Source organism: Megascapheus bottae, chromosome 9, assembly GCF_031878675.1.
Source record: "Megascapheus bottae isolate mThoBot1 chromosome 9, mThoBot2.hap1, whole genome shotgun sequence".
In the NCBI taxonomy this organism is placed as follows: domain Eukaryota; kingdom Metazoa; phylum Chordata; class Mammalia; order Rodentia; family Geomyidae; genus Megascapheus; species Megascapheus bottae.
The window spans coordinates 64,136,758-64,208,846 of NC_143517.1; positions in this window are offsets into that span (position 1 = coordinate 64,136,758).

The following is a 72,089-nucleotide window of genomic DNA, read 5'->3' on the forward strand; positions in this document are numbered from 1 at the left end:
TTATTTAAATCTGGGATTCATTATATCCCATACTGCTTTCTAGCTAAATTCTAGCCTCTCCCTCCTTGTGTGATCTTAGCCTGTTTGTCATGACAAACACATCACTCCTGTCCTCCTCCTCCATAACCACGTGGGCTCTGCTTCACCCTTTGCTCTTCCTGTTTAGATGGGACTTCTTCATGTTCAGAGTGGAAAAACATGCAAGCCATCTCAGTAAGTGCTAAGCGTATTCTTCTTTTACCACTGAGTCTTAAACTGTCACATTCCACATGTAAGAAGGAAGTTTACAATGCACCACGACAGCACAGACATAACCCTTCACCTCCTGTGGGCATTGGCAGACAATGACAGGATGCCTATGTTCTAAGACTGAATATGGCAAGGACTTCCTTAGGCACTCCGGGTAGACACCCTGCCCAGCAGAAGAGGCACCTGCCTTTAAAGACCTTTATTGTCTCTGTTCTGGCTGAGATTTCTAATCTTGCAAGTAAAGAAAAATGAAATGTGACCACATGCTAATTTATGATAAGGAAACCTATTGAGGCCAAATCTAGAGATCTTATTTTTTTAATATTTTTATTGTAATTAATAAAAGGGTTACATGATATTTGCCAGATAGAAGGTGCATTAATTCACATACATTGATACCCTTTCACATGTCTTGGTACCCTTGGTAAAGGGTACCAAGATCTTATTTTTTTATCTTATCCTCTTTTCATGGTTTTTCTTTCTAAGTCTCAGTCACAGGTGACCATTTTCAAGCTGTAAAACTGAGTTACACATTTCATGTTGTCTCATATAAGAGAAGCAGATGATCAGATATTATGGTGGTCTTGCCAGGGCCACTTCAGCTTTTACTCTCTCCTGCATCCAATTAATAACTTTAATTTTATCAGCTCATGGCTTTGATACGTTGTATTGCTGAATAACAGGAAACAAAATCTGAGCTCCAGGAACTTAGGTGATTTACAGAAGCTTCCTAATACATAATGAAATCAGATATTGGCGGGGGCGTGGCCTTTGCCGTTATCTCTTAATATTTTTGTAAAGCTAACCCAACTTCTAACTTCCAGGACCTGCTATTCTTCATTGTGGCAGTTGTTTGGCTGCAGAAATTTCCTGTGTAAATGTGAGAAGTGGGAAGTAGTTCTCAGGGAAGTAATTTCCTATGGAAGACGTCTTAGCTTAAAGACCAGTAGGCATAGGTGCCCCCAATGGCTTTATGGGCTCTGGGTGAGATAGGTCTCAGGAACGCTGGCTCCATCATTTTAAAACCAACAGAGAGACCTGCTTCTTCATTAATAACCATATTACTCGTTCCTTCTTTGGATCATTTCCCGATTTCCCTGATGGCTTTCCTTGAAATCACTGTTGAAGAGAACTATTTATACTCAAATCCTTGTCTCTGAGCTTGCCCCTATCAAAAGAAAACAAAGAGAAAAGAAACCCTCAAACCCCCAAACCACCAAAGATGCATTGATACAGCAACTTTACTGAATATATACATTAGGTAACTTCTGTTTGGAGTCTAGGGATATAGCAGGAAACTAACAGAATATTTATGTTGTTCCTTTCTGGGTATTTCTCTTTGCTGAAGACAAGAAAAAGAAATGATTTTTGCTTCAGATTCCTTAAAGTATAAGGCACGTATCAAATCACGATGCCTTGTATTTTTATAGCAAAATAAAGTGTACAAAAGCTTTCACCTATACTATCTCAGGGACAGCCCATCCGAAAACCTTTTCAGGATTGTTGAGAAACAATCACTATTGCCATTTCATAGAGGAGAAAAGTGAGGCTCGCAGACAAGACAGATTCCCAAACAAGCGTCAGGGCTCAGGCTCCAAAGTCCATTCCAATTTCTTCTTCACCTCACAGTCCAGGTCCTTCCAGCCTCACTCACTGGAAGACAGAGGCTGTGTAGAAAATGAGCACTTCCAGTCATCCCAGCCTTCTGCGGAACTACAGTTCACTCTCTTTCTCTCCAAACAGGCAGATTAGAACACTGCTGGGAAAAGCTGCTTCCATGGCCCATTGATTTGCTCTCACTGGACATTTCTTTTCCTGGTAGAATGGTTTGTCAATGATATTAGGTAAATGTAACTTATCATGCATTACTGAAGTTTGTAACTCCAGGGAGGTGAATAAGAAAAAAAGAAAAAATAGCGATTGCTTGAAATAAGAGTCTCAAGTGTTGATGTGCATTGGGGAGTTACTACGGAGATCAAGTCATTGCACTGCTTGCTGCATGATATAATGGCAGGAGCCTAAGGCTGGTACAGGACCCAATGCCTGTCCTATGATCCTCTTAGGGCCCACATCATGGCAAATACATCTACCAGTAGAACAGCCAGGCATCTGTAAGCCCCCAGGTTCATTCCAACGAACAGGCAAAGTCTAACCTGGATGGAAATGATTGGCATGTACACCCACCTTCTGGAACCAAGTGAAAGTAAATGTTGTTGGAAATAATCTTTAGAACTATTATTCCAAGAGCAATGAAAGTAATCAGAATACTTTATTTGTTGGTCATATCATCTACATGAGGCCTTAGTCTGTACATAATACATATATTTGAATTCCAAGGGTACAGGTATTTATCTTTATGTATGTATTTTACTGACAATATAACTGAGATGTACACCATCAGAAGGGAAAGTCCTTGGATCCCAGAAAAGGTGCAACATTTTTTTGTCCCTTACCTTGTTAATGATGTCTGTGGAGGTGAATTTCTCTCCCCAATGAATAATTCAACATTGCCTTGTAGATTTTTCCTTGCTTAGCAAGTCAGTTCCCCATTAGCAGAGACACCTGATCCTAAAGATGGCCTCCTTAATTGAGTCATTGATACACTCAACTGGATTTAATTCCCCAAATACTAACTGCTCTTATTCCAATCTGCATATCCTTTTCCACTGAGTTGTCACATTATCACATATTTCTCTGCCTTTATGGCATCTCAATTAGGAGACACAGGTTTCCAGGCTTTATTTTCTCCCCAATAAATGCTTGTCCTTTTGTGTTTAAGTTATCAATACCTTGGGAAGGAATCAATCTATACTGATTTGCTCTTGTATATAGAGTATGGTCGTATATTAAGTAGCTACTATGTATAAGAACTCTGATAAGACAAAGTTTGGTAATATAGGGAATTCAACAAAAAGTGGAATTATTGTAAATGGTAGATCTGGAGGGGAGTTGACGTGAATAGGCAGGATTAGGATTCCACAATTGGTGGAGAAGGGAAAAGAAAAGGCATGAAGCTAGGGAAAGCATAGAATAAGCTCAGTTGCTAGAATGTGGGGGAAGATGAGTTGTCCAGCAGTGCAAACCCTCAGTTTAATTTTAATTGTGTTCTAAAATCTAAGTGCCAGTGTTTGTATACAGAGATTCCCTTCTTGAATACTTGCTTGTTAAACATGACATTTGAAATACGATGTAAACATCAATGTTAATAAATTCCTTAATAAAAACCAATGACAATAAAAAAGGGTGTACGAACACAGAAATCTACTACCAAATCCTTATGGTACAGATGAGCAAATGATGGTTGAGCTTTAGCAACTCCAAAGGAACTCATTAATGGCTAGTGTTAGCAATTAATAATAAGCATTCCAACATTCTTTTCTTTTTTGATTAGTTCAACATTAAAAGTTTAATTCAGTAACATCTGGGAGCAACAGGCAAAACATACAGCTTCCAGTGAGTACTAGTAAGACAGAAACGGGCACTGGAGTGGCTGTAACTGCTTTGGGTGGAAGAATGACTTCAGTCTATTAGGTTGTCAAAATTAGATCTCATCTTCCTGAATAACTGGTCCCACATGCCATTTGCTCAACAAATTTTTATTCATACAACAAGAAAATTAAGCAAAAATTCCAAAATTCTGAAGATGACTTTATACATTTTTTTCCTTTTAAGTGAACAAACACTGGATGCTCTCATAGGTGTTGAAAAATCTTCTGCTTTCTGTTCAGTAGGAAGCTTAGTTTACTTTCCTTTGATTAAGAAAGCTATGAGGTGAGGACAAAATCCACATACAAGATATCTTCTGATTTTATGGGTTTTGACATCCTCAAAGCACACACAATCATAAGTTGTTACACAATCATAAGCTTTGTAACTCTGGTTAAGAATTTCTTTTAAAGGCCACACACAGTAGCTTATTCTGCAATCCCAGACACTCAGAAAGTGAAGATTGGACTCCTGATTCAAGATCATCCCCAGAAAGAAAGTGAGATCTCATCTTAATCTGCACGGTGGCACACCCCTGGGTGACAGCTCCTTAGGAGGTTGTAGGTAAGAGTATTTCGGCTCAAATCTGGTTGGTCCCAGATAAAACATGCGCGACTCTACCTGGAAATAATTAAAAGCATAAAGTCTGTGTATGTGACAGGACTGGGATGTTACATCTTTGGAATATTGCCCTGCAAGTGTCGTAGAGCACCTACCTAACAACTGCAAGGCCCTGAGTTCAAACCTCAGCATTTCTCCACTCAAACAAATTAAATATCCCATTTCAGATGCTACATGATAGTCCACAAATAATTTATACACACTTTACTTTGGGATTGTAGAGATAAGGAAACTGAAATTGGCAAACGTTGCCAGACCTTTCCACATTTACATGATTTAGATAGACCAGACGTAGTTTAGAAATGCTGTCACATTTGATCACACTGAGTTTTTCTGTCAACCATTTCTGGCATGGCTTTGGGAGATCATAGCTGGAAGGGGTACACAAGAGATATGGCAGAATATATTTAATGTAGACCAGCAAAGGAATCTAGGGCCTAAGATAAAAAGTGAATCTCTCCAAGCTTCCTTTTCAAAAAAAATGACAGGATGAGCTTTTGAGCGTGTAAATTGGGCACACACAGAGAGACAACATGAGCTCTGCACACCGTGGAAGTGCACATACTGGCACTCTTCAAATATTCAGTTGCTTCCTTGTGCTGAACATCAATTAACCATAAGTCAGCTGCACAATCCCATTATACTCTTGTTCCTTTGGCTACAACTGAGTCTTTCTCATTCAGCAAGCAATCAATGAAAGATGGATTTTCCAGACTTAATTGAATCTTCCATATTCAAGACTGCCTTCTCCATTTGATCAGAAAAAAAGGACATTTAAACTGAGTCTTGTCTCTTGAATGTCAACATCTCTTAGCTAGACTTGCAAAATTATTTAGACCATCAGCTCTTCCTTTGTGTTGTATGTTTACCTCTGATTTAGGCTCTAGGTAATTTAATGGCCCAGAATATATTTTTCTCATCTCTGTACCCCAAGTTCTAGCATTTGGTTGTTTACTTAACATATTTTTACTGAGTGAAAATTTGTGCAAAATCTTTATGTGTGGGAGATATGACAAGCAAAACAGAATCTTTGTCTCCAGGATGCTTACATACATGACAGGGAGAGAGGTAGGAGATGGAGATGAGTAAATGGATAATATACTATTAGGTAATGATAGGAAGAAATAGGAAGTAGCTTTCAGATTCATGTTTGATGGGTGGATATTGCCTGCAGTGGTCTCATTGTCATGCGAGGGAAGATCTGAATGAAGGAAAGCAGATAGCAGTTGATAACTGTGAAGCAGAAGAGTGGGGAGAGGGGACATTCCAGAGACGGAGCTGTGAGATCAAGGGCTGGGGACAGGAATGTGTGCGGGATGCCACAAGACGGAAGATGACAAAGCCCATTTCACCAGCGTGTGGGTCCCAGTCCCTTAGGACACAGGCACCACGAGGAGCAGTGGCAGAAAGGACTGAGATACAGGAAGTCGTTCCTGGGGGCAATGGGGGCAGGAGTGAGGGGTCCATGGGGGACTGTGAAGTTCTGAGGCACTGGTTAGAAGGGGAAGTCGGGATCTCTCACAGGCCCTGAGGTGCAAGGGGAAAACGACTGGCACCCAGAAAGATGCTTTCTGGTGGAATGAGGCTGCAAACATGAGGGGTATGTCCCGTGGAGTTTTCTGGTTAGCCCAAAGCCTCTCAAGTTTTATTATTAACAAGCCTACTCTTAGCTAGGCACTGTGGCTAACCGAGAGGCTGACGTCATCAGAGATTGGGCCTTTTTGGGGAAAAAAATGTGAGACTTGTCAACACTTACAAAAGTGTGGTAACTGTGGTACATAGCTGTCATCTCAACTACACAGAGAGTGCATGTGGGAGGGATTGCAGTCCAGACTAACTTTGGCAAAATGGAAGGTCTTATTGGAAAAAATAACAAAAGCAGAAAGTAGTAAGGATGGGCCTCAAATGTTAGAACACCAGCCTGGCCAGCACATGAGCCTGGACTCAAATGCCACTACCGTAAACAAAAGTATTCAGAAGAAATAGACAGGCCAGCTAAAGAAGGCTCATGCCTGCAATTCCAGCAGCAGAGGATGCCGAGATTTAGTAAGACTAACCAGAGAAGTCTGTGAGACTCCCATCTCTAAAATAACCAAGCAAAAGCAGGGCTGGAGGCATGACACATATGGTAGAGGATCAGATAAACAAGCAAGGCAAGCACACATGAGGCTCTGACTTCAAGCCCCAAATACTGAGAGAGAGAGAAAGAGACAGGCAGATAGACAGACAAGAGAGAAAAAGAATGAAGAAAAGAGACGAGAGAGAGAGAGAGAGAGAGAGAGAGAGAGAGAGAGAGAGAGAGAGAGAGAGAGAGAGAGAGAGAAAAGGATGAGGTGGATCAAACAGTTTGTCTTAGTAAGCTCCTTATAGTCATCAAAAAATTTCAGGAGAAAGCTCTAGACACTAATGAATGTTGGTTGTGAGGACTGACATAGAGTGAAGACAGAGGGTGGAAACGAGAAGTCAAAAGGAAAATATATCTGGGAGTAGAGGAGTGTATAAGATACTCATTTTCTTGTGGGCAGAGCTTGAATAGTTGCCTTCTGAGGTCAAGGAGCTGTTGACAGAAGACAGGTAACCTGTCTTTGCATGGAGATCAGAGCTCTGTCATAGCTGTGGTTTCTCTTTCTAATCCCACCATCATTTCCCTCATGTACAATCTCCAGGTACTAAACATATTTTCCTCATAACTATTCCTACCCCTGCTGTCTCTCAGAACTCCCTTTTATATCTGAAATGTGTTGTTCACCTTTCTGTAGTTTATTTGCTTCAGAGACAACGTCCTAATCTTCATGCAGTCAACTCCACTTGTACACTGCTCAGTGCCCACATTCAATCAAGTTTTGCTCTGCTTAAAACTGAATTGAAGAAGCAAAATGTAATGGAAAGTGCCCTCGGGCTGAGTCCTCCACACGAACCCAAAATGGCATGAGCAATTTAATGAGAACAGGAGGCTGGCTTTGTCTCAGAAGCTCCTTACAGGCCTATTTTTGTGGCACAACGCGTTCACTTATCCACTTTGCTAAGAAACTGACTGCTGAAGGAAGGTAATTCTGGAGCCTGTCTTCTTCAAATTAAAACTTAATATAGGATCCAAGACAATATTGGATTTTGCCAACAGGGATACATTTGTGGAACAGCTTTCCCAGAAAGAGAAGAGGTTTATATCATTATCAAGCAAAAGTGTACACTGCTAGGTTAAAAACTTGAATGCTCAAGCTTTCTCACCTTTGACTAAGAATATGTTCAGATGCAATAATTCAAGCCGGATGTCTCTTCTCTGACTCAAATGTTACAATAGAACATAAGCTATTTGTGCACATATTGTTCATCTGTCACACTTGAAGGCAGGCACTAAGGTAACTCCTTGGCTTGGTTAACGTCTTCATTTTAGCCTTAGCATTTCCATTTGTAAGGACAGATGTGGACACTCACTAAAATAATGTGCAGAATAAAGGATTTGGAACGTAGGATTCAATTAAGTAGCTACTTTTCTCTAGCTGTAATACGTTAACCTTATTCCGCATTGCTGTGAATGATCTCCTACTGATGTCATTTCTGCATGCAGAGTGGTGCTTCAAGGACGCTCAGTGCCAACACATGGTGGGGTTTCTTGCCGACAGTTCTCTATTGTGGGATAGGTGCAGTTGAGTGTCCACGTACAGAAAGGCAAGCATCACATTCACAAGCATTATCTTATGGCAGAAAGCAGAGGTTGCAGACATTTTGCTGTCAAGGGCTGCCTAGTACATATTCATTATGGCATGAAAATAACCATGGGCAATATGTAAATGAATGAGTTTCACTGTGTTCCAGTAAGACTAGTCACAGAACATAAAAGAACAGGACTGAACCATTGTACCTGGATGACAAAGCATGACATATTAAATATATGACTTTGTACAAGCCAGATAATAAGCACCAGAATTGTGTACCATGTCACCTTATAAATACAAACGAAAAAGTAGTGTGTGTATTAAATCATTTCTAACCTCCCTCCTTCCCTCCCTCCCTCCCTTCCTCCCTCCCTCCCTCCCTCCCTCCCTTCCTTCCTTCCTTCCTTGCTTCCTTCCTTCCTTCTTTCCTTCCTTCCTTCCTTCCTTTTATATCCACCTCACTTCTTTACAGTATCTGGATTGCACTGAAGGATTTGGCATTTTTTGATATTGTAATAACTGGCATCTTCGCTTAAATATATTTTAGTTAAAATGAGACACCACCTCTTCAAGAGACAGCTATTTGGGCTTTGATTTATAATAGTAATTTATATAAAATACATGGGGGAAAATACTCTAACAAGTAAAGGAAAGCTGCCTAGGTTTATCACTACAAAAGACACACACACATATGTATATGTATGTATATCAATAGGTATGAACCTTTTTGGGTCAAGGTTTGATGGAAAATGATAATTTATCTGGATGACAGTATTAGACTTTCCTTTGACTCAGTATGATTGCTATAATAGCATGGAATAATGAGTTTTATGTGTCTTTTTGACTGGCCGGAGGAATACACCCAAACACTTGTGAACATATATGGGTGTATCTGTGAAGTAGTGTCTGAATTAGTATTAAGTTGGCAGATAAAGTAGAGGACATATGCTCACCAATGCAGGCAGACATCATCCTATCTATTCACAGCCTCAATAGAACAAAAAAGATAATGAGAGGATGAACTTGCCATTTCTGCCATGCTTGGTCATTCATCTCTTGCCAAAGGTAGCCATTCCTCTTTTTCTACTCTTGGTTATTAATGCTTCTGGCTCTTAGAACTTCAGAGCCAGACTTTGATTCAGATGATTGGCTTTTCTTTTTCCAGGCTTCAGAATTTTCAGGGCAAGCGTGATATAATTGCTTCAGAGTCTCTTGCTTATAAGTGGAAAATCATGGGATTTCTGAAATAATGGGAACCAGTCTTCAGAATCTATTATCTTTCCCTCTATATTTATCTACTATTTACATGTTTATTTCTTTCATATTGGTTCTATACCTCTTGGGAAACCTTTCTCATCCCTAGCTTAAATTTTCTTGGAGTATGATAGTTGAGGAAAATAATTTTAAAGATGAGTTTTCTAGATTGGTTTATAATTTCTGGAATTGGCTATTTAATCTACTTAGAAGCAAAGAAACAAATTATTCTATTCTAGTAGTAAATGAACTAAACTACATGCAGATACTGAAGGTTTTTGCATCAAATACTTTCAATCACTTACAGAAAGGCAAAGCTAGGTGATTCTGTGTATGATACCATTGAATAATTTTTGAAAATTAATAACCATATTGGAAATCAGAAGAAAGACAATTCTTGTTATACAGAAAATGTGGATGAATTATGCTTCTTTTCAAGTATTTTGGGGGGAAGTAGAACTTGTAAGCAATGACATTGGTCATCTTACTAAAGCTCTTTCCAAGTGAAGCATTTAAGATTTGACTAAATTACTCCTGATCATTTTTTAAATGAGAATGAAGAAATACCTTAGAAAATAATTGCCTAGTAAAATCAAGGCAATTGTATATTTTAAAATGGAGAAAACAGAGGGAGTTGAAAGCACTCAAGAGAGAGCCTAGTGTGCTGGGAACCACAGACTTGACCAGCCCCTGCAGAGTGAATACTAGTAGCAATCCTTGTGTATAATATGGAAAGGAAGGAGCTCAGAGCTCTCAGATCTCCTGGATTTTACAAAAGAAAAGGTAGAATGGAGAATACATGTTTCAAAGCAAGGTGTAATAGACCATAAAGAAGTTTTCAAGTTTCTGCAAGCTGACTCCATATTTTCCAAATGATAAAAAACACACACAAAAAAACCCCCAAAAAACATTGTCTTGTTTTCCACAAGCCAGAGCTGTGGGCATGGAGCTATTTGGACCATGGACATGATTTCTGCTGGGTAGAAATATGGAGAAGGGCAGCTGTGTCAGTTAGTTTAGAAGGTATTCCATCAGGAAAGTAATCTCAGAGGGTCAGCCTGGTCGTACACACCTGTAATTCCAGGTATGTGGGAGGTAGAGGTAGGAGGCTTAGAGCTGGAGCTTAAACCAGGCAAAAATGTGAGGCTCTATCTAAAACATGACTGAAAAGACTAAAAGGACTCTGTCAAGTGATAGAGACCTTGTCTAGCAAGGAGGGGGATCTAAGTTAGTGAACCAGTACTTTCAAAACAACAGATGAACAATCTATTGAGCTGTCTAGCCTATCCTTTATGACAACATGAAAATACAGCCTTTCCTGGGTAGAGATAGAGGAGGTTACCCACTGGTATTTTAGTCAGTGAGATTTAAATAAATCTCTGTTGCTTGCAAGATTTCCATTTTTATCATGGGTTGTGTAACATCCCAAGTGGACTAAGAAATGATACTTCATAGGATTTCTAGCTTGTAAAATATATACAAAGAGATATATTTATTGACAATGTTTATTTATAGGTTGTTTTCTCAGATTATTCCTGATGGCAGAGATTTGAACCAAAAGAGATGTTTAGTCCTGCTGAGCAAAGCGTTAGAATAGTACACCCAAAATGACCACTAGAGAGAGAGGTTCATTTTGTTCTGGATAGACGATTTGAATTTTGCTCCATTTTGCTTTTCTAATAATAGAACCTGTTCTAAAATAGATTTTTTGGTGATGTCTCCAGCCTTGGGGAGTCAGAATTCTAGGATAAAGAAAATACAGAGCCAGCATCTTCCTGGCTCAATGGTTTTGTGAAGCCGCTGCTAAAGGCACCAGGCCTTGGAAGCCCAAAATTCCAGCAAGCGGTGGAATCCAGATGCAGGAATCCCATACAGACTGGGTACAAAAGTGGCGGTGGCCAGCGCCAGCACCAAGAAGCCTGGAACTCTAGCAAGCAGTGGAATCCAGATGCAGCAACCCCACACAGACCAGGCGTGGACAGCACAGATGGTGGCAGAGACCAGGGGGGCGGGTGAATGACCCTCCAACACTACAGAGCAGCTCAAATCAAACCCCAACAAGTAAGTAGTCCAGCAGGTTCCCCCAAACCCATCGGGAAAGCAGAGCTGGTGGCGAGGACAGAACTTAATCCCATCATGCCCAAGAAAGACTGGTAAAGTAGAGGGGCAAGGAATTCAGAATCCCGTCCCTTCCCCCAACATCCCCTCCTCCAGGCCATTCACTGGATACTGACAGTCAGGTGGGCACTAAGACCCAGCACCCCACCAAAGGGGATGGAAGTGTCCCTGCTCGCACTTGCCCCACAGCCTTTGCTCCCAGGCCACTGAAACTGGAGACTGAGGGGCGCTAAGATCCTGCCTTTCAACAGCGGGTGGGGGTGTGCCGGAATCTGGGAGCCAGCATCTGACTGACCTAAACCTAAGTGAGGCACCCTCCTGCTGGGAGCCTCCAGCCGACAGCACCAAGGGGACCCCCACTAAGTCACAGAAAGACTCTCAGCCAAAGCAGCCTGGTACTTCTCTGAAACACACCAGGGAATTAACTGAAGGGCAGACCAGTGGGGGCTGAGCTCTCACTGGGAGAGCCAGATAGGTGCAGCTCCACCCTTAATAACAGGACAGAAACCCAGCTGGTTTAGCTGAGAGCTCCCAAAACTCCCAAACCCCAGGCCCTTGGCTGGGTCCTGCCCTTGGGAACAGGGAAAACTAGCCATCCACCAGGCTAGCTGAGACCGTAGTGTGCAACTATATCCTACAGCCCACTGTGGAGCCACTGGTTGGGCTGAGAGATAGCTGTGCAGGGGCACACAGCTTCTGGCAATGGGCCGAACACCTGTAAAGTCTGCAAAATCTGACCAAGTCAGCGGCAGAACTAATTTGGCTGAGAACCACATGTATGCACAGATTCCCAGAACCACCAGTCCCAAACCAAGTAAAGATCACCACCTACCGACCACAAAGCAAATGTACAACAGTCCTCTATGACTCAGAAAGCACAATGATGAATTACAACATGTATAAATAATCAAATCCCACACAAGGCCCAAAAGGAAACAAGAGAGAAGGGACGAGGGAGATGTCACCACCCCAAGAAATGACGCCTGAAGAGACATGAAACATGACTATTTAAGGAGATGATTGTGGACATGAATCCAAGCAGAATTCCAAAAATAATTCCAGGAACATAAGCAGGAAAATACCAAGGAGCTCCTCAAATTCAAAAGAGAAATAAAAGAAAAGATTAATACCCTCTCAGCAGACAAGATCAGTTCAGTGTCCATAATGCAAACAAAAATGGAAGCATTAACAACAGCTGACTGAGATGGAGAATAGGACATCAGGAACAGAAGATAAAACACAAGAGCTGGAATAGAGAATCATCAGTCTGGAGAAAGCAGTCAAAATTCACCAAAGAGAACTCTAGGACCTGGCAGACGCAGCCAAGAAATCTAATCTTCGTATGATAGGGATCAATGAAGAGGCGGAGTTTATCAATAAAGGAATGCAACCCTTATTCACCAAAATCATAGCAGAGAACTTCCCCAACCTCAAAAGAACAAATACTCACATTATCGAAGGCTTCAGAACTCCAAGCAGGCAAGGTGCTAAAAGGAACTTGTCTAGACACATCACAGTAAAAACACTAGACCCGAATACCAAGGAGCTGATCTTAAGTGCCGCAAAAAAAGAAAGAGCTATACTACAGTGGGAAACAATTAGAATAACTGCAGACCTCTCCACACAAACCCTAAATGCATGAAAAGCTTGGAAAAATATCATTCATGCCCTGAAGACCAACAACTGCCAACCCAGACTGATATATCCAGCAAAACTAGCATTTACATTTGAGCGAGAAAGAGAAGCTGTGTGAATATATGCACACTAAACCAGCATTACAAAAAATATTAAATAATCAAGCACAAATTTCAGAAGAGCAAGAACGCCCATCAAGAAGCAATCACCTATAAACCACTAAACACAAAAGGGGAAAAAAGAGAAAGAAACTCAGAAGTAAAAATAAATAATGACAAAGGACACTAACCACTCCTCCATAATTTCCCTAAATGTGAACGGGCTGAACAATCCAATCAAAAGACACAGAGCAGCAGACTGGATTAAAAAACAAGACCCTTCCATATGTTGCCTCCAATAGACCCACTCACTGCCAAAGACAGAAACAAACTCTAAGTGAAAGGATGGAAACGAATTTTCCATTCCAATGCACCAGGCAATAAAGCAGGAGTAGCAATCTTAATCTCTGACAATATTAACTTCTAAGTAAAATAATACTTAAAAATAAAGATGGCCACTACATATTAGTAAAGGGTAGAATCCACACCCAGACTATTACAGTTATAAACATTTACTCCCCCAACACGGGAGCACCCAAATTTGTCAAGCAAACTCTCATAGAATTACAGAACAAGATAGATACACACAATCATAGTGGAACACTTCAATATGCCACTCTCACCAAATGACAAGTCATCTCTACAAAAGATAAGCAAAGACAACATCGACTTCAATGATACCATAGCCCATCTGGGCTTAACAGATATACCTAGAGTCTTCCATCCAATGGCGAAACTTTACACATTTTTCTCAGCAGCACATGGAACATATTCCAAAATAGATCATATAATTGTTCTTACAGAAACTTAAGCAGATACAAGAGGACTGATGTAATCCATGCATTCTATATGATCACAGTGGAGTCAGACTAGTTCCGAACAACACAGTAAGTGTCAAAAAATATTCAAACACTTGCAAGCTGAACAACACACTTCTGAATAACTTCTGGGTTACAGATCAGATCAAAGAAGAAATTCAAAATTTTCTTGAATGTAATGACAATTAAGAGACATCACAAAGGAACTTATGGGACACAGCAAAGGCAGTCCTAAGGGGTAAATTATTGCACTAAGAGCCCATATTAAAAAGACAGAAGAAGAGCATGTAAATAACCTAGAGAAGAAATTGCAGCACCTAGAGGAACAAGAAAAAGCTTACTCTAAAACAACTAAAAGGACAGAAATAACAAAAATAAAATCAGAAATATCAGAGATTGAAATAAGATCCACTATACACAATATTAATAATTCAAAAAGTAGGCTCTTTGAAAGAAACGACAAAATTGACCGACCCCTGGCAAGATTAATCAAAACAAGGAGAGGGGAGACTCAAATAAACAAGATTAGAGACCGATATGCAAGAAATTAAGTCCATTATGAAGAAGTACTACTAGGGCCTGTATTCAAAGAATCAAAACCTAGTAGAAATGGATGACTTCATAAATAAATATAGGCTACCCACATTGAACAATGATGTGGCAAACAAATTGAACAAACCAATTTCATACAATAAAATAGTGGAAGCAATCAGAGAAATGCCAACCAAAAAGAGCCCAGGTCCAGACGGTTTCACTGCGGAATTCTACAAGATGTTTAAAGATGAAGTAACACCTATACTCTTGAAAATCTTCCGAGAAGTAGAAGCAGAAAGAGCAATACCAAACTCATTTTATGAAGCTAATATTAGACTCATCCCCAAACCAGGGAAAGACCCAACAAAAGAAGAAAACTACAGACCTATCTCTCTAATGAACACAGATGCAAAACTCCTCAATAAAATACTAGCCAACAGAATCCAGAAACAAATTTAAAAAAATTATACAGATGAAAGGCTGGTTTAACATTCGCCTATCAATCAATGTAACACATTATATCAATAGAGCTAAGAATAAGGATCATACGATAATTTCTCTGGATGCAGAGAAGGTATGTGATAAAATACAACATCCATTCATGTTGAAAGCAGTAGAAAAATTGGAATAAGAGGTACATTCCTTAAAATAATTAAAGTCATATATAAAAAACCTATAGCCAGTATTATACTAAATGGAGAAAGACTAGAATCATTTACCTTAAAATGAGGAATTAGACAGGGATGCCCACTCTCTCCACTTCCCTTCAAAATAGTGCTGGAACCCTTAGCCAGGCAATAAGGCAAGAGAAGGACATCAAAGGGATCCACATAGGGAAAGAAGAAATTAAACTATCTCTATTCGCAGATGACACGATCCTCTACCTGAGTGACCCAATAAGCTCCACTCCCAAACTCCTAGAATTAATAAACCACATTAGCAAAGTGGCAGGATAAAAAATTAACCTGCAAAATGTCAACAATATACAAAGAGAAGTCCAAATCAAGAAAATGATCAAATTTGCACAGCCCCCAAAAGAAAAAAATTACTTAGGAATTAACTTAACCAAAGATGTAAAGGAATTATTTAATGAGAACTACAAAAGCCTAATGATAGAAATGAAAGAGGACAGCAGGAAATGGAAAGGCATCCCATGCTCATGGCTAGGGAGAACCAATACAGTGAAAATGGCCATACTGTCAAAACTGATATACAAATTCAATGCCATCCCCATCAAAATCCCAAAGATATTCTTTACTGAAATAGAAGATATAATCCAAAGGTTCATACGGAACAAGAAAAGACCTAGAATAGCCAAAACAATTCTAGGCAAAAATAACAATGCAGGAGATCCGCGGAAGATGGCGGCGGTTCAGTGTGAGTCTTTCTGAGCTCTCACCAAGATGCCAGTTCTAGCATGGTAGGGGAAAGTTCATACCCAAAGATCCATCCTAAGTAAGCTTTAGCACCACAGAGATCTCATCAGAGAGGAGAAAGGCAGGAAACCAGTGCAAGAAGACAGCGTGGAGCGGTACTAGCCAAAGCCACGGCAGAGACAAAGCCACCCTCCAGCACCAGTGCTTCTGGGCAGCCCAGACCTGATGGCTCCAGACAGAGCCACACAGAGCCACACAGAGCATGTGTGAGTCCAGAGCCATCACCCCGCCGTGTGCGGACCTGCCATCTTCACAGAACCAGAAAATTCAGCAATTCGTGAGTACCTCCATGGAGAAGTTTCCACTTCTGCTTGCAGAAAGGCATTGGGAGGGAATCCCCTCCCTCACCAGCCGAGAGCAGCTCCATCTTGACTGCTGGCAAAGACCCGGCCAAACCAACTGGAGCCTGAGAAGTGGTGTTGGCAGCGCCATCAATCAAAAGGGCCCTGAGGCAGCTTAGCAGGACATCTGTCCCAGCGCTAGTGGAAGTTCCTCCCCCTGGGTGGGGTCTCACTGTGGTAAACAAAGCCACTCGCGGCTCCACTCTTACTTTTTTTTCTCTGCCCAATCAAGCAAACTGATCAGAAACACCACAAAGCCAAATCACAAGAGAAAAAGACTTTGTGAAGTGTTTGGATCCCGAAATTAGTGGAAACACAAGTTTCCTATCACATCCCCCTCAAAAATGAAGAAGACCCCATTTTGTTGTTTCTTTTTTTTCTACCTCTTTTCATTTGCGTTTTATGTGTTCTTAATTTTTTTTTGCCATTTTACCTCCACTTTTTTTTTTAATGTTATGATACCTTCCTTCCCCTCTCCCCACTTTCCCTCTGTCATTGTGGTTGTTCCTAGAAACATAGTGACAGCACTGGGTACAGACTGGATACAAATGATGTTTTTATTGATACAATCACCTGCTTTTTAATCTGTGGGTTCTTAACCCTAGTATTTCTTGACTAAGAACCCACAATTGTGTGGGATCTCCCCTCACCTTTTTTCTTGTTTTTCTTTGTTTATTTTTTAGAATTTTTATCATTTACCTCTTCTATATATCCCTTCCTCTTTTCTTTATCTATTCTTCTTAACACTCTTCTTATTTTCACAAGTTTTATCTTACTTTTTCTAAATTTTGTACTCAACTATTTTAGCTTTCTATCACCTTAGGTCAGTTACCTTATGCTATCTCTTTTCATTATTATAATAATCATACACTCATACATTACTCTTTACTTACCTCCCTCTTGTCTTTCATACTATTTTTCTGACTCTGGTTCTCTGTTCATCCTTCAGCTTTTATAATTCATGGATCTACAGTTGATAGTTGTTGAGCAATCTTGTATATCTAGGTGTTCAATTATACTGTAGGTCCAAAGGGACTTAAATACAATAGAGATTGGACTGAGGGGTTTTTTGGGGTCATAAAATGGTGACCGGTGGTGGTATTAGATTTGTCTGTAAGTGCACAAAAAAAGAGAGAGAGAGTGATAATACCAATCTAAAATTGTGAACATCTATTGTCTGGCCAGATAAAGAGCTCTAGGTTCATTATATCTTAAACATTTTAATCTTGTGCAGTATTAATCTTGCTCTCGTTTTCAAATGGGCAGAACAATAAACTCAAGAAAAATGCCAAATCAAGAAACAGCATCTCTCACACAATATAAACAGGCAATGGAGCAGTCAATGGCAAAACTAGAGGAGAGTCCTCTAAATGATATACAAATGCAATTAGTAAACATGATTAATGTAAAGTTTGAAAACATACAGAAAGAGATACTCAAGGAAGCCACAGCTAAGCGAGATGAAACCATAAAGAAGGTGATACGTGAACGTGTCCTTTATGGCAGCCATAAAGGAGGCCATAGGAAAGGATTTACAAAGAAAAATAGACGAACTCATAGAATCCACAAAGCAAAAGCTGACTGAACTCCAACAAATGCACAATGAGAATAAAGCTGCTGAGCTAACCACTCAAATGGAAATCAAGGAGTTAAAGAAATCCATACATGATCTAAATCAAGAGATGCAAGGCATCAAAAATGAGCAACTGGAAGGAAGGAGATGAAGAATAAAGTAGAAAGTATTGATAGCAGCTTAGACAATGCACAAGAAAGAATCTCTAGGGTTGATGATAATCTACTTGTTATAGAGAAAGAACAGAAAATGAGTCCAACCAAATCTAGCAAATATGAGAATACGCTTCAGGAGGTCCAAGATGCAATGAAGAAACCAAATTTAAGGCTAATTGGTATTGAAGAAAACCTGGAGAAATAGGTCAATGGTATTGGAAATATACTTCAGGGAATCATCTCAGAAATCTTCCCAAGTATCCAGAAGGGCAGGCCAATCCATATACAGGAAGCTTTTATAACCCCAAACAGACCTGACCAGAAAAGGACATCTCACCACCACATTATCCAAACAGGATCAATAGAGATTAAAGAAAGGATCCTAAAAACAATTGCCTACAAAGGAAAACCATTCAGAATAACCACAGATTTCTCAGCAGAGACCATTCAAGCAAGAAGAGATTGGAAGGATACATGTCATTCCCTGAAGACAAATAACTACCAACCAAGAATACTGTACCCAGCTAAGTTCTCATTCATAACTGAGGGAACAACAAAAACCTTCCATTCCAAGGAAAAGTTGCAACATTACTTAGCAACCAAACCAGCATTACAGAAAATTCTCAAAGATGTTTTACACATTGAAAATCAACACAAAGGTGATACTGACAAAGAAATGACACCTAAAAAAATCATACTAGCTAAGTACTGCAAGAACTGTAAAGCCACAGGCCCTAATGAAAGCTTTTAAAAATGGCAGGAACTAGTAAATATTTTTCAACCTCTCCAATATTTTTCACTCTCCAATTAAATGGCATAGACTGTCTATTTGTTTCAAAACGCAAGATCCATTGTACTCTGTCTTCTAGAGACACATCTTGCCCAGAAAAACAAACAAACATTTTTTGAAATTGAGAGGTTGGAATAAAGTTTATCAAGCTAATGGCCCCCATAAATAGGCTGGAGTTGCCATCCTCATATCAGATAAAATAGACTTCAAACTAAAATTAGTGAGAAAAGACAAAGAAGGTTATTACATACTAATAAATGGATCTCTCCTCCAGGACGACATAACCATCCTAAGTATCTACACACCTAATCCCAGAGCACCGAAATTCATCAAGCAAACTTTACTTTCACTAAAACCACACATAGATCGAAACACAGTGATTGTTAGTGGCTTTTACACACCACTCTCACCAATGGACAGATCAAACAGAAAAAACTCAACTGATCAACTAGATCTATCAGAAATCTGCAGACTATTCCACCCAGCAACATCACAATATACATTTTTTTCAGCAGCACATGGACAATTTTCCAAAATAGACCACATTTTAGGACATAAAGCAAACCCGTGCAGATTCAGAAACACTGAAATTATTCTCTGCATTCTCTCAGATCACATGGGCATCAAATTGGAACTGAACAACAGTCTCCACCAATGAAAATCCTGTAACTCATGGAGACTGAATAACACATTGTTGAATCACCAATGAGTCATTGAGAAGATCAGAACAGAAATTCAACAGTTTATTAAATATAACAAAAAGGAGCACACAAAAAGGAGCACAGCTCCTTTGGGACTCAGCAAAGGCAGTACTCAGAGGAAAATTTATAGCTCTGAGTGCTTATATTAGCCAACTGGAAAAGTTGCAAACTGACAATTAAATGTCCCACCTTAAGCTCTTGGAAAAAGAGCAACACACCAAACCTAATCCCAGTAGAAGGAAGCAAATTATTAAACTCAAAACTGAACTAAATGAATTGGAATCCAAAAAATTTAGAAAGAATCAATGACACAAGGAGTTGGTTCTTTGAAAAAAATTAACAAAATTGACAGACCCTTAACAAATCTTACCAAAAAAAGAAAGGAGCACACCCAAATAAAATTACAGATGAAGGGCTGGGAGTTTGGCCTAGTGGTAGAGTGCTTGCCTCGCATGCACGAAGACCCAGGTTTGATTCCTTGGTACCATATGCATAGCAAAAAGCCAGAAGTGGTGCTGAGGCTCAAGTGGTAGAGTGCTAGCCTTGAGAAAGTCCGAGGACAGTGCTCAGGCCCTGAGCCCACGCCCAGGGCTGGCAAAAAAAAATCACAGATGAAAATGGTAATATCACGACAGAAATTATCAAGATCCAGAGCATCATTAGGGAATAGTTTTCAAAACTTTATGCCAACAAATCTAGAAAAAAATGGATGATTTTCTAGCCAATATTAACATACACACACTGAACCAAGACCTAATCCAAATAAACAATCCTATTTCAAGCACTGAAATAGAAATGGCAATAAGAGGCCTTCCATCCATGAAAAGCTGAAGTCCAGATGGATTCACAGCTGAATTCTATAAAGTCTTCAAAACAGAGCTCACACCAATACTCCTCAAGCTCTTCAATTATATTGAAAATGATGGCTCTTCACCAAATTCATTCTACGAAGCTACTATAATGCTCATCCCAAAACTAGACAGAGATTCATCAAAGAAAGAGAACTATAGACCCATTTCTTTGATGAATATTGATGCAAAACTTCTAAACAAAATACTGGCCATCTTCAGCAACTCATCAAACAATTATACACTATGATCAAAAGGATACATCACAGGGATGCAAAGCTGGTTCAACATATGCAAATCAATTAATATAATTGAACACATCAACAGGAAGGACAAGAATCACATGATTTTCTCAATAGATGCAGAAAAGGAATTTGACAAGATCGAACACACCTTTATGCTAAAAGCTGTGGAGAAACTAGGAATACATGGAACATTCCTCAGTATAATAAAGGCTGTGTATGACAAACCCATAGCTACCATTATACTTAATGGCAAAAAGCTAAAGTCATTTCCTCTAAAATCAGGAATGAGACAAGGATGCCCACTCTCTCCGCTCCTCTTTAACATAGTATTAGAATTCCTAACCAGAGCAATAAGGCAAGAAGCAAGCTTAAAGGGGATCCAAATAGGGAAAGAAGAAATGAAACTTTCCCTCTTTGCAGATGATATGATTCTGTATTTAATGACACCACCCCCAAGCTCCTTGAGCTGATTTAAAACTTTGGCAAGGTAGCAGTGTATAAAATTAACTCTCAAAAATCAACCACCTTCCTATATGCCAACAATGACAGGAATGAGGCAACAATCAGAAAAGCAACTCCCTTTGCAATACCCTCAAAGAAAATAAAGTACCTAAGAACTAACTAAGAATGTAAAGGACCTTTTTGATGAAAACTTTAAAACCCTGAAAAAGGAAATTAAAGCAGATCTGAGGAAATGGAAAAACCTTCCATGCTTCTGGATTGGAAGAATCAACATTGTGAAAATGACAATCTTGCCAAGGGCTATCTACAAATTCAACGCAATACCCATCAATATCCCAATGTCATTCTTTAAGGAAATAAAAGAGGCAATCCAAAATTTCATATGGAATAATAAAAGACCCCGTCTAGCAAAAACACTTCTTAGCAGAAAGAACAGCGCTGGAGGAATTTCAATTCCAAACTTTAGACTCTATTACAGAGCTATAATTATCAAAACAGCTTGGTACTGGCATAAGATCAGGCCTGAAGACCAATGGAATAGAACTGAGGACCCAGATATTAAACCACAGACCTATGGCCACCTAATCTTTGACAAGGGAGCCAAAAAAATAGAATGGAAGAAAGACAGTCTCTTCTTCAAGTGCTGCTGGCAGAAGTGGTTAAGCACCTGCAGAAAACTAAAGTTGGATCCTTCTTTGTCACCCTGCACTAGAATTAACTCCAAATGGATCAAAGTCCTCAAGGTAAAAACCTACACATTGAAAACTTTACAAGAAGGAATAGGAGATACACTAGGCCTCCTTGGCACAGGTCGAAACTTTCTCAATAAGGACCAAGAATCTCAACAAATCAGAGAAAGGCTGGATAAGTGGGACTGCATTCAACTGCAGAGCTTCTGTATAGCAAAGGACATAGCTACTAAATGAACTAGGAAGCCTACAGAGTGGGAGAAGATCTTCACTAACCATACAACGGACAAAGGCCTCATATCTAAAATATATCAACAGCTCAAAAAATTGAATCAATCCAAAACTAATCTCCAAAGAAACAACCATCCCATTAAAAGATGGGCCAAAGACTTAAAGAGAGTCTTCTCTGAAGAAGAAATGAGAATGGTCTATAGACACATGAAATGCTAGACATCTCTGGCCATGAAAGAAATGCAAATCAAAACAACTCTAAGATTCCACCTCACTCCAATTAGAATGGCCATGTTCATGAAATCTAATAACAACAGATGTTGGAGGGGATGTGGCCAGGAAGGATCACTACTACACTGTTGGTGGGAGTGCAAACTCGTTCAACCACTATGGAAAGCAGTATGGCAGTTCCTCAAAAGACTAAACATAGAGCTTTCCTACGACCCAGCAACTCCATTACTTGGCATTTACCCATTCTTCCAGAAACATACTAAATCCACTAGCACAACCATGTTCATTGCAGCACTATTTACCATAGCAAAGATATGGAACCAACCCAGATGCCTCTCAGTTGATGAATGGGTCAACAGATGTGGTATTTATACACAATTGAATTCTATGCTGCTGTCAGAAAGAACGACACTGCCCCATTTGTAAGGAAATGGAATGACAAGTTCTAAAATCTAAGTGCCAGTGATTGTATATAGAGATTCCCTTCTTGAGTATTTGTTTGTTAAATGTGGAATGCAAGCAAGAGATATTTGTAATAACTGAAGACAAAATCACCTTAAACTCAGGAGAAAATCGGTGCCGTGTGTGTGTGTGTGTGTGTGTGTGTGTGTGTGTGTGTGTGTGTGTGTGTTTGTGTGTGTGTGTGTGTGTATGTGTGTGCTTTATCAGCCAGCACGATGTGGAACTCTCTTTCATCATTCTGTTGGGCTAGGATTCCCTTGTACAGTTTGTATAAATAGTACAATTTTTTTTGTCTCCATGGCTTCTCAATAGTAATATCTCTGGGATTTTTGCTTCTTTGTGTTTTTCAGAACAAAAAAGCATAGTTATGCCAAATATTAAAATAAAGTTACTCTGAATTTCATTCATATTTCCATGTGGAAAATGTTCGGGAAAGTTTCCTTTGCACAACACATGATGAGAAAATGTAGCCGTTACAGACATTTATATCATGCTTTAATCCCAATGCCAACAGCACAGTGGCCACTTTCCTTTTGGCTCATTCATGTCCAGTTTTGTCCAAGAATCATGCATCATTCAAGATGTTTTTATCCCACTGAATTTGATGGTATGTGAGCATTTTCAGAGTTACCACATACCAAAGACAAGCTAATCCAACCAGAAACATAAAGGTGATTGAGATTCCTATATGAAATAAATTTATACTGCTAAATCAGTTTGTGTGTTTAAGCAGATCATGTCTTCATGTGCATTGGTTTCCTGAAGAATTTCCTCGCTTGTAGAACCAGGGATCTCTGAGAACTACCTGGAGTAGATGGGATTTGCCAAGCTGAGCAGGAAGTTTAGACACAGCAGTCAACATCTGAAATAATTTCTGTTAATTCATTTTTTTTTACTGCTAATAAAGAAAATACCCAAAACAGGTTAATTTTAGATTTTTTTAGTCTTTTTTTGCCAGTCCTGGGCTTGAACTCAGGGCTTGAGCAGTGTCCTTGGACTTTCCCAAGGCTAGAGCTCTACCACTTGAGCCTCAGCACCACTTCCGGCTTTTTTTTCTATATGTGGTACCGAGGAATCGAACCTGGGTCTTCATGCATGCTAGGCAAGCACTTTAACCACTAGGCCAAACTCCCGGCCCCGACTTTAAAACAGATATAATTTGGACATAGTTCTGGAGGTCCATGGGCAAGACAAGAAATTCTAGTGTTGTCTCTTTTGCTGGCAAAGTCCTAATACCGTGAGAATATCACAGAAGAAGAAACAAGAAGGCTGTGTGTGTGTGTGTGTGTGTGTGTGTGTGCATCTTTTGGTCTCATTCTGTTTTTAAATTCATTTACTTTTATTTTCTTTAAGTAGTTATACAAAGGAATTGCCATTTGATAAAGCAGTTTTTATATAAGAAAGCATCTAGATAGATGTGGCCCCTTTCCTCATCCAAACCCATTCCTCCATTCCCCACCACTCCCTCACTCCTCTAAATTTTGTAGGATGTGCTTTAAATTCTTGACATCATTCTCCCCATCTTCTCCTGTACCTCTTCTACTTGACTGCACCCCCCAGCCTTTTTGAGTATCCAATGCCTGCTATTTATTTTGCTGAACATTGACCCTGACTTTCTAAGGAATTACACTGAATTCTCCCTTGAATCTACTGTAAGTAGATGTAAGTTAATGTATTTGTATAAACTTGCATGCCACCTAATGTATTTTCTTGTAAATATATAAGCTAAATCTAGCTTCCACATGCAAGGGAAAACATTCCAGGTCTTTCTGTTGCTTTATAAATTGTAATATCTTACTCTTTCTAATGGATGAGTAAAATTCTATTATGCATGTGTGTGCAAGTATGTATGTATGTATGTATGTATCTATCTGTCTGTCTATCTATCATCTATCTATCTATATCACATGTTCTTGATCCATTCACTTATTGAGGAATATCTGAGCTGATTTCACACCTTGGCGCTGATGGGTAGTGCTGCAATGCACTGCTTGCTTTGCTGTGTCCAGGTTTGTAGGTTTAGGGATAAATGCCTAGGAAAGGATTTGCAGAATCATACTGCATCTCTTTTTACTTTTAAAGTCCTAAAAGTTTAATCTCGAGACTCAGGTCTAGTTTGAATTACATCTTTTAATCCCCAACTTGTGGTGTCAGAGTGGTCTAACATTTCTATGCTCTCAATACTGCAGGGATAGATTAAATTTCTACACAGATTTGGGGACACATTTAAACCTTTTTTGAACTGTAGAATTTTTCTAATGAGTTTAGATAGGCTTATCTGGTTTTGGTCTGAACACAGCTTGAATTTGCTCAGTTGGTGGTCTACAACTTGTTCAGTTAGTTGCCATATCTCCAGCCTAGAATTTTTGTTTTTGTTTTTTGCCAGTCATGGGGCTTGAACTCAGGGCCTGAGCACTGTCCTTTGGCTTTCTCAAGGCCCGAGCTCTACCACTTAAGCAACAGCACCACTTCCATTTTTTCTATGTATGTGGTACCAAGGAATCAAACCTGGGTGTTCATGAGTGCTAGGCAAGCACACTTATCACTAGGCCAAACTCCTGGTCCTAGCCTAAATTTTTTTTTTAAATGACTATTTTGGAAGTGGGGTCTTGTGGGCTTTTCTGTTCTGGCTGACTTTGAACCACAGTACTCTGGACTCTTCCTCCTGAGCAGTTGGGATTAAAAAAAAACTGCTTAGAGTTTCAGGTTCTTTGTGAAAAAAATGCAAGTAGTTTCTTAAGAAATGTATATTTCTTCATAAATGGATATTGAATTTTGTCAAGGGCATTTTTTGTGTTAATTGAGATGGTTATATGACTCTTGTACTTCATCTTGTTTATGTCTTTTGTTTCGTTTATGAATTCATATATGATGACCTATACTGGCTAAATTATGGTGAAATTATTTTTGATGTATTGAATTCAGGAAGTAAAAATTTCATGTTCAATGTTCATTAGAGATTGGCCTACATTTCTCTGGTTTTTGTTGTTGTGAATTTTAGGAATATGTCCCTGTCTATTTTAGGAATATGCATAAGATTGATTTACTAATGAGTTTGGTAATGATTGTATTCTTTCCATGGAAGAGTGTTAGGAGAATTGGTGTTAATTCCTATTTAGAGGTTTAATAGAATTCAGCAGTGAATTAATCCTGAGATTTTCTTTGTTTGGAGATTCTGCTTTAATCTCATTGCTTATTAGATCTATTTAAGAATTTTAAATCCTCTTTGTTCAATTTTCATCGTTCAGTTTATTTGGAAACAAATCCATTTGTTTCAGATTCTCAAATTTCTGTATACTATTTCAAAGTATTTGCAAATGATCTGACTTTCACTTGTATATGTTGTGGCAATCCACAATTAATCTCTAGTTTTACTTATTTGGTTAATTTCTCTCCTCATTTATAACAGGTTGTTTGAGTTTATTAAATATGTATAAATACATACATAATTATTTTGATAAAATATATGTAAGTATGTAAATGTGAAATTCTATTATGAAGCCTCTGGGAATAATTAGTGTGTACTTTAACAAAAGAATATTTGGAAGGCCAAATATGTCCTTTGATGTGTGGCCTTTATTGAAAGAAGTTGAACATAGACAAAATAATTTATGTTCATATGTAAAAATGAACATTGAAGCTGCTTACCAGTGTCTCTTACCCATATGTAAAAATGAACATTGAAGCTGCTTACCAGTGTCTCTTACCCATATTCTAGCTTCTTAACAGGCTGAGATCTAAAAGATTTTAGTTTGAAGCCACCAAATGCAGAAAAGTCTAAGGGACTCCAATTCTAAAATAAGATAACTAGCAAAAATTGGGCTGAAGACTGGTTCAAGTTGTAGAGTGTCATCTAAGCATGGAAACTGAGCAAAGACAAGGCTCTGGAGTTAAATTTCAGTACCAGTCAAAAATATAAAAAGAAAAAGAAACAATAAATCATATTGAAAGTGGTTTGGGAAGTGGGGAAGGGGAAGGAGTGTGATAGAGGGCTGAGTCTGATTCAGGTTCTCCAGAATAAATCAGATATTAGAAAATGCTCACTGTTTGAGTCAGGGAGAGTATGAAACCAGGAAAAGAAGATTTAGGGGCCACAAAATAACAGTGAAATCGGGCAATTTTAGGATATTTTTGAACAATGCACAGAACGGAATTATTTTCATTCGGTGGCAATATCTCAGAATCTGCTTCTGGAAGGGCACAATGAGATAACCACAGCCCAAGGTCACTTGGGTCATGTTATTCCCAAGAGCCTCTTGCAACAGCATAGGATGCTCTCATGTGAGGCACTTAGAGTTTTCCTAGTCCTGGTTCTCATTACAACATTTTCTCCTCCAGCTCTTCTCTCCATAGGCAGGAAATAGACCCCAGGTAATTGGCCACATTAAAACAGAACATCCAGATGCCTAATAAAAAAGGAGATTTTAAAATTAGATTCTGCTTCAATTAGGAGGTTTTCTCCTCTTACTTCCTCTGGGTTTGCTCCCTCCCAGTTGAAGTTTTTATCTGGGAAATGAGCTCACAAGACCACTTGCTATCCCAAACCCACTCCCACTAGCTTGGATGTGGACTGTGGGCTTGATGAGGATGCCTTTACCTTCTAGACTAAACCTGCCAGTTAATTCATGGAAAGAGGAAGTTTTTTTTTTCTTCATTCACCTCTGCCTTTATTCAGCATCTCATTGAGAGCTCTAGACTATTTTTGCTGCTCTGGTATCAAAGAACAGGAAGAGGGTGGGAAGAGAGTTTTGGCAGGGACAATGTCTCAAAGCTCATTCATGCTCCCAGATGAAATTATCTTGTTCACTGATGCATGGGTGCTGATTTTCCTACCTGATTTGGCCATTAAGCTCTTTCTAGCTACTTCAATACATTTTTCCCGGAGGCCCCTGTCAGCAGGCTGCTTCCCTTATTACAATACAGCACATTGAGTCTGTGAACCTGCTGCCACTGTCTTTCTAATGATCCCCTAATGGCTGTTGGGCATTTGGGAGTCACCTGACATTTAGCTGTAAATTATGTAAACTCGAAATAATACTTTCCCATTGGGAATCATATCCACATTTTTTGTGTGTGTGTGAAAATGTACAACCAGTCAATAACTAGATAAATACCAAACTAGTACATTGTTTCCTAATGTGGGTTTCAGATCAAATATAGACGTGGATTGAAATAACGTAGTAAACAATAGCTATTTGATAGATTGTGCATTGATAGATTAAACTGATTTACCATATATTAAACTCTTGAGGTGATAATACTGAGCAGTAGATTTTACTGTTCTTAAATGTTGTCAGTCTTTTAGCTGATAGAGATTCCATTACCTTTTCCTTGAACATGGGTTTGTCTGAATAAAAGGAGCTTACTGAGGAAGAAGGGCGGGGACATTACAATGATTAATTATTTCCTATTGATTTTATTTATTTATTTTGGTTTACTTGCTTTTGTTTGACATGATGGAGGTTTGGTAAGTGGAAGAAGATAGCTTGGAGTTTCAAGTTACCTATAATAAGGGTTACATCAAGGAACTTATAATGTTTACTTTATGCTTATGAGTCTCTATTATTACTCTTGTATCATTGCTAATATCTGAATGGCTTTCCAAGGATGCTAGCTCTGTGAGAGTAAGGGATTTTGTCTACTTTTATTTCATAGTATTTCCCCTAATGTTTAGAACATTGCCTAGAATAAACTCTCCAATATTTCCCCAAATCATAAATTTTCTTAGATAACATTGTCCAGTTTCATGCACTCATATGCTAAGGCTTCTCAAATGTTTACTTTGTGAAGTCGTAATTTATAGGAATGGCATTTTAACATCTACCCAGTTACCCAAGTCAGAAATTAGGAGGCAGCATATCTTTAATCAAGCCATGAGACAGTCATTGAATTTCTTTTAGACATCATATATTGTATAACACATCAAACATATCATGTTTGAACACTCTCACCCCTATGAGCTCGTAGTCCAATTGGATACAGTAAGTCACAACAGAGATGAATACATAGAGGAAGAAGTCAATAATTATAACTCAACATCTACCCTTCAGGAAGGAAGGTAATGTATTACCAAATTATTAAAATCAGAGTAATAATAACAGTAATATTATTGACAATATTAACAAAGTACAATACACAAAATTCTGTATGTAGCCTTCTACCCTCATGTTAGGAAGTTACAGAGACTCACTGAAGGCCAAGAATGATCCCGTGAGATGCATGATATTTTTCCCCTCGCTTGGCCCCTGTGAAAACTCAAGAATGAACAAGTTCCATGGCTCCTTCGAACCACAGGACATAAGAATATCCATGATAGATTTGGACACGTTCAGTTTCCAGTGTCTAAATTAGTAAAATAATATTCCGATCATTTTCTGCAAGCTATACTTTGGAAAATGAAATCACATGTTTTAATCGGAGAAATTCAGACTGTTCATTTTCATTTGCAGTTACAATACCAATCATTCCTTGCTACTGGCTTTTGAGAACACCATCTGTTCTTCCTTCAGCCCCATGGAGAGACATTTGTACCTGCAGACATTAATGTCCATTTACACTCCTTTGGCTTTCCAGTGCTGGTGCATCCAGTTCTGTTTACTTAAATTTCTGTGTTTGAAATACCTATTTTGGTTACATTTTCCCTGAACATGCTTTGATCCAGCCTTACATGTGGGTCTTGTTCTCATAAAGAGTCTACTCATTATTATAGTTACCTAATTTACACTTGAGAAAATGAAAGTTTGGGCTCAGTTAGAGTGCATTTGTAGTATTCGGGGAGTCTAGATTCAATCACTAGCATCAAATCCTAAAAGAAACATAAAGTGCAAAAGAAAGGATTCATGTAAGTTAAATTACCTGTTATATGAAGTCAAGGATAGGTTCTAGTTCCAATCCTGGCTATTATGAATATCTGTGATTATTCACAAGAATGCCGGTTGACACTTTCATTTTAAACATTCAAGAAATTATTCATTGAAAGCTGGATGTCTCTCTTAAGCAGTCCCCTTCAAAGCTCTATTACTGTCCACAAAATGTTTTTTAACATCTGCATTATTTTCTTTAACTTTCATCTGTTGGAACTCTTCAACTCTTTATTCCTTGAAGGAATATGTGTTTAAGTATAAGCTGATAGCCTTAGATCTTCAGAATACAATGATCTTATTACACTTGAAAACATTATTAGAATTAAGCACCTGATATGACTATAAAGTGACAAAACCACATTCCCCGGGAGATGCATGAATTGGCTCTGAATTAATTTACTGAACTCTAGTTAAGTAGCAAAGTCTGAGATAGAGACAGCGGATTGTAGGAATAGTTCTTAAAGGGAGAATGGCCATGCAATTGGAAAGGACATTTCTTTTTTAATCAGGAGACCAATGTGAGTTTGTGATTGTTAAGTCCGGTACACATGTGCCCATGCTTCTTGGGTAGGGCTTGAGTATGGGAAGGTGAAGGAATGCATTTTGAATTCCAGGCATCAGTATCCAGGTCACTGCTTTTACCCAATGCTGGGGAGCTGAGATACATGCAGTTAAGTTGTACAAGAGGCACAGTTTTATCTCCTTCTGCCTGTTGGTGCTTAGGAGCTGTGATTCCCTACTACAGTGTTACTTTATTGAGATATCATTTGTTCTGTCACTGATTTGCAAGAATTGTGAACTACAGTTCATCTCTTCAAGATGAATTGCAGCTCTAGAAATGCAAACTAAAAGGCAAAGAGAAGCAGTGTTTGTCTTTGTTTATACAGAGAAACAGACAGTTTTTATAATGTTGGGGCCCCACGAATATGTAAGCTCAGGGCCAGCCCATTTTCCTCTTTCAAAAACTTCAGGGATACAGTTTTCTCTTCACTTAGCATCCTTGTCAGACACCATCAAGACCCAGGTTGGTTAGGCAAAGGCAACAAATGAAAATAGAAATCAGAGCATGAAGGGACATGAGAACCAAGAGGAAATTGGTCTATGAAATATCTTATTCCTGCTAAGTGGGAGGAAAGGCTGAGAACAGAAAGAAACAACAGAAGGAAGCAGGAAAAGAGGCAGAAGAGAAATTATGAATTCTGGGAGATATTGCTCAGCTGTGACAAGCAGACAACAGACTTCTAATGTGTAGCTGAATCAGGCCCTGGAAAGTGGCTCCTGAGCGGGAGAAAACAATATGTTGGTTGGAGATGGTTCCTTTTCTGATTTTATAGATGACCTTCAGGTTTTTGTTTTTTAAGAAGAAGATGCTAATGATTTATTAGGGGAAAATTTTAGACCTCTACAAGTGAAAAAAAAAGCATTCAATACAAGTTTTCAAAACATAGTCTTCCACTGGGCAAGTGTCCATTTGTTCCAGCCTGGCAATGACTGATGGGTCTCTTGTTCTGATCATTCTCTTGTTTGGATTTTCCAGATGGCTAACACCATGTTCTGAAACTGGATGCTTTACAAGTGGCTCCTGCCCAAGCCAACTCATCTTTATGCTTCTGTGTATTTGTCTTAGTTAGTAGACTTTATGAAGGAAAGTCCAGTGGGCACCAAGGGGTATCCCTAAGTCATTGAAGTGTGCCCGCAATTTGCTTCTGGCTCTCCCCAAGTCCCCTTTCCTAAGAACCCAGAATGATTAAAATTCATGCAGTTTTTACCCTCATTTATTTCAAAGGCACAGCCACATTTCGGACAGTCCAGCCTAGCCCAAGAGCATGCTGGCATGGCCAGGCACCCAGCTGTGGTGACAGGATAGGAGCTCTGTCGTGCTAATGGGTTTTCTTAATGTAGAGAGATCAGCATTGCAATTTGCTCACCAGCCCTGGGCAGCTTTTCAGAGGCCTTACCGCTCCTGCTCAGGTCATGTTGCTTGCAAGCGGGAGCAAGAGTTTGAAGTAACCACTTCTGTGTGAATAACCCTTCTATGGCTCCCTGCACTCCAATTATTGACCCAGGCAGGTCCCTGTTCCTGGATAATTGCCTGCAGAAAGCATCAATGCTGATAATTGGGAGAAGCCAAGAGGCAAATGTGGCCTCTGAGAGCAACCATGTTGGCCTGGTATCTGTTTAAGGAAAATGCAACATTTTCTCCATTTCCTTGGCGCAGTTTTTCTGAGTATTGAAACAGCTTTCATGGCTCTGATTTTTCTAATTTTCTCACCCATATCCCCATCATTAGGCATGTTTTTGAGAGAGCGGCCTTCTTCTTTCAAATGAATTCCCCAATGGCGGTGCTTTATTCTTGTCTCTGCACTTCACAAAGGTAGAAGAATGGGCAGGAGTAGGTAAGACAGTGCGAGCTTCGGGGGTTAGAAAGAAATGAGTTTGGAGCCTAACTCCTTCACTTATAAAGCATGTGATATGGCTTAATTTTCACCTCTTTAAAGTGAACTATAGTCCTCCAAAATAATAGGGTGTTTGGAGAATTAAATGAGTTGATTCATCCAAAGGAGCCTACAGCAATGCCTGCTTATAATGGCATTCGCTCTCAAGTTGCACCATTTGCCACAGGCCCAAATTTGCAGAGGGTTTTGTATAACTTTTATTATGTTCACTTTAAAGTGAAGCCATCAGCAGCAACTGCTCTTGCAAAGACAACTTCATTATACTCACAGTGCCCAAGAAGAGAAAGCAAGCCTTATTTCATACCATCCATGGATTAGAAGGAGGGAGGGACCAGGGGAAGTCACAGAGAAGAGTTTGAATTGTATCTCCCCTGGATGGGTCAGGTTAGGGAAGACAGGCTAATTTGTGTAAGTCCTGGTGTCTCGCACCTGATCCTGGGGTTATTACAGCAGGGAAACAGTGTTCGAATAAAAGGGCCAGATTAAGATGGTTGTTGGAGAATGGACCCCGGTTGGCATGTTTGTGTTCCGAATGAGGTATGAAGATAAGTATGAAGAACCATCCAGAATTCCTTCTGACAACAGGGCAGAATCCACAGGAGAGCAGAGGAGCTGACTATGCTTCCAAATTCAACTTCTCCTCATCATAGCTGCCTGTTGCTTTTTCTTCCCATCCAACTTTATCAAAATCCATTTTCGCATTACAGCTTTTTGCTTTAAACATTTTTCAAAGCATGATCCCATTGGATCTTCTCGTAAAACTTTGCAGTGCAGCTTTAGAAATCTGTACCATCAGGAGGACAGATGAATTAACTGATACTCTTCAAGAAGACCGATAGCAGAAAGCCTGTGATCTCAATCCCATGTTTTTTTCTAATAAAAGAATTTGATTATTCACAGGATCTTGAAGAAATAATCCATTATGAAAATCATATGTTTACTTATGAAGAAAATGACTCACCTTCCTCAGGCTGAATTGAAAATGGAATGCGATAACATCAAGGTATGGCTGAACATCTTTTGATTATTTTGATGCTAATGGCATCTCTATTAGAGTTTTGCTGTAAAATACTAGGATGATGGTGATGATTATGGTGATGGTAATTGTGATATGATCAAGATGAATTATTTACCTACATCTAATTTATAATTCTAAGTTGTCAAGCCACACATCTCTGCATTTTCTCTTGAGTCAACTACAGATATACAATTTTCCTCAGTGGCTAATCCTTAACAAAAGTCGGATACATGGAAAGGCAGCTCTTGAGGCTCTCCACATTATGTCCTTTATCTTCTTCCAACTTCTCACCTTGACCTGAGCCTCTTAGGTTAAGCCTTTGTGACTCATTTCTGTGATCACCGCATAAGCTCCCTTTTCAGGCTCTCAACACAGCTCATAGGACATGCCCTGGACTTTTCTTCTCAATTATGACTTCAATTCATACAAGGTGTCTGCTTCCATCAACAATCCAGCTCCACTTCAAACTCAGTGCTCACGTGGAAGTAGACATCAAAACCACCATCTCTATGACATGCTTGCCATATCTGAACACAGACTTTGGTCAATAAACACAAAGCACTAACTACACTACCACAGGGGTATGCTGTCACACAAACATACTTGGCATGAGGTACAACATCTTTTCTCATATTTTGTTGCCCTGTTTTGGGGCTAAGCTTCCTTTCTTTCTTCATTTCCCCAAACTTTAAGTTCTGAAGTCAGATCTTGATGGCCTTAGGGAGACGTAGGCATTTTTCCACCCTTGAGAATAAAAGGTTTAATTGCAGGTTTAATACTCTTACACTGAGCTCTCATTAAACCTTTCTAACTGTTTTTCTGTAAATGTCTGTAAAAGCCATTTATAGAAAGAAAAAAATGTACCTAGCCAGTTGCGTCATTCTACTTGTCAAAATAATACCCTAAACAAGGCTGAACATTCCCTATATGTCCATACTGAATAGGGAGTAAGTAAATGACTAAATTAAATGCATAAAAGGATAAGGTGAAATATGTCTGTGAATGTGGCCTTCTAGAAAAACTAGCTCTTGTGTGTGGAAAAATGTGATACTCCCTCCAGAATCAATTAAACAGAAAAACAAAACATCCCAAAGTACTATAGTAAGTATATCCCATTCATTAGACCATAATGGGTAAGGTGACCTCTAATTTTAAAGTGACACTTTAAAAAAACACAATGCTGTACTTAAGGCTTCCAACATAAAGATGCCAGTGCCATCGCCATCTGTGCCATGGAACTACTATGCTAGGCTAAGCCTGACATTGCCATCAATTCTAGCAATCATAATCTGGTGGAGTCACGGGAGAAGACCTAGAATGCCAATAGGATGACACAAATCTGATCAAGAAACAAACAAAAATAAATCCAGACATATATCTTCAAGGTGTTTGAGCCAAACTGTTTCCAAAGAGATCCAAAGCATAAAGAAAAGGAGAAAGCAAGGATTAAGTTTTGACTGTGATAGAAGGAAAATGGGGCCTAGTGTTGAATAGCTAGTTTTTTTTCAGTTCATTGTCTTACATGAATCTATTACGTACATGTGTTTTAGTGGTTTTGTTTCTGTGATTTTTACTCACTAATGTTTATTTTTATCAACCCAATGCTGGAAGTGAGTGACCCTTGGTGTTTGGTTAGCTGCACAGTGTATTGTGTTATTTTCTATGCTTCTGTTATAGTTGGGGGATAAGAAGTTCTGGGAGGTTAAGTTACATGCTTAGGGTATAGCAACTGAAAAGCATCTGAACTTCCCAGAGAACCAGCTTTATCTGAGATCCATTTTGTCCTTCTGCACATTGCTGCAGGTAGTACTCTAGAGTTTCTGTTTCATTTGATCTAAGGCAGAATAACACAATTCTGGCTGGATTTGATTATAATTGATTGCTTACCTTGATGGAAGAGAATGACAGGGGATGTGTTATGGGTTTGCCTACTTCTACCAGTCACACAAAAGACAGGATCTCTCCTGATTTGTCTGATCTCCATGCAATCTAGACGGGAACTGTGCCTCCATAAAGTAATTCATAGACCCCTATGGGGTTGTAATAAGATGTAGTACTATTACTTCATAAGTTTTCAGATAGATTTCTATGCAATAGAGAGATTTTTATTCATACCTAAGAGTTCAGAAGCAAACCAAGATCAGAAACACATGCTCCAAGTCTGGATTTGGCCCAAGGCCAGTCTTGGTGAACTCATCTTTCCTCTAAGACTGGCTTAGTGTTGAGTACAAAGTCAGACATATCTGAAAAACAAAAAGTTAAAATTTCTGTCCTCATTATTCTTCTAACTCTTAGGAAACAGTAACAAAATCACATTCCTGCCATTTGATATCTGATCTATATTCAAATCCCTTCAATTCACACTGTCTTTCCCTGTGATGCAACATCTACATACTGCCCTCCATTTTCAAATTCATTGCCTTTTTTTGTTTTTAATGTTTTACTGTAATTAATAGAAGGGCTACATTGTATTTGCCAGATAGAATGTACATTTCTTAACAATCATTGCTACTCCTTCTCATGTTTTTGTTGCCATTTTCCTCCCCCACCCTCTTCCCCCATCCTGTTTTCCCGGCACCCCTTCCCCCCATTCTGTTTTCCCTGCTTCCCTATCCTATTTCAAATAAACAAATAAACATATATACAATATATCAGACAACAAGGTAAGAGAGAAATAACATAGTACATTAAGAACAACAGTCATGATCATAATACACCAAATATATATAATTTATATATGTTATATATAATATATTCTATAAAATTTATATATTATATTATAATAATATTTATATATAGTTTATTTTGCCATCCTGGGCTTGAGCTCAGGGCCTGAGCACTGTCCTTGAACTTTTCTCAAGGCCAGAGCTCTACCACTTGAGCCTCAGCACCACTTCCCTTTTTTTTAAATGTATGTGGTACCCATGAATCCAATCCAGGTCTTCCTGCATGCTAGGCAAGTGCTCTATTACTAGGCCAAACTCCCAGCCCACCATTTATATTTTTAGTAGTTATTTTGCAATGGTGAGAAAAATGAACTAGTTTCTGTTTGTGGAGGTGACAAAATATACCCTTCTTCAGCTGGAAAATATTGATTAAAGAAAATGAAGCACCATACACTCTGCCTTTTATAGCAGAGCAGTGGCTCATACTCAGCCAATAAAAGAAAGTGTTGCTTACTGAAAAGATAGCAACTATGTACAGAAAGATGACATATTTGGGTTGGGGGTTGGGAAACTACTATTACTATTACTACTACCACAACTCCAGTAGCAGGATTTGTACTCAGATGTAATCACTGTTTCTTAGCCGTTTCACCGAAGGCTGGCTCTCTACTACTTGAGCACAACTCTATTTCAGAAATGTTGCCATTAGAGTCTTACAAACTTCCCTGCTTGGGAAGTTTGCTTTGAACCACAGCCCTCAGACTTTAGTTTGCTGAGTATCCAGGATAATTTGTGTGAATCACTGGTTTCCAGCTAGGAATTATTTGTATACTTCACTGAACTTGCTAAAAGAAATTTTAACCCCAACCATCTTGTATAATATATATAATATATATATGCATTTTGTGTGCAAACAAACACACACAATAGTCAAAATGAAATTCTAAACAGATAATGATTCTAAAAATAATGATGTAAGCATGAAATGACAAGCTTACAACAATGGTGAAATAATTCAAGCATACTTGAATTATCAGTGGATACTTCTCTTTCAATAAGTAACTAACCAAGAACTTATCTGGTCATCATCGCAATATCATTAAACAGTTTAGATGCTACTGGCACCACTGGGGATCATATTTATCTTAGGATAGATATATAATGAAATAGATAAAATATGCAAAATATATAGATATAAAATATAAAATATAGATATGATATAATCCACATAATGAAATAGATAACATTGCCTAAAATACTTTTCTCCTTGAAATGTTTTTCTAAATTAAATCAGACATCAGTTTAAACTTCCAGCTTTCTTGCAAGATAAGGGATTAGAAGATGAAGTCAAATGACACCTCATGTGGCAAATTTACTCTTTTAGTACATAGGCATATAAATCAAAAGGACAGAAGAATCCACAAAACAATTTACATTTTAAAAATGAACATCATTGAAAAGAGATGAAAAATATGAGTTACCATATACATGACTTGCATATTTTTAAAATCATTTGTCATTTGTAAAATCTGTAAATATATTTTAGTGTATCCCAGTGTGTAGATTGAATGCTTTAGTGATGCAATTAATAAGCAATTGACATGTAGTTTTTTCATATTTTTTGTTTTGTTTTGTTTTGTTTTGTTTTGCCGATCCTGGGCTTGAGCTCAGGGTCTGAGCACTGTCCTTGGACTTTCTTAAGGCTAGAGCTCTACCACTTGAGCCTCAGCACCATTTCTGGCTTTTTCTATGTATATGTGGTACCAAGGACTTGAACCGGGTCTTTGTGCATGCTAGGCAAGCACTCAACCACTAGGCCAAACTCCCGGCTGTATATTTTTTGTTGTAATTAATAGAAGGGTTATATTATATTTTCCAGATAGAAGGCACATTACTTCACAAACATTGATATGCTTTCTCATGTCTTGGTCCCCACTTTCCTGCCCCCACCCCAACTCCTCATCTATTTCCCCCCTTCCCTATCCTATTTCAAATAACCAAACAAACATATATACAATATATCAGATAACAAGGTAAAATACTGTAACAATGTGAGATAACCAAGGGACAGCAAAAGAGACGAGAGATAACATAGTACATTAAGGACAACAATCACTCATTCTATGGCTTTTGTTTCTATATCCTGGAGGTCCTTTCATTTAGCGTCATCCTATATGGACCTGTAGTTTTTAATTGGCTTGATTGCTAGGCAGAGCAAGAATACTGTCACCACTGAGCTCTGTGAGATGAATTTACACAAAATGAGTTTTTGTTTCTTTTGCAATTATTGGCACCAATACTGATAGCGACCATATACTTTAATTATAACCTGCCTTCGTCTTTCTCTCATTTAAACATACGATGTCCAATTTAAACATTTTGATTAATATATTGTTTGCATTTCTAAACAACCCAGATGTTGGTCAAAGGTGTGATAGGAAAATTTATCTAGGAAATGCTCATTTAAATTAAATCACACTATTTTATTGTGGTAGAAATACCATAATAAAAAGAGAATCATAAGAGGTGAATATTTCCAGCCTAAATTGGGCATGGGTCAGATTTAATGAGGTTTTTAAGTTTGCATCTGCTCTTTCCCTCACCTCTCCATGTTCTCTTGTGGTGTTGAGGTAGCTTGAGTGTGAAAGGAAACATGTAGTATAGCATGATATATTCAGAAGAAGGAAGATCTTTATTGTTCTCGGTCTTGGTAAAAATTTAAATCTTGCAAGTCGACTAGGCTTAAAGTGCCCATTAATTGCTCAAAATTAATCCTGATAACAGAGGATCCTATGAGATTCTGGATACTCTATTAAGCAAGGTTTTGCAACACTAACTTAGCATTGCTTTACAATGAGTGTGGTAAATTTTACTATGCCCAACATTAAATTCAATGATAAATGGTCATCACTGCTGCATAGAATGACAGGAGATCTGTGAGAACCAGATGGTCATTTCTTTATTTCTTCTTCAAAAGGAAGCTAAAAGACCTATTTGTCCCAATTAAAGGCAGGAGTACAGAATAAAGACCGTCCTCTGTATAGCAAATCAATTTTCCTTTAAAGCTTGGATAAATTAGTATGGACATATTCTTTACCTCTACGGTCCAGATATGACAACGTTTGATGTCTTTTAAGTCATATCCTATAGTATGCTAAGCTATTTTTTATTGACTTCCACCTCATGATTTTTATACATTAAAACATTTATTAAACATTACAACAAGTCAGCCAAATGAGGATAGACATAGTAGTCCATTTGAAAGTTTTTAGAGGTTCTGGGTCCTGTTACAGATACCAAACCAGTACCTAAAGAACACGCTCAGTTTTCTATTGCAAAACTCTAGATTAAATGAGAGCCAAGTAATTGAAAAGATATTTCCGCCCTGGTTGGTGTGGAAAGTTTTCCTCACCTGCTTTCCCATGACGAGTGAGCATGAATCTTCTTTTATTTTGTCTGCCTGACTTATAAAAGCGGTCTGATCCCAGGAAAAAAGACAAATAATACCAAGGGGGTACAAAAAAGAGCAGTCAAGACAGTATCTCCCAGAGGTTCTAAGTAAGATACTTCGTTTTGTTTTTAGCATCATTATTAATTAGAAGTCTAGTTCATTGACAAGTAATTAATAAGAACAAACACAGTTCACGTGTCAAGTTTGGTAGCTTTGGGTATATACAAACACACGTATTATAGTGATGATGACATCACTACAGAACAGATTTCAAGTTTTCCTGCTCTTGATTGTTGGTATCCTTTTCAAAATTCATCACACACACACACACACACACACACAATAACACACACACATACACATACCTACACATACATTCAGATCAGAGTGTCTGCTGTTATCAGCCTTGCGTTTTCTCAACTTCATTTTTGGTTTTGACTGACTATGGAGTTGGTGGCTCATATTTTAGAGTCGCCCTATTTTTGGAAGAGATGTGATGGGATGGTGTCTTGATGAGGACACTATTACATTTGTAGAACACGTTTGATAATGTGGACGTCTTGATAATCCGGATTCATCAGTCCATGAGCATAAGCACTCCTTGTATTTACCTGCAGTTCTTTAAATTCTTTTCAACAGCACTTTATAATTTTAATGTATAAGTCTTTCACATCATTGATTCAGTGACTCATTTATTGGCTATAAGAGCACCTTTTACAATGGAATCTTTAGGATTTGCTATATCTATGATTGTGTTTTCTGCAAACAATTTTTCATTGTCATTTATAATTGTATTACTTTAGTACCTTCATTTTCTTCTACATTTCATTGTCTTTGACTAGATGTAGCAAACAATTTTATTTTCTACATTTCCACACAATTATTTTAATATATGTGTACAATTGTAATATTTTTCCTTTCTTGATATAATTTTTGACAAATTAGCCATATCATTTAATTATATCCATTATTATATTTATTTCTATACTTGATTTAGAATGCATTGAGATGAATAGAAATGTTAGTACATGAGTCTTATCACATTTTAAATTTGAATTTACTTATTTTGCTTTTTTTTTTACTTCCTATCTTTCCTTTCTTCATTTTGGGATTCCATGGCCTTTCCTTTATATTTCTGAAGATCAGCAGAGCTTCATTTTTTCCTGGTCTCTTTTCTTTGTTTTTATTTATTTTCCTTTTGTTTGGAGAGCTTCATTTCTGTCTTTGTTTCCTGCCCTTTTGCTATGTCCTATCCTACAAAAATGAGCTGAGAATTTTCAGTTCTCTTAAATATTTTTATTAGCATAGATTAGTAAGACAAAGGGTATTTGTTGCTGGTTTTCAATACATGTATATGAAACAATTACATCTATATTGTCAATTGTCTCTCCTTCATTATCCAGTCCCCTTTCTATAAGTTTTCTCTTTCTGTTTCCTTATACATAAATGAGATGCTTCATTCACATTCACCCTCTTTTACCGTTTCCTTTTATGCTCTCCTTCTGCTGACACCCATTCTTCAACGAAGCATGTTTTCCTTTCTAGTCATTCATTTTTCACTGTGTATTCACATTTGATTCTGATTTCTCAGCTGAGAAGTGAAAATTGAATCTTTTTACATTTCCCAATTTCATATACATTTTATGAAGTTTTTTCTTTAAATTTATCAGAATATTTTTATATCTGTTTATAGGGAAACTCTTCTTAACACCTTGATCATTCCTAAAATCTGTATTTATTAACTTTTGACTGTGGTGATCACAGTTAACTTACCCTTTCTTGCCAAATATTTCTTTTTTTTTTTTCATTTTTTTTTCTAGTCCTGGGCTTGAGCTCAGGGCCTGAGCACTGTCCTTGGAATTTCTCAAGGCTAGAGCTCTACCACTTGAGCCTCAGCATCATTTCTGGCTTTTTTTTTCTATGTATGAGGTACTGAGAAATGGAACCTGGGTCTTTGTGCATACTAGGCAAGCACTCTACCACTAAGCCAAACTCCCTTCCCCAAAATATTTCATTTTTGACTGCTCAGTTTGAATGCTAATATTTCATTTTTTATTCACAGCAATGAATACTGTTTGGGAATTCAGTTAAAATACTCACAATATCTCAATGCTTCATGCTTTGGTAAAGCTTTTTCCTGTACATCAATTTACTTTCAGTAGTCTTTCTTCTTCCTCCAGGTATGTCCTGTTGGAGTTCTACTAGCTCTGGATATCTGGCCTTTACTCAGGTTTGAGGAAAACTTCACTTACAAAGAGCCTAGCATGCAGTGGTATCTATTCCTTTATTCCTTTTTATACAGCAACTAAATTGCTCCTCAGTGTTTCCAGTGCTCCCCTCCCTCAGCTCTGAGCCACAACAACTCAGCTCCTGAAAACCCCCAGCTCTGCTGGCTTTGCATTCCAGGACAGAGGTAATCACAGGTTTGGTAGCTTGTCTCTAGTCTCTGGGGCTCCTGGTTCTACAGGGCTGTCTAATCTTTGAACATTTTATTTTCTTATGTCTGAACATTTCTTTCCCACATGTATTGTCTGCAGCATTCTAGTTGTTTATAACAGGAAGGTTTTCTGACTTTTTTTTTCTGACATGGCTGTATGTAAAAATCTTTGTAATTAATCAGGCAATAGAATAACAGCGGGTTAACATGGGGAAATTTGGTTTGAGCTCTAGGATTTTTATGAGTAAAATGTGATTAATGGACCTGATTTTTTAAAAAAGATTGTTTGGCTATAGACCTGCTGATTCTGTACTATTACATCCTAGACTTTCAAAGTCCTTACCTTTCATTGCCTTTGGTTTATCCTCTAAACTATCCTCTCAAGTATATGTTTTTATTTTTCCTTTTGTAAGCCATTCCCATAGCCTCAGAGAAGATAAGTAGATTTGTAGTGGCCCACCCCAGTTAGGAGCACAATTGAATTTCAAAGCTAGATGATTTAGACGCTGCAGTCTGGTTATTTCAACCTAGTCACACTTCTGGTAATCTCTGTGACACGTTCTTGCCCACAGTCAGGTAGGTACTTTGAACTCAATAATTACGAATTTTCTAGTTCCCTTTTCTAATGTTGTCAGAGTGGTAATGTAAATCTTTTACTCTTCCCCATGAGGGAAAATGGCATTATAACAGCCCTCTGGAAAACTAAAAGACAATTATCTCCTGCACTTAGTCTTCGAGTAGAAGACAGAGCTCAAAAAATCAAAAGGAAGAGGGTGGAGCAGACTCAGAGAAACTGGGCTGTTCACACATATGCCCTAAAGGAGAAAGTAGAATTAGTTTCCAGCCTCCATCCTCTGAGCAGATAAAAGAAGTTCCAGAAGTACAGAAACATTCCTACATGATCAAGCAGACTCCTTGTGGTCAGAGGGAAAAGAATCTACATATACAAGTTTTATTCTTCCTTCTGTCTTTCCTAAATTCTTCTATAGTCCATACCGCCATTCTCATATCCAGTGAGAAACTCACCTGCTAAAAAGCAGTAGACATGTACTCTATGACTCTTTATATTCACTTTTTATTACATATATTCATCAATTTCTCTTTATTGTTGATGTGTTATAAATAGTTTAGGAATTAGTCAACTGTTACAAAGCTTAGTCCATTTTGTAATGAGGTTGTCCAATAGGCCAGCCCAAATTTCAGGGCATGGAGCAGAGATGCATTACTAAAAATCAGATGCATTACTGGGTGTGCATATGCTGGGTTGGTGGACTCAGCTTGCCAGGACTGGATTGTGTTGCTGTGCTTCTCATCGTAGCCGTGGAAGCCGGCCAGGTAGCTCTGATACACATAATCTCATTCTCCCCTGTGTCTGGTGAGTTATCCCAGTGGGGTTCTTGTCATGGAGCTGGCAAGCAACAAGAAGGAAAGCTGAGATGTACAAGGTTTCTAAAGTCCTAGATTCAGACCTGCTGCAGTGAGCTCCAGCTCATTACCTCAGTAAACATGGGTAACAGCAGAATGAATGAAGTAGCAGAAAAAAAAATGGTTTTCCAATCAGTGAGGGGAACTGAAAATCTCATACCTGCTCCTGAGCACGGGTGATGAACTGGAGGTAGAAATCCAATCTACCACATATGAAAATCACCCTTGTGCATCTCTTCCTCTTCTGCCTGTATTACATGACTTTAGACTTCTGTGTGATATTTTGATTGTGTATTTTCTTTTAAAAACTTCACACATCTCCTTCATCCCACAGATATCCACCATTAAATAGTTCAGGAAAAGCACGGAAACATTTGTACTTAATTGTTTTATCCAAAGAACGGAAATGCTTGTGAAGTAATATGAAATAATTGTAAGCAGATAAGGAATGTTTACAGGCAGATGCCACCAGTAAGAACCAGCTATTTCAAAAGCCCTCGGAGTGGAATTTAATTGTTCAGCCCGTCGTGGAAGGAATTGCTCCTCTGTAATTTCCAAACAATAGTATTTAGATGTGGACAATTACTTTTACTACTATTGGAATCATGTGACTAATTAAAGATGAAGTTTGCCTTTGACGTAAGGAAAGCTTAATGTGCTTTTGAGATATTGAGAAATCTGATCCCATTAATCCTCACAATTTCTAGCCAAGTTCCAGATGAAGGTGAGTCAATTGATTGCCCAAAAGAGAGGCTTACAACCATTCATTTATCTGCCGTCTCAGGTGCAGAAGGTGTTAGACATGGAAAGACATTTTAGCACCACATGCCATAAGAATGATTCCAAGTATGAGGGGGTCCACGTGACATCTCATCCTGGGCTTTCTTAGACCTCCATTTCTCAATTTGCATCTGAGCAGATTGGATGAATGAGCACAAAGGAAGGTTTCCAGTCATGGCTCCTTTCCAGGTGTGATTGGACACGTAGGTGGTCTGAGAGATGATTTTTTTTGGTGGAAGCAGCAGCGTACATTCCACTGGTGTGGCTACTACTAGAATGACAGATCCAAAAATATGTGCAATGATGAAATCACAAGACATAAAGCTTTGCTGAACCAAAACAGGTCACAAAGAAACTCTGGACAGTCTAAACCTAAGAGGAAGTTGGGCAAAGCAGGTATGAACCTCAGGTGGGGGAGGAGTTATTTATAAGCTGAGGGAGCATCGTAGAATACAGTGTGAACAATGTGTCAGGGCCCAGGTGTGATGTGCACCTTTTCTAAGTAATGTGAGCCAACGGTGTTTCTGTGTTCTCGCTACAAGTCAAATATTCTGGTGTGGTGGTGTTGGATAATCTAAGCTTGCTTTAGCCATTCTTCCCTGAAAGCTATGCTAAGTGTCTCCTATTGAAAGTCTCTTCACCAGAAGTCCCCGTGCCTCCTCAAAGACAGACAACAGCTAAAGAAATGTCTGCAAAATGAACCCGTGGCCAGTGCGTTTCCCTAGGTTGGACCTTGATATTCTTGTGAAAGTACCGTCCCCGGTTTTATGGCTCATCTGAGACTTTGATCAGGGAAGAGTTCGATGTTTTGTCCTAGGTCACAGAACCAACACATGGCAGAGACTGGAGCTCAGATCTGTGAAAATCACTGCAGCCTCCCTTCCCCATCCCTGGGCAAAACACGATCTGATTGTTCAACTGTCCCCTCCGAACGGGAAATGTGTGAGATGATTCTGTAAAAGGAAATGTTATATAATCATTGCAACTTATTTCAGATGCATGATATGCCTTTGCTTCCTGAGCTTATTTTAATCTCGCCATGGGAATAAATATTGGCCAGTAGTATCTGTGCTGACAGATGGGCGTGGGTACCTTTGGGACTCATAAATACAGTGGAGGAAATTGAAGTGTGAAAAGAGTACTTCATCCTTCTTTCCCTTCCCCTACTTACAACCTACCTTGTGCCATAATATTTCTCTTATACTCACCCTTCTCTCTTTTTCTCTTTTTCTCTGTCTCTCCCACTCAGTGTCTCTCTGACTCTGTCTCTGTCTGACTATTTCACACACACACACACACACACACACACACACACACACACACACACACACAAAATCATCAATTTTCCTGTCTATGTAAGAGGAATACATATAATACTCTTTTGGTAATTTAGGCACCGGAAATACTTCCTGGAGCTGACAAGATGCCAACTTCTGGATTCCTTTCTTCTCTGCTTAATGAGAAGTCAGAGCTGCTGTCTACATGGTGCACCTTCCTTTAGGACGTCTCTATTTGGGTGTGTAGTAGAAGATCCATGCCCTGGACAGGAGATGCTTGCTCTGCAAACACCCCTGGGAGTTCGTGTTCACCATTTCTGTAGCACACACTCTGCTCTCTGTTTCCCCTGAATCTAGAATGGGTTGTTTTGTGTCACATTCCTATTCCACATGATGGCATTTGTCTTTTGAGACATACTTTAAACTAAAAAAAAATAAGGTACTAGTGGCATAGAGTAAGGATGAAGTCTTTTTCAGAGGGTGAAGGTGAGGAATGTTGACTACTGAAATATGGGTTCGAGGAAGCTCACTTGAAAGTTAAGTGACCCCTCCAATGTCAAGAAGAGTAGAGACCTGTGCTGATACAAGGAAGAACTTTCTATGAGAGCTGATTATCTTAACAAATTCCAACTTTCATGAGAAAAATACAAGAATAAATAAACTTCCAATAATACTAAACATAGTTATAATGTAGTAATACTGTATTCAGATAATTTTTGCATAAAATAAATATGATTCCATAAGTTGAATCTAAAAAAAGAAAAGAAAGAACATCCAAAGGGAGGAACATGGGAGAGCGCACTGTCCTTGGAACTGTCAAGCAGGAATAGGCCACGATGATATCATGCCTGGGGTACTCTGAACAAAATCAAACATCCATAGCCCTTAATTCAGACCCTCTCTAAAATTTTGGTTGTTTTCGTGCCTATAAAACAGAGCTTTGTCTTTTGAGGCACTGCCACACTGCTTTCCATAGTGGTTGAACGAGTTTGCACTCCCACCAACAGTGTAGTAGTGATCCCTCCTGGCCACATCCCCTCCAGCATCTGTTATTATTTGTTTTCCTGATCCTGGCCATTCTAATTGGAGTGAGGTGGAATCTTAGAGTTGTTTTCATTTGCATTTCTTTTATGACCAGAGATGTTGAGCATTTCTTCATGTGTCTATAGGCCATTTTTGTTTCTTCTTTAGAGAAGACTCTCTTTAAGTCTTTGGCCCATCTTTTAATGGGATGGTTGTTACTTTTAGTTTTGGAGTGATTCAATTTTTTGAGTTGTTGATATATTTTAGATATGAGGCCTTTGTCCATTGTTTGGTTGGTGAAGATCTTCTCCCACTCTGTAGGCTTCCTATTTAATTTACTAGCTATGTCCTTTGCCATACAAAAGCTCTGCAGTTGAATGCAGTCCCACTTATCCAGCCTTTCTCTGATTTGTTGTGATTCTTGGTCCTTATTAAGAAAGTTTCGACCTGTGCCAAGGAGGCCTAGTGTATCTCCTATTCCTTCTTGTAAAGTTTTCAGTGTGTCAGCTTTTACCTCCAGGTCTTTGATCCATTTGGAGTTAATTCTAGTGCAAGGTGACAAAGAAGGATCCAACTTTAGTTTTCTGCAGGTGCTTAACCAGTTCGGCCAGCACAACTTGTTGTAGAGGCTGTCTTTCTTCCATTCTATTTTTTTTTTGCTCCCTTGTCAAAGATTAGGTGCCATACGTCTGTGGTTTAATATCTGGGTCCTCAGTTCTATTCCATTGGTCTTCAGGCCTGTTCTTGTGCCAGTACCAAGCTGTTTTGATAATTATAGCCCTGTAATAGAGTCTAAAGTTTGGAATTGAAATTCCTCCAGCGCTGTTCTTTCTGCTAAGAAGTGTTTTTGCTATACGGGGTCTTTTATTATTTCATATGAAATTTTGAATTGCCTCTTCTATTTCTTTAAAGAATGCCATTGGGATATTGATGGGTATTGCGTTGAATTTGTAGATAGCCCTTGGTAAGATTGTCATTTTCACAATGTTGATTATTCCAATCCGGGAGCATGGAAGCTTTTTCCATTTCCTTAGTTCTGCTTTAATTTCCTTTTTTAGGGTTTTAAAGTTTTCATCAAAAAGGTCCTTTACATTCTTAGGTAAGCTAATTCCTAGGTACTTTATTTTCTTTGAGACTATTGTGAAAGGAGTTGCTTTCCTGATTATTGCCTTGTTCCTCTCACTGTTGGCATAAAGGAAGGCAGTTGATTTTTGAGGGTTGATTTTATAGCCTGCTACTCTTCCAAAGCTTTGGATCAGCTCAAGGAGCTTGGGAGTAGAGTCTATAGGATTCTTTAAATACAGAATCATGTCATCTGCAAAGAGGGATAGTTTTATTTCCTCTTTCCCTACTTGGATCCCCTTTATGCTTGCTTCTTGCCTTATTGCACTGGCTAGGAATTCTAGTACTATGTTAAAGAGTAATGGAGAAAGTGGGCATCCTTGTCTCGTTCCTGATTTTAGAGGGAATGGCTTTAGATTTTCACCATTAAGTGTAATACTAGCAGTGGGTTTCTTATACACAGCCTTTATTATATTGAGGAATGTTCCATGGATTCCTAGTTTCTCCACATAGAACTCCCCTATGACCCAGCAATTCCACTACTTGGCATTTACCCAACCATTCAAAATCTAGGGCATACTAAATCCAGTAGCACAACAATGTTCATTGCAGCACTATTTACCATAGCAAACATATGGAACCAACCTAGATGTCCCTCAGTTGATGAGTGGATCAACAAGTTGTGGTATTTGTACACAATGGAATTCTATGCTGCTGTCAGAAAAAATGACATCACCCCATTTGTTAGGAAATGGAAAGACTTAGAAAAATTCATATTAAGTGAAGTAAGCCAGACTCAAAGGAGCATAGGCTCAATGGTTTCCCTCATTTGTCATAACCAGTAGAAACTTTGGGCTCTACTAGCAGAGATCTGCAATAGAGCAAAACCTTGATATATAAGGCCATATAGTATGAAGCTAATTGAAAGGACCTCCAGGATACTGAAACAAAAGCCATATAATGAATGATTGTTGTCCTTAATCTACTATGTTAGCTTTCATCTCCTTTGCTGTCTCTTGGGTATCTCATATTGTTACAGTATCTCACTTTGTTATCTGATATATTGAATTTGTTTGTATTTGGTTATTTGAAATTTGATAGGGAAGGAGGGAAAACCAAGACGGGGGGGGGTGGTGGGTGGGGGGGAGGGTGATGGGTACCAAGACATGTGAAAGGGTATCAATGTATGTGAATTAATGTACCTTCTATCTGGCAAATATCATGTAACCCTTTTATTAATTACAATAAAAAATTATTAAAAAAACCCAGAGCTTTGTTAAACTCAATATGTGACTTGCTGCAAAGACTCTTTCCCCAGATGTATGAGTCCAGTCACCCGGTGGGTGGTGGGTGGGGGGGGTGGGTAATTCGGAAGAAATACCTGCTGAGTACTTCCTCATCCCCAGACATGGTCCTGCACTCCCAGGCTTTCCTAGGTGGGTCCTGCAGCTCAGTGCGGGCAGCCCTGCCTCTGGGGCTCTCATATTAACAGAGCATTCTGCTTCAGTGCCCACTTCTTGAGCAGGTTGAGGAGGGGGAAGGTGTTGTGCCAGCTGTACTTAGATTTTATCTACTGCTGGATGTTGTGGTTCATTTCCTTCTGGATGTATTTCTTCTAAGTGAGAACATGGCTTGCTAGAGATGTTTCTAGTGATAGAAAGATTCTGGCTGGCAGAGGCATTGATTGCTAATAGCTCCAGGTCATCTGAGCCCCAAGGACAGTGTGTATTCCTTAAGGGAATAGCGTATTTGCACAACAGACAGGGAACTTCTCAGTAAGACCACATCGGTCTCAGACATTGACCAGTAAGAGAATATATATCCTCAAGGGTATTCACTCATTCAGAAGACATCCAAAGGCTTACAACAACAGACAAGGAGAGTGTGGGATTTTTCTGGAGAATTCACAAGACTGAGAATATAGTGTTTCTGTAGAAGCTCTCTGTGTTCATAAGTGCACAGTAGTATTCAGATTGATTTAGTGCTAGAGTATGGTACAAAAGACTGTGCTTGGAAGTACTGTATAAATGGTACTAATAATGTTATGTTTTTATATTTACATTTTTTACAAATGAAATATTACGTTTTCCTCTGTACATCATTTTACTTCTGCAAAATCAGGATGAAGAATATTTGTGAGTATTCAATATGTCAAAATATTCTAAGGTCTTATTCAGTAAAGATTTTTATGAGTATGATGGCACATACCTGTATCCTATATTCCTAGCACTGGGTAGGGTGAAACAAGACAAGCCTGAATTTGAGTCCATTCTGGGTTATGCAGTGAAATCCCCATCTCAAAAAATAGGCAAGTAATATAAAAATTAATGTTTTCTCTATCACTCCCCAATGCTGTTTTATAAGACTTTGGAGTTCATATGTATATGTATATATAGTCCTTATAATTATACACATATTGCTTATATAATATCACTTATATTTATGTATATATATGCCTGCATGCATATGTATATATTTATTTGTACATAAATATATACATGTTCATACATATACATATATACCCGTATACATATACACATTAACACATTTTTTTCCTACTGAAAATTAGTGGGCTATGTAATTTATTATCATTAGTTATTATTATATTGACTTCAAAGTCACTGGAAATAATGATGTGAATAAGTTAGCTCTTGATGCATGATCTTATCTTCAGTGGTCTATTTTGAGTTATAGTACCTTCATTCTCTGTTAATAAGAAACTCTATTGAACTCAACAACCTGTGTAAAAAACCCAACTCTAGTTCTGTGCCTCTCTGCATCCTTCACATAACCAGAGTAACTTCTCTTCTAAATTTGTGTTCATCATAGCTTTGAATTTGAATTTTGTCATGTCTGACAAGTAAATATACTGAATTCTTGGCTTCTTTTTCCAACACGATGTTGATAGATATCATATAGCCCACAACAAATTCCTGAAAAGTCACTGGAGCTGCAATAAGCTGGTGGTGAGGGAGGGACAAATTCCACAGGCATCTGAGGAAGTCTCAGTTCTAGTGTGCTAGAGATGACAGATGCATTCCTCTGTGTCAAAGGCTGACAGAGTTTGTCTATTCCCTGAAGTCAAGCCTTACCTTGTAAGCAGCTATGGCAGGTTTCATCCAGGTGGACGAGCCTACGGGACACAAGAAACACATGGAAAGCTGGAAGAAAAACAAAGCAAGGATGTTTTCCCTATGTCTCCTTGCTATGTGTCTGGTAGCTGCCAGCTTTGGTCTTGAGACAGAAATTTGTGTGAGGTAGATTCCTCCTCTGCAATTCTATCCAGTCAGCGTTCTGCTTCCAGGTCACTGCCAATCTCAGGTAACAACACCTCCTTCTCCTATCCTCTGGGAGAGTTGACACCTGCTTTCCTACTGGCAACATGGTGCTCTGACTTCCATAGCTTGACCTCTCAGCCTCTTTCATCACCAGCAAATCTAATTTGCTGTATAAACCTTTCTATATTATTTATGGCTACTATTTAATTTTCTTATGTTGGTCTCTGACTCATTCTACAGCCTTCCCACATTTCCACAGCATTTTAGAGCTAAAGATAAAATATAGGACCAGATCAAATTCCCAAGTCTCCCATTCAGTAATGTCTCCAATGTGAAATATTAATGCATAATACAGAATAAAACTTCTAAAAATGATATCTCTGCAAAGATTAGAGAAGATCCTGCCTCTGAAAAATGAGGACCATATCATTTGAAAAGGGAATAAATATTAATTCAATGCTATAGGCTAAAGACAAATTCAAAGAAAGCCCTTATGAAATAAAACAGAGAAGCAAAAAGACTAAGAATATTAGGAAAGGAAACATTTTTATTTACTGGGAAATCTTTTAAGGTGTTCAATTTTGAATGTAACATTTCTAATAATGGCAGTTTGGTTAAACTTATTTGATCATTTGTATCATACATGAATATTTTTAAAAATCACAACGCAAGTTTTAAAATGACCAAATAGAAAAGAAGTACTGAAACAAATACTAATAATACAAGGAAATGTTTGATTTTTCTGTGTGAGGTTTTGTCAAACTACATCTGCCCTTCCTGTGGCTATATTGATTTGACATGTCTGGGAAAAGAGTGAGGAGATGAAGAAAGGAGTCAATATTGAGATCTGGAAGGAGCAACAGGAGGTGATCATGACTTACACAGACACAAACGCAGGCCCCACACTTCACACGCCTGTCTCTAAGAGACTCAAGAGACTCAGGATGGAAAGAAAAGAAAATAGAAAGACTTGAACAGCAAATGTAGCTGGCACCCATCTTAGTGGGCATATGGAAAGGGAAGAGATAAAGGAAGAGAGAGGCAGAAAGGAAAAGAGAAACTGAATATGAGAGAGTGAAGGAAAGACAAAGAGGGAGAGAAGGAGTGGAAGGGAGGTCAAGAGAGGTAGAAATATGACAAAGAGTAGTGGAAAGGAGGAAAGAGGAGAAGGAGGAAGAGGAGGAGGAGGAGGAGGAGGAGGAGGAGGAGGAGGAGGAGGAGGAGGAGAGGGGGGAGAGGAATATGGACAAACCCTTAGGCTCCAGTCATTAATTAGGTGAGCTGGAAGATTGGAGAATAAGTCATTCAATTCTGTGTTCAATTTCTGAGGGACATTATGAGAGAATATTCAAAAGATTTTTTGCCATATCACTAATTAACACATACAAAGTAAAATATAAGATATATGTAAGAAAATAAAGCCATTAAAAGGCCAAGAAAAACTAAAACTGGAGCCAATGGTGCAGAAATGACTCATGCAATAGTAACTTTGCTATTTCATTATGAGGAATATTGGGTTGGGATGTAGCTCAGAGCCAAAGCACTGTCCTCGTAAGTGCAATGTCCTGGTTTTGATTTCTAGAAAAGAAAAAAGCTAAAGGAAGGAATGGTAGGAAGAGAGAGAGAGAGGATGGAAGGGAGAGAAGGAGGTACAGAGGAAGGAAGGAATGAAGTAGGAAGGGGAATATTTTCCAATATTAAAAATATCTAAGCTGGGTGTGGTGGCTCATACCTCTAATCCTAGTTATTCAAGAGGCTGAGATCTGAGGATCAAGGTTCAAAGCCAACAGGACCTGAGATTCTTATCTCCAACTAATCTCTAGAAAATAGGAAGTGGGGCTTGGCTCAAGGGTAGGGCAGTAGCCTTGAGCTAAAGAGCTCATGGACAATACCAGGCCCAGGGGTAGGACAATAGACTTGAGCTGAAGAGCTCAGGGACAGCGCCCAGTGCTCATGACCCCTCCCTCAAAATAAATAAATAAATAAATCTAAAACCATAAGAATGTGGGTGAATAAATTATCTTGGGAAATATAGATGCTGGGAATCAAAATTATATAGAAAATATAGAACTGAAAAGGAAAATGAAGAAATCCATTTGCACTCCATTCCATAAACTATTACTGTAGATGATCCTATGTGCATAGCTATTGAGCCTTTGTGAGCCACTCTACGGGATGCCATGAACTTTACTGTTGATTTAGTTCACTCTTCGTGTCATGATTTCTGTGCTCTCCCCTTATCCTCTCCCCAAAAGATAAACTCACATACAAGACAAAAAGTACAGAAGACAAGAACAGTGTAAAAGGAGGAAAAGAAACCACATCACAATAACAACAAGAGCAACAACTCTAGTTTCCATTTCTTGTTGTTCATTTCAATGAAAATCATTTTGTATGATCATATGCACATAGCTATAGAGACATATGAACCTCTCCTAAGAATATCCCCCATTGATCTCACTGAGTGAACGTCTGGAGTCCTGTATAATTTATCACGTCCAAGTGTATACTAACATCCAGTGTATCTACTTGTAGATTTATAAGCACATTTTCAGTTATGAGGAAAACAATGCAGCCTATATTTCTTTGGATCTGGCTCACTTTGCCTAATATTTTTGCCAAGTCTTTCCATTTCCTTACAGAAAGAGCAATGCCATTCTTTCTGATGGAAGCACTGAATTCTAATATGAATCTATACTACATTTTATTGATCCATTTGTCCACTGAGGGGCATCTGGGTTGATTCTATATCTTGGCTATGCTAAACAGTAGTGCACTGATTATGGATGGTTGTACTGGTAGTTTTAGTGAGGCCTTGTTTGTTTTCTATGGGATAAATGTCCACAAGTGGGACTGTTGGGGCATAGGGAAGCTCTGTGTTTAGTCTTTTGGGGAACCTCCATACTGCTTTCCAGAGTGGTTGAACAGTTTACATTCCCACCAACAGTGTAGTAGCGATCCTTTCTGGCCACATCCCCACCCGAATCTCTTACTGTTGATTTGGTTGATAATGGCCATTCTACCTGGGGTGATGTAGAATCTGTGTTGTGCTGATGTTCATTACTTTTGTGGTCAGAGATGCTGAATTTGTACATATGTCTGTTGGCCACGAGAAAAACGAGGGAAACGTGACCTTGCAGATCCAGGACACAGTAAATGTCGCAGATGATAAGACAGAGAACCAGTCCTATCTTGTCATAAGCAAATGGTTGAAAGTCATTATTGACCAGTGAATGTGGAATGGTCCCCTAACACACAGAAGAACAATAATGTAAAACACCAACTAATCCTTCATTAGAAACAATTTCTGGGCCCAACAGATCAGTAAAGTGCTGGGGAAAATATGGTTACACTAAAATGCTCTATTAGTGAGCCTGTCTTTCACAAATAAGGTGAAATAAAAGCATTTTTCAGATATAAAATTATGGGGAAAAATCTGTGGTTTTAAAATTTGCTAAGAAAAATGCTTAAGAGAAGTTTTGAGAGCGAAACAAAGGGTACCAGGTGTTAATTCATCTGCAGTTTTAATGGTGAGGAGCGAACATGGTAAATGTATGGAAATACATTCAGTGGTCACAGGTTTTTATGCTTTTATTTCATAAGCTGGATATCAGAATATGTTACCATAAGATCCACAAAGGCTTTTTGTTTTACACTAGCAGAAATGACACAAGTGTGAAGTATCTAGTCATGTGCTCACATTTCACATGACAAAATGAAAGGCCAACTTCAAAACGGATTCCAATTTCATTTCACAAAGATTTTCTGCAAATGTCCTGATTTTTCAGAAATATTTCTGAAAGTAATTCAGTCCTATGCCTTAAAGCCAGTAGAGTGTCTACAATGGAATAATGAAACCACTTTTTTTTTTTAAATCAGAAAGCCCTGAAGACGAACTAGAGAAACCCAAAAGAAGAAGATAGCAACAGAAATAAAAACCAGGAAAATCGTGGACATAAATTCCTGAGAACACACAAGAGCAATTCAAATGGAAATGCCAGACTAAAAGCAGCAAAATATCCTTTACTAACTGAAACATGCTTTAAAAGTCATAGACAGTTTGAGGGTAAAAAGAAAAATGACTTGTCACGCAAACAATCAGCAAATGAACTCTGAACTGGTAATAGAAATATCAGAAAGTATAGATTTTATGAGAAGATAAACTACTGCTTATGAACAAGTGTAGTTCATAGTGATAAAAATTGTAATTTATGAAGAGGGCATCAAACTACAGGTGTGTCCTTTCCTAAAATAAAAATACTAGTATGTGCAGCAAAGCATCTGACCAATTTGACATCCATGCAAAATTAAAACTCTCAGTAAACTGGGAATAAAAGGAAACTAACCTCATAAAGATTACTTTGAAAGATCTACAGCTAATGTCATATTTAATGATGAGAGTATATTATTACCCCATAAGATTGAGAAAGAATGTGAAAGCTCATTTCTACTATTGTGGTTCTTCTCTGTATCAGAATTCCTATAGAGCATAATAAAATAAAGGAAATAAAAGTTACAGAGCATGCAAAGGAAAAAATGAAAGCTTATTTATTCATAGATGACACATTTGCCTATGTAGACAACATAAAGGAATATACATTTGAGTCAAAAAGAATGTTTGCAGAGTTCAGGGTCAACATTTGGCAATCAATGTGATATTCATTGCAAATTTCTGAAAATGAAAGGTACAGATTTTACTTATAGTAGCATATGCCTGGTTAGGGATACATTTAACAAATGTATTACAACATATTTGAAAAATTATGAAATATTGTTGAGGACATGAAACACCCAAATAAATGGATTCATGCATTGAACAACTGGATATTGTCAAAGTTGTGCTTTTTTCAAATACAGATTCAATGTGTACCACTTATCCCCCCATCTAGGATATTTGCAAAAGAAAAAAAAATCCAACCTGAAAATAAAATGCATGTGGAATTACCAAGTGCTTTCAATAGCCAAATTACTGTGGTCATGACCTAAACGAGAGAACTTACCATTTCCTGAGTTCAAGAATTAACAGGCTTGCATTCATGAAGAACAGATAGCCAGGTACAGTGCACAGGGACTCAGTCCTGTATCCTAGCTATCAGGGAGGTGGAGATTGGAAGATTACACTTTAGGCCCACTTGAAGACTCATGTGTCGCACTCATGGCCCCAGATATCACAGGAAACGCACGTAGGAGGATAACATCCCAGCCAACACAAAGCAGGAAGACCGTAACAATACACACACACACACACACACACACACACACACACGCACACACACACACACACACACACAAATTATGAGCTCACTATAATCACAGGCAAATAGATCAGTGGAAGACAGTAGATGTCCCAGAAATACATGAATATTCTATTGTCATTTTTTTCTTTCCTTTTTTTTTCTTTTACAAAAGTGTCAAAATGATTTATTTCAAAACAGAAAAATCCTTTAAACCCAACTGCATATGCAGATGGAAAAATAAGTGAACCTCAGCCACCCCATCACAAGACAGAGAGTTGAAGTCTGAAATTGAATTTAAAGCATACCATTAAAAACAAAATTTAGAAGACACTGTCAGAAAGATTTGGTGACTGGTGTGAGTAGATACTCCTTTGCCACATCCTAGAAATCAATAACCTTATAAATAAAAATAAAGGCAATTTCAAGTTAATTAGAAATGTCCAACCCTTAAAAGAATATGAACAAAGAAGACAAAGATTGGGGACAATATTTTCAAGCAACACAGCTGATAGAGAAGTTGTGTCCTGAATGCATAATAAGCTTCAATATGGAAATAATAGGAAGATAAGCATCCTGACACAAAAAGAGTCGAAACACTGCAACAGAAAAATTCACAACAGAGTAGATTGCCCATAAGAATATGAAAATCTGCTCATTATCATTAATCATGAGGAAAGTACAAATTAAAAAGACAAGCTCCTAATTTCAAACCACTGAAATGACTTAAAACTGAACCAAAGAAAATGACAGTACCTAATGCGATTGGAGCGAATGTGTATAAATCTCAAGTCAGTAGTATGAATAGTGGGGATATGCGATCTACTGGTCGCTTTGGGAGAGTTTGAACAGTGTCTGGTTACAGATTTACATGGCCTTCCAATATTGTGTACACACACAATGAACAATATGACTTAAGTATTCACACTAGCTTCAATTGCAGTAACTAAAGCTACAAAACAATTACAATACCCATTAGCAAAAGAATAAATTTATGCTTGATATTATATTTAGGCAAAGGAGTAACAAGAAAGGAAGCTTGAAAACATGTCCTTTGAATTTATTAGGCAAAGAGGACAGCATGCATCCTATGTGACTTTATATATACATATATTTTTGTATGTATATTTATATACATAGTTTATTGTGTATATGTATGCATATATGTATATATGCATGTATCCAAGTGCATGTACATGGATAACATACATACCTAAACATGTAGGTATGCAGGTATATCATTCTATAATTGAATTAATCAATGGTGTATAAATATCAGAAAAAGGTTTCTGCAAGCAGGAAGGATAATGATTAGGATGGCATCTTATGAAGCACTTTATCATAAGACAGAAGATTGATTTATCCAAATGGATCAAAGTCCTCGAGATAAAAGCAGATACACTGCAAACTCTACAAGAAGGATTTGGAGATCCTCTAGGTCTCCTTGGCACAGGTCGAAACTTCTTAATAAGGACAAAGAAACACAACATATCAGAGAAAGGCTGGATAAATGGGACTGCATTAAACTTCAGAGCTTCTGTAAGGCAAAGGACATAGCTAGCAAACTAACTAGAAAGCCCACAGAGTGGGAGAAGATCTTCACTAACCATACAACAGACAAATCCTCATATCTAAAATATATCAACAGCTCAAAAAATTGAATCAATCCAAAACTAATCTCCAAAGAAACAACCATCCCATCAAAAGATGGGCCAAAGACTTAAAGAGTCTTCTCTGAAGAAGAAATAAGAATGGCCTATAGACACATGAAGAAATGCTCAACATCTCTGGTCATAAAAGAAATGCAAATCAAAACAACTCTAAGATTCCACCTCACTTCAGCTAGAATGGCCAGGACCAAGAAAACTAATAACAACAGATGCTGGAGGGGATGTGGCCAGGAGGGATCACTACTACACTGTTGGTGGGAGTGTAAACTCGTTCAACCACTATGGAAAGCAGTATGGCAGTTCCTCAAAAGACTAAACATAGAACTCCCCTATGACCCAGCAATTCCACTACTTGGCATTTACCCAATCGTCCAGAAGCAGGGACATACTAAATCCACTAGCACAATGATGTTCATTGCAGCACTATTTACCATAGCAAAGATATGGAACCAATCCAGATGCTCCTCAGGAGCTGAGTGGATCAACAGGATGTGGTATTCATACACAATGGAATTCTATGCTGCTGTCAGAAAGAACGACATTACCCCATTTGTTAGGAAATGGAAAGACTTAGAAAAAATCATATTAAGTGAAGTAAGCCAGACTTAAAGGAGCATAAGCTCAATGGTTTCCCTCATTTTTCATAATCAGTAGAAACCTTGGGCTCTCCTAGCAGAGATTTACAATAGAAAAAAACCTAGATACATAAGGCCATATAGTATGACACTAAATGAAAGGACCTCCAGGATATAGAGACAAAAGCCATATAATGAGTGATTATTGTCTTTAATGTACTATGTTATCTCGCATCTCTTTTGCTGTCTCTTGGTTATCTCATATTGTTACAGTATTTCACCTTGTTATCTGACATATTGTGTTATGCGTGTTTGTTTATTTGAAATAGGATAGAGAAGGGGGGAAAACAAAATGAGCAGTGGGGTTTGGGGGGAGAGAAATGGTGACCTAGACATGAGAAAGAGTATCAATGTATGTGACGTAATGCACCCTCTATCTTGTGAATATAATATAACCCTTCTATTCATTACAATAAAAATATATGGGAGAAAGAGTTTCACATTTTAAAATATGGAACTATTACTTGTAAATTTTCACAGGATCAAGTAATAATAGTCACAGTAACATAGCATTATATGCTAATATTCGACCAGCTTATGCAAAATCCTTAAATATATTTTCATTATTAGCTAATTCACATTAAAATAATAGAGCATAGATTTTTTTTTCTGCCAGTCCTGGGCTTAAGCTCAAGGCCTGAACACTGTCCTTGGATTTTTCTCAAGGCTAGAACTCTACCACTTGAGCCTCAGCACCACTTCTGGCTTTTTCTAAGTATGTGGTACCGAGGAATCGAACCTGGGTCTTCGTGCATGCTAGGCAAGCACTCTACCACTAGGCCAAACTCCCGGCCTAGAATAGATTTTTAAATGCAAATGTTTTTAAAAATCAGTTAACATGCAACCTCCTCTAGGTGTTAGGTTCAAATGTGTTTCTATGGAATTTATATTTATTATTAAAACTAATTCTTACCCTGTATTACAGAAACCTTTTTAATGAAAATGTATGCCAAAGGTTCCTAGTACATATTTTACAAACCCTATAAATTACCAAATCTCAAAGTGGAATAAAACTGGCTAATTAATGTATATCAAAGTAGCTTATAAACTCAAATTTATAGGGCAATTAAAAAAGTAAAAAGCCTTTATACTCAGAGTTTAATTAATGTGGGACAATACTATTAATTTACCCAGTATTTTAAATAAAATGAACAATATTTCTGAGAAAAAAATCAAAGAAAATGTTTGGCTTATTTAGGTCTTATTTTGACATAATGGATCTAAATTTGTAAATGCAGTTTAATGTGAAGCACTGTTTAATGTGATTGTATTTAATGAACCCACTGTGACCATAGTACACTTGTTAGAAACATTAAATATTAGAATCCAGAAGTTATTTAAATTTGCTCGCTGGTTGCATTGACTTTTTCCCAGTGCCATCATGTGCTGGAAAGTCATTGTTCTTCATTGTCTCAAGATTTAAATATTGAAGTTGATAACAAGAGATTGAGGGCTTTCTTTTTTGGCAAAAGACTTGTGTTTTAACATTTTCATCAGGAATATTGTGGTCTTTCTACATTTGAATATGGATTGTATCTCATTTCATATCACTGAGCTTTTTAATCTGGGTGAAACTTGAATGCGATTTTCAATTATTTTGTGTTAAATATCCCTGAACTTGGTCTCCATTAACTTCTATCTTGTCTTTCTAAATCATCTTCTTATTCTGCGTATTGTTTGTTCTTATGATTCCTTAGTTCTTCATCACTCCCACTTTATTTTGTGGGATACTTTCTGTTGTGCTATACTGTTTATTTTAAACTAATATATAGATATTTGACTTGCATGGACTGGCTGTCATGTCCCTAGAAGATACAATAATTTGTAATACCTGTTATACGTTGAATGAATCATCAAGGTATTATGCCACTAACATCATTAACTTCTAAGCTTGTGTGTTGTGTATGTTCTCTACTGTATTAATTTGCATTCTGATAATGGTATAGCTGTCCAATGACCAGATTATCTGCCATCAGATAGAGCAAGACTAAAGCTTATTAGATCGTGACAGACTCTCAAAATTTAAACAGAGACAGGAGAGTCAATGATGAGGAAAAAAAATCAAATTTCTGAATTTTTCTTATTTCCTCCTAGCAAAGCTCAAATGCCAACTCATATGATGAATTTTCCCATAATGTATATCCCTGCTTTAACAATACAATATGGTAAGATGACAAATCAAACAGAACTAAGATCAAGCACAAAGGGAATATTTTAGTTTCAAAATACCGAAAGATGACTTAATGTTGCAAAGGATATACTCCTGTCTCTCCTTAGTGTCTTATGCAAGAAAAAAAGTTTCCACTCATTTTATACTCCACAGAAGAGTAACTGAATAAATGAAGGAATCCACTTAATTCAAAGATGGCATGAATCAATATTGTAAAGGCCTTCGTTCTATCCAAATTGATCTATACATCCAAAGCATTCCTCATCAAATCTCCACAAGAGTCTGATAATGTGTTTATCATATACGGGGCTAATAGACAAAAAGAACACATTAAGATGAGAGAGGAGATATAAAAATTAAAGTGTAAGGATTTTGAGAAAGTGATATTGATGTAAATTACACACAAACTCATTAGAACGGAAGAGTTCATAAATAAATGCATGCCCTTTAGGAAAATCAGCTTACAATAAAACTGATATTTCAGAGGGAGGCCTCTGTTCTCCATGGCTATGGAAAGCTGTGCACAGGACAGGCACCTGAGGGCTGGATTCACTTGCAAGGAGACCCTGTGAGCATGGATGCCTTCATTCATGTGGAGAAAAGAGAAAATGACGGACTGAGAGACAAAAGAACATACTTAACCTCAGAAAGTGCCAAAATTATATGTGAATGTGCTTATATTAATGTAAAAAGGATGGCTCTTAAAAAGAATAAACACCAAATCAGTAAAGGAACCATTGAAAGAATTGAAAAAACCCTCATTTATTTAGAAAATCATCTCAAAAGCACATACTACAACGCAAATCATAAAGGAAAGTATTCTCTGGAATATTTCAAATTGTCTAACACATAGAGTGTTGCAAACTAGAATTATAAAATATTTGGAGTTTAAAAATATTGAATTATAGCTGGGGTCCAGGCGCCCATCGAAGCTACTTGGAAAGCTGAGATCTGAGGATGGTGGCAGAAGCCAGCGAGGGCAGGGAAGTCCGTGAGACTCTCACTCCAACTAGCCAACAAAACATTGGAAGTGGAGATGTTGCTTAAGTGGGCGAGGGCCAGTCTGGAGCAAAAATAGTGAAGGCGGACACCCAGGATATGAGTTCAGGACCCACCACCAGTACACAGATCCATACATGTGAACACACAGATACAAAAGACATTGAATTTTAACAGATTGATCGTATATATTTATATCTATGTAATTTCCTACATAATGGTAATGAGATTATATTTAACAAAGCAACTTCTCACATTTCCATTGAAAATTGGAGATTTCAGTGAGTTGTCATCGACACAAGCAGCAAATCAACATCATAAATAGCTAAGTGTACTTAAAAAGAAGATCTCAGATCTTAATATACTTGAAAGAAAATTGCAAATGCAACTACATTCTACAACTAAACTAGACTATATTGACCCACAGGACAAAAATACAGCATGTTTTATATTATATACATAAGACACTGATTTTATGTAGTATATACAATTCATTTTCATATATATGTTCATTCATATTTATGTGTTAATGCATATATATTCTTAATACATGAATGTATGGCATTCATTATAGTAATACTAGTGCACACATTTCATATGATAAATATTTATCAGCATCAATTAGCTCTACAAGGAGAGCTAATTTCATTTTTTTAATAATTTTTATTGTAATTAATAAGATTACATTATATTCACCAGATAGAAGGTGCATAACTTCACAAACATTGATACCCTTCCTCATGTCATGGTCCCCATTTCCCTCCCCCCCCCTGCTTATCTTGATTTCCCCCTTCCCTATCCAATTTCAAATAACCAATTAAGCACATATAAAATATATCAGATAACAAGGTGAAATATTGTAACAATATGAGATAACCAAGGGACGGCCAAAGAGATGAGAGATAACATAGTACATTAAGGACAACAATCACTCATTATATGGCTTTTGTTTCCTTATCCTGGAGGTCCTTACATTTAGTATCATACTATTTGGCCTAATGTCTCTAGATTTTATTCTATTGTAAATCTCTGAAGTCCACATACACATATAACGTTCTAGGAGCAGATTCACCCCGGTCAATCTCCTTTATTTTCCCTCCCACCTCCACCCTCAGCAGACGTATTGTTCCATTTTCTTAAATTTGCATAGGTGTTTTGAACACATTCACCCCCTGCACCATCTTCATTAGCCCACACCCTTCCTACTTGTAGTCACATTTAAAAATTATCTTTAAGTAGTTGTACAAAGGACATACCACTTGAAAAATCAGTTTATGAATACCTACATTTTCAAACTACTTGCATACCCTTTGCAACTTCACAAATTCAGATTTTGGTATCCAGGAGTGAACTATATTTTAAATAATTTTAAGTATTCTTTTCTTTTCTGCTTTCTGACTGCTCTGGAGTTGACTTTTCTATTCAGTCTATGAGGAAAAGTTCAGGCCTATGCTTTTTCCTGCTAATGACTTGTTCTTACACCAGATTTTCTTCGGGATTTACATAGCTCCTTTTCCTCTCCAGAGCTGAAAGTGTCTCTTACATATTAAGCACTTACTGTACAATTTTCCTTCCAATAATGAGTTTTGATGATTTTTCCTTCCACATTGTGTCTATTTTGTGTTTAAAACTATATATTTACTATTTCTCACTGCATGTCTGTACACCCTATTCTTGTACCTATGAAACTCATTTGAGTATTAGCTTTTTAAATGCCATGTGGTTCTTGACATAAGATAAAATATTAACACTTTATATTTTATGCCATGAATAATTGATGCTGCTATCCCATAGACTCTAAAGTGATATACGCCGTCAACTTATGGCTGTGCTGCAGATCAAGTCATGTTTCTTTTTCTCCTAGCACTTGCCAGGATTTCAAAGGAGAGGAAAACAAAAGAGAAAATGTGATAAAAGCCATGCTTCCCTAAATAATGAACCTGCTTTCCAAGTTGCTTGAAACTTCAAAATGCATTGGGAGTTCTGCCTGAATCTCACAATAACATGACATCAACTTTTCTTCCTGGAGATTCAGGTCTTCAAATTTTCAAACAGAATGCACACATTTCCAAGTATAGGAATCCTACTGGACCACTTCTTTTTATTTTTTTTTTCTCTCAGATCAAATGGGCTGTTAACAATGCCTTCATTTTGTTCAAGATAAATCCCTTCTTGAGTGAAGTAAGGGTGCCCTTGCTTCATTCACAGATCAAGGATTTTGGAGATAAATTTGACCATCAGTTCAATTTCCCCCTCTGGCCATTTGGCTCAAAGGAAAAAGTCCCTGTGGACTCAATTCAGGTACCTGGGACCAGCAGTCTGTGCCAGTACTCCACATCACTTTCGGGTATAGGTAAGATGGCCATGAAGTCTGGAATGGACTCTTTGTAACAAGTCATCTGTGGGTTCAAAAGTGAGTGGGTCACAGCAGGGGTGGAGGCGTGAGTCGTGGTGAGAAGGACGCTGGAAGATGGCTGGGCCGAGTGGGGTTAACCCATGCAGCCGAAGAGACAGCCAGCCATGCACCATTCATTAGGCGATCAGAGAGCGGTAACTTGCTTCCCTCTGTATTTCTGTAAGTCAGAAAACTTCTGCTTGATTTTACCGTATCTTTAAAGTAAAGCGAACACCAATATTCCCTCTCCTAGCAGGGGTTTGCCGTAGAGCAAAACCTAGATCCCTAAGGCCATATAGGATGAGGCTAAATGAAAGGACCTCCAGGATATAGAAACAAAAGCCATATAATGAGTGATTGTTGTCCTTAATGTACTATGTTGTCTCTCATCTCTTTTGCTGTCCCTTGGTTATTTCATATTGTTACAGTATCTTGTAATCTGATACATTGTATATATGTTTGTTTGGTTATTTGAAATAGAATAGGGAAGGGGGGAAAAGAAGATGAAGGGAGGGGATGGGGGGAGGGAAATGGGGACCAAGACATGAGAAAGGGTATCAATGTTTGTGAAGTAATGCACCTTCCATCTGGTGAATATAATGTCACCCTTCTATTGGTTACAATAAAAATGTTAAAATAGAAAATGCTTACAAACAACAAAAAAGAAAATACAAAGCTGGTAGTACTTGAATACCCTAATTGATCAATGATATGACAAAAATAAAAGTGTAGGCCAATTGCTTTAACAGGTTTAAAAGTTCTAAGTAATATATGTACAAACCAAATCTAACAACACATTAAAATATTATAAGCCACAGCCAGAGAGGGCATATGCTAGGGTTTTTTTTTTGTTGTTGTTGTCGTTTGTACTTTCTGCTCATTATTTGGTGGAAACCAAGAGCTACTTAAAAAAAAATAATTGGGATAAACAAATCTGAATGTTGTGGTTGTTTACCTTTTGAAAGGTAAGTGACACAAATATACTTGCTTTTCTACATTGCATTTTGTAATTTTTAAAAATTTCATTCATTTGTTATCTTTAAGAAATTGCACAAAGAAACTTCCATTAAACAAAGCAGTTTATGAGTACAATGTACCTTGATCTATGTCATGCTATGTTCAGCATTCTCACTCTTCCCCCTACTAGCCATTCCTTCCCTCACCCCTCTTGATTTTATATGATATACATGGAATTTTTTTATTGACTTCTTCCCCTTGTCATTTGTCCACCACTTTTCCTATGACCCCATCTCACTCCTTTCTAGTACTCACTTCCTGGTATTTTACTGGTGACTGGTGTTCTTAATGTAGTAGGTTATTTCTCATCTCTTATGTTGACCCTTGATTGTTCTTACACTGTTACAGTATCTTTCCTTGCTATTTGGTATATTATAAATGGGTTTATTTGTTTATTTGAAATAGGATAGGGAAAAGGGGAAACAAGATGAGGGGAGGGAGTGGGAGAAAGGAAATGGGGACAAAAACATGAGAAGGGGTTTCAATGTGTGATTTTGGCATTCTGAGGCCCTGCACTGTTTGAGTTCTCCCTTGAATCTACCAGATTTCAATTACTGCATTTGTATACACTTGCCTGCCATGCAATGTATTTATTTCCAAGCATTCTTGACTTCAGCTCCACTGACAACATCCCCTGAGAAGCATCAGAAACTTCCTCTGATCCTTTCCTAACCTTCCCTCTAGTTCCTGATAGAAAATCCTTTTTCCGTAGTACTTATTCATCTCTGCTTCCCTAATTGAATCGTAAGTGAAGCACAGGTTTAGTGTGATCCTCTGTAACCTAAAGACCATTCAGTGGGAACAGCGCCATTACATTTATGAACACAAAGTGAAATTAAAACACATTTGCCACAAAAGGGAGGGCATTATTATTTTTTTGCTTCATTTCCTGGTCATGGCGTTCAATATTTGTTTCTCATTTGTGGTCTCTGAATAAAGAATTTATCTGGAATTGCGATGTGTATTTAAAATGGCTTGCTATAAAGCATCTTGCAGAATTGGTAGCATACTCTTCTATAGGCCATTTAATTTGTATACCTTATCCAGACGCATGCTTTGCATAATAAATAAATAGTAACTCACTCTCTCATCTGCTTGATAGCTAACTAATATTGTATATTTTATGCAAGGAGACCACATCTAATTCAAACTTCTTTAATAGCTTATATATTTCTCCCAACAGCACTTGTATGCAGTAGAGATAACTCTGAATTCGACCACACAGTGTTTATATAAAACTTGCAGCACAGGGTATATTATCTGACATAATTATAACTTGGAAGGATGTAAATGTTCAACCTTAAGCCCTGAACATCCCATGAAATATATTCTAATTACCGAATTCCCTGTGTTTCTTGGGCATTGTAAGATAGCATTTTATGGTTAGTCAGCCTTCTGTGATTGTATGTGTTTGAACATAATGTGTGTGTGTGTGTGTGTGTGTGTGTGTGTGTGTGTGTGTTCACATTATCATGTTTCAGCTGTGATGTGATTTCTGTATACTACTGCATGGATATCTCCAAGAGTACGGGCAAAAACACAATGCTAGGCCTTCATGTCTTCAGTTCTTCCTGTCCTTTTGAGTCAAGAGCTTTTAGTCACATTGTTGGAAATCTGATGACAGAATTCTTAATAGGCAGATTTCACAGTGCCTGACCTAGTTGGATCCTTAGCACAAAACAAAACATTCTTCACTCTCTAATTTCAGTCTGCCACCCTCACTTCATTTCTATTTACTCTCTTCTTAAACATGTCCTGAAAGCACTCCATGCGGTTTTTAATTCTCTGCATATAACCTGTCTCATTCACTTTCTGAGTTTTGATTAGTTCTGTTGCATAATTCAGAAATATTTTATCAAACATGTTCTCTAGTCTTTGCATAGATTTTAGTTTGTTAGCTTGTTGGTTTTCAAGATCTGTACCCATCTTGTTTCTAGCCTTTTCATTCTCAGGTTGTACACAGGAAATAGCTGTTGGTAGGCTCAATGGTTTCCCTCATTTGTAATAATTAGTACAAACTTTAGACTCTCCTAGCCAAGGATTACAATAGCTCGAAACCTACATACACAAGGCCATATAGGATGAGGCTAAATGAAAGGACCTCCAGGATATGGAAACAAGAGCCATACAATGTGTGACTGGTGTTCTTAATGTAACAGGTTATTTCTCATCTCTTATGTTATCCCTTGCTTGTTCTTATACTGTTACAGCATCTTTCCTTGTTATTTGGTATATTGTATATACATTTATTTGTTTATTTGAAATAGGATAGGGAAGGGTGGAAACAAGATGAGGGGAGGGAATGGGAGAAAGGAAATGGGAACAAAAACACGAGAAGGGGTTTCAAGGTATGTGAAGTAATGCATCTACTATCTGGTGAATATAACTGTAAACCCTTCTATTAATTACAATAAAAAATCTTCAAATAAAAGCAAAAAGAAAATGACTGTTAGTTCGTATCTTTGGGATCTCTTCAGAAGCATTTCACTAGCTACTTTTGTCCTGTTAACACCCTTCAGATTTCTGCCTAATATCATAGCTCATGTTTCCTGTCCTAACGCAGATCTGACTTTGCACAACCATGACAAGAGACCATCAGCATCATTATCCTCCTTTATCATCATTATTCCCCACACACATTGTAGTTAAGGAATCTGCACTACTGGCACTTGTGGGTAATGTAAACTAACTTTGTAAGCCCTTGCTTTCCTCCCATCTACTCCTGATTCTTCCTAGAACACTCTCCTGAGATAGAGAAATTGCACAAGGCCATCAGAAATGTTTTAGCGAACATCACAGGCATTGGTGAATTCACTGACTTTTGCTCGCTCATTTGCGATAGATACTATGGGCTTGGTCTCTGAAAAGTTGTAAAAGATGCATACTAAGAATTCTGTTCGCTAGTAATTATTTTTAGCAAAGAATTTCAGAAGTTGATGAGTGCTCAGAATAATTCTGTCACCATCATCGACATACATGAATTTTGCATCTACAGATTTAGTCACTGTGCATTAGTAATATTTGAAAACAGTTGAACCCGTCCAAATATCTTTTCATTATTTCCTACATGCACTGGTATCACAAGTGCTTATACAGGATTTGCAATGGATTAGAGATGAGAAGTAATCTAGATTAGAAGTAATCTAGAGGAGTTTTAAAATATACGTGAAGAGCTGAAATGGTTACATGCAAATCCTGTATATTTTTATGTAAGGAACTTGGGCATCCATAGATTTTATATTTAAGGGTAGTCCTGGTATCAATACCCAGATACCTGGAAGGTGACAATGATTTATGTGTACAAACTTAAAATGTTATTAAAATATGAGAGTTAGTGTAATTGTTGCTGTTTCACAGAGAAAGAATAAAAGACCAGAGTCAAGTGTGATGCTTTTCTATAGTTTATGTGAAGTAAGTGCAAGCAGCATGGCAAAACTGGACTTGTATACTTTATGAGTCCTTTGAGAAGAGAGATTTTTCCGGGCCATGTAAAGTAACTATATACACATAATCTCCACATGACACCTCCAGTTTTATTGAAAACAGTTTGGTAGTGCTATGGGTAAAAATTATAAGAAAATTTGTTAATGCTAGTACCGATAGTCGTATTAACTCACACCTTTAAATTTTTTCCCATTATTTTTATAAAGGGGATGTTCAGAGGGATAAACAATACATTTTTATTTTTATTTATTTTTTTGACAGTCCTGGACCTTGAACTCAGGGCCTGAGCACTGTCCTTGGGCTTTCTCAAGGCTAGAGCTCTACCACTTGAGCCACAACACCACTTCCAGATTTTTTCTGTGTATGTGGTACCGAGGAATCAAACCCGGGTCTTCATGCATGCTAGGCAAGCACTTTAACCACTAGGCCAAACTCCTGGCCCCAAGAATACATTTTTTAAATGATGTTACCCCTTACCTTGCTCTCTCCTAGATATTTCCTTCCATCCTTACCCACTAGTTGCTAGAATATTCCTATAAGTCTACAACCAAGCACATTGGGTGGTGACTGAAATGCACTGGTATACAATCAATTATAGAGGACTCTAAGCATTCACACACAGTGAGACCAAAGAAATATTCTTAGAGGAAAACAAAGATACAATAAACAAGAATTTTTTTCGTTGTTGCTGTTTTTTTTTTTTATTTTCCTTCAGGAGGGTAAAGGGGGAGGCATGGAAATGGTAAGACAAAGGATGAACAAATGCAGCTGCAACACTCGCTAGACACTGCTAAATATGAATTTCAATAAAACTTTTAAATCTGCTCATAGAACATTGCATTCCTACCAATAGCACAACTTGAGGATGAGAGAAAAGCATTCAATAAATTCTAGCCAAATGCAGTGACTGGTGGCACAACTAGACCAGGCTCTGCATTAAATTGTAGAGTCCAGAAATGAATGAAGTGTGATTTCTGGGCAGAGTAATGCTCACTCTGAGAATGGATCCATATCACCCACACCTGTGTATGTGGCTTTGTCATCTGTCTCATCCTTAAAGGATTTCCACGACTTGAGGTAAGAAACTCAACTGATTGGTTGAGAAGAGGATGTGGAGATAGTTACAGAGATTACAGCTTTGTCAAAGTCAAGTTTTGTTATTACTGTCAGTTCTGAGGGCATTTTTTGCCAGTCCTGAGTTTTGAACTCCGGGCCCGAGCACTGTCCTTGGGCTTTTGCAAGGCTAGTACTCTACCCTTGAACCACAGCACCACTTCTTGCCTTTTCTGTTTACGTGGTTTTGAGGAATCTAACCCAGGGCTTCATGCATGCTAGGCAAACACTCTACCATTAGTCCACATTCCCAGTCCTCTGAGGAATTTTTGTACTTCTGCTAGGAATTTTTCAGGCATTAACTATGTACACAGGCAACAAAAAAGCTGGGGGAATTCTATTGGTTATATTTTATGCATGTGTGGTGCTTTTGCAGTGAAACTCAATTGTAAATTAAATGTGGGCCAGTAAAAATAAGCAAAAAGAATGGTTTAGCTTTGTTTTACTTCAATAATCATGACTGTATCCCTTAACAATAAATTATATAGTATCTAGAAAATATCATTCAGTGCTGAGATGCAGTCTAAAGTTAGGTTCTGAACACCAAGAGCAAACATCCCTCTAAGAGATCTCAAAAGCTAATCTCACTTGGACATAGAAGTAATTTCATGAAGAATGTGTATTTAGGCATTCTAATTCATTAAATTTTTCATAAGCCTGAACATCACAAAATTGAGGCATTTTCTATCTGGGCTTCCATTTAATGCATGTATTTATACTCTAATTCATCCATTCATTTGGTCATTCAGAAATATTTATTAAACATTTTCTATATGTCAAACACTAGGTCACGCCCTGGGGATGTGGCTATGAACAAAACAGACACCAAATAAAATGAAAAAATACCTTGCTTCCAAGAATTTACTTCCAGTGGAAATATTTGAGTCCCAGAGTAATAACGAAAGAGTTATTTGTAATATACAAGAGAAACATGTGTCCCAGGCATCTCATTGAATTGTGAAAGTCTGAAGTATAGGCATGCAAATGAAATTCTTTTTGTAAAATAATATTATGCCTACATCCCAGCTATCACCAGTGGCTTTCCTTAAGATTCATATAAAATTAATTTAATTCCTCTCACATTTTATAGGAATCTCCATTACCTTTCAAACATCTAATGCTTTTGTGTGGTGAAGAACGGAGGTAACTTTATTCCTAGATTCACTAGCCCTGACTTCTACCTCCTAGAAAACTCCCTAACACAGCTCATGTTAGCTGGATGCTTCTCATTCTTGGCCATGGAATGTTGGCTTACATGTGGAATGTGGCATTTTATCTCTCATACTGCCACATCACTCCTAGCATTCCATTATGCCAAGCACGTGTGTATAGGTAGCAAGCACAAAACTTTGCAAAAATTTAGAACACTAGTGGGTGGTTGCAGTGTAGCAAACCACCACAGAGCAACAGATTTGAGGGGATTTGTCACTGCATGTTACCCAGTACTATTTTAGGGCCCTTTTGTCCTGTAGTCCACTGTCAGCCATTCCATTCTGCACAGAACTACTGCGTGGATATGGACATACACTCCAATCTCCAGCCCCATCCTTCTCTGTGGGATTTCTATTTGAACCTCTTCCTGATTTCTGAGTTTTACATCTAGATTATTTCTTCCTTTTATCATTTGTCCATAGTAGAATGCAAGCCACAAATGATTAAGGCATCTTTGATTTTATTTTCTCTACGCTAAAATTACAAGGCTTAGATCGGGGGACGTCATAATGCATCCAGTTTGATAAATCTTGCCTTTTATATTGTCTTAGATGTTATGAATGTTTACTTCAAATATATACGGGATTAACTACATGTAGCTTATATATTTAAGATAGTTTTAAAAAATCAAATAATGTACATAGAATATTAGGTAAAATGGAAAGTTCCAATGCCTACACCTAAAATCTTCTCTGTTGCTAGTATTAGCCAGTTTCCCACAGCTACCACCAAGACTTGAACATGTATAATACGTCAAGAGGCTTTCTTAGTGCACGATTCTGAAGGATGCAAGTCCAGGATCCGGTGGCTCCAGTTCTTTGTATTCATTGTGGATGGTATCACAGTGAAAATATGTAAAAGAGAGGGGGGTGAGAGAGAGAGAGAAATCCAGAGAGAGGAGAAGTCCTGATTTTTGGTTGTTATTTCATGAGAATGCCCTCATCGAGGCCTACAGAATGGCATCCACTTTATGTTGCAGAAGATCCTCACTTTCAACGCTTGGCCAGTTCTCCGTGCTGCCCCCAGCAGAGTCCAAGCTCCTAACACAGGGAACCATGGCAAGCAACCCACAGCATCTGTCTTTCTTTTATGTAACTGAATTCACTTGTCCACGGATAGTCTGTGACAGTTTCTGTGCTGAGTAGACAGAGTGACAGTGAAAGACACTGTGAATTAACTCTCTATAACCTAACAGAGAAACAAATTTCCGATTACATACAGGCATTGAGTGTAGGCATTCTCTCTCTCCCTCCTTCCCTCCCTCCTTCCCTCCCTCCCTCCCTCCCTCCCTCCCTCCCTCCCTCCCTCCCTCCCTCCCTCCCTCCCTCCCTCTCTCTCTCTCTCTCTCTCTCTCTCTCTCTCTCTCTCTCTCTCTCTCTCTCTCTCTCTCTCTCTCTCTCTCTCTCTCTCTCTCTCTCTTTCCCCTTCTGCCAGTCCTGGGGCTTGAACTCAGAGGCTGGCCACTGTCCCTGAGCCTTTTTGTGCTCAGGTGAACACTCCACCACTTGAGCCACAGCAACACTTCCAGATTTTTCTATATGCTTTGTTGAAGATAAGAATCTCAAGGACTTTTCTGCCCAGGCTGGTTTCAAGCAGCTAACATTATAGGCATGAGCTGCCAGCCCTGGCTTTCAATCACTTGTATTATTTTAAAATAGCTATACATGTCAATGAATGCATTCATCTTCATCTGTGAAATTATTTTTAAATATTAATTATAAAATGGAATTATTACTACTCAATTATTATTTTAAACCTGTAATATCAAATCACTTAATAGTCACTGAGTCTTGCAGTGTTTAGCTAAACCAATATGCAAAATATCATCCAT